The following is a 71,364-nucleotide window of genomic DNA, read 5'->3' on the forward strand; positions in this document are numbered from 1 at the left end:
GAGTGCCCTGACCCCCAGTCCAGTGCTCTGGCCATTAAACCACACAGGTCAACAGTGTGCATGCTCTTAATCACAGACACTGACGTGCAGAATGGGACAGGGGAGATGAGGTCCCAAACCCAGTGTTTCTCCAGGTGTATAACACCAATGGAGGGGTGTGTGTGTGTGTGTGTGTGTGTGTGTGTGTGTGTGTTAAGAGGGCAGCAAAGTGTCCCCAGGCAGGTCACTGGGGAGATGTAGAGCACAGTAACTGAGAGTGTTTGGCTCTGATATCAGGCCACTGAGAACCAAATCGTGTTTCCCTTATTGAGCTTGCTGTATGACTTTGGGCAATTTACTTAAACCTTCTTGCTTCCATTTCTTCATCTGTAAAACTGGTAGTAGTATATACCTCATCAGACTGCAGTAAGAATTAAGAGACAATGGACACAAAAGGCTTAGCAAGGTGTTTGGCACATAGAAAGAGCTCAATAAATGTGAGCCATCATGAATTGGGCAATTGGGATTGACATGTATAAAGTGATGTGTATAAAATTGATGACTGATTAAAAATAAATAAATAAATAAAAAATTAAAATTAAAAAAAAGCAAAAAAAAAAAATGTGAGCCATCATGATTATTAATGCTCTGGCATGAAGGTCAATGTTCTTGTAAATTTTAAAAAGACCTTAAGGGCACATCACAACCTGTCCTGGGCTGCAGGCATCTGCAGGGACAGAGGACTTCGAAAGAAGCCCAGCTATGGAGCTCTGTGAGCCCCCCACTGTGAGGACTGTAACTAAGAAAGACAATTTTGCAAAAGAGGACACATGGCTTGGAGTGGAGCTGTAGGCAGCGGGGGACTCAGGGACTGTCCCGTGTTCTCAGTGGAAGTTACCTCAAGATGTAACAGTGAGGCCATCCTCACACTCCCTGAGCTAGCCAATTATTGCAAAATCAAGGGTCCAGAAAAATTTATTCCTCATTTTTCAATCTATTTAAAAAATAATCAAACGTTTAAAGCAAAAAGAACAACAAGTTATTATGAGGTTTATAACAAACATCGAACTAAATTCATTACAACAGTAGCACAAAGACTGGGAAGAGGGACATGTAAATATACTATTAGAAGTTCTTTCTGCTACACATAATAGTAATAGTACTATTTGAACATAGTGGTAAGTTAAAAACGTATATTTTAAACCTCAGTACAACCGTTAACGACAACGACGACAACAAAATAAGTATAACCAATAAGCCAACAGTGCAGGAAATACAGAATTATGGAAAATACTCAATTTGTCCGAAAGAAGGCAGGAAAAGAGAAAAAAAAGGTACAAAAGCAGAGGGGACAAATAGAGCACAAATAGCAAAATACTAAATTTAACCTTAACCATATCAATAATTACATTAAAGGTAATTTAAAAGACAGAGATGGTCAGACTGGATAAGAAAAGCAAGATCTTACTATATACCGTGTACAAGAAAACAACTCTAGGGACTTCCCTGGCAGTCCAGTGATTAAGACTCCATGCTTCCACTGCAGGGGGTGTAGGTTCGATCCCTGGTTAGGGAACTAAGATCCCGCATGCTGAGTGGTGTGGCCGGGGGGGAAAAAATAAAAAGAAAAGAAAGAAAACAACTCTAAATATAAATACACAGATAGGTTCAAAAGGTAGAGTAGCGGGCTTCCCTGGTGGCGCAGTGGTTGAGAGTCTGCCTGCCAATGCAGGGCACGCGGGTTCGAGCCCTGGTCTGGGAAGATCCCACATGCCGCGGAGCAACTAGGCCCGTGAGCCACAATCACTGAGCCTGCGCGTCTGGAGCCTGTGCTCCACAACAAGAGAGACCGCAATAGTGAGAGGCCTGCGCACTGCGATGAAGAGTGGCCCCCACTTGCCGCAACTAGAGAAAGCCCTCGCACAGAAACGAAGACCCAACACAGCCATAAATAAATAAATAAAATTAAAAAAAAAAAAAAAAAAAAAAAAAAAGGTAGAGTAGCAGTATTACTATGAGGCAATATAGACAACAGAACAAGGACCAGAGCAAGAGACAAAGAGGGACATTTCATAACAATAAAGGGGTCAGTTCATCAAGAGGACACACCAATCTAAACATTGCTGCAACGTACAGAACTTCAGAATACATGAAGCAAAAACTGGTGGTACTGAAAGCAAATTCCAATTTTAGTTGAAGACGTTAACACTCCTTTCTCAGTAACTGATAGAAGAGTAGACGGAAAATCAGTACGGATATAGAAGACTTGAACAACAATTATCAATCAACTTTGACCTAATTGACATTTCATAACACTCCACCCCAAAACAGAGAAATACACATTTGTTTTTCCAATTGCACATGAAACGTTCACCAAGACAGACTATATTTCTGGGCCATAAAATTAGTGTCAATAAATTTAAGGAACTGAAATCACACAAAGTATGTTCCCTGACCACAGAATTAAACTAGGCATCAATAACTGAATGATATCTAGAAAATCTCCCAGATTCTGGAAATAAATATATCAAAAAAAAAATTACAAGGGAAATTACAACACATTTTGAACTGAATGCAAATGAAAACACAACATATCAAAATGTATAGGATGCTTAGAGGGAAATTCATACCTTTAAAGGTTTATTTTAGAAAAAGAAGAAAGTATAAAACCAGTGATCGATCTTCACCTTAAGAAACTAGAAAAAGTAGAGTAAATTGAACACAAAGTAGAGTGGAAATCAATGAAGTGGAAAATGGACAAATAGTACAGAAAAATCAATGAAACTGAAAGCCTAGCTGTTTGAAAATATAAATAAAATTGTTAAATTTCTAACGAGGCTGATCAGGAAAAAAGCAAGAAAAGACAAAAATTACTAATATCAGGAATGAGAGAAAGAACACTATTATAGATCCTAAAATCTTAAAATGATAATAAGGAAATAGTATTAACAACTTTGTGCAATGCAATTCAGCAGCTTTGATGAAATAAACAAATTATTTGAAAGACGTAAACCACCAAAGTTCACTCAAGAAGAAATAAGTGGAATAGCTCTGTATCTACAAAAGAAATGGAATTTATAGCTAAAAAGCTTCACAAAAAGAAAACCTCAGGCCCCAGTGACTTCACTGGTAAGTTCTACCAAATATTTAAGAAAGAAATAATACCAATTCTGTACAATCTCTTGCAGAAATTGGAAGAGGAAGGAACTCTTCCCCAATCTTTTATATGTGGGCAGAATTTTCATTATATCAAAACCAGACAAATACATAATAAGAAAAGACTAGAGATATCTCCCATAAAGATACAAAAAAATTTAACTAAATACTAGGAAATCAAACCCAGCAATATATAAGAAAGATAATACATCATGGTAAAGTGGGGTTTATCCCAGGAATGCAAGGTTTGATTAACCCTCAAAAATCAATCCATGTAATGAAATTAAGAAAAAAACTCGATATGCAATGGTTTAAAAAATTACTTAGGAATACATTTAACAACAGGAGTGCAAGACTTGTACCCTGAAAACTACAAAACATTGTTGAAATAAATTAAATAAAACATAAATAAAATGGAAAGACATCCATGTTCATGGATCAAAAGACTTAACATTGTTAAGACCCTTGCCAAATAAATCTATAGATTCAACACAAGCCCTACCAAAATCCCAGATGACTTCTTGGCAGAAATTGACAGGCCAATACTAAAATTCATGTGAAAATTCAAGGAACCCAGAACAGCCAAAACAATACTGAAAAAGAAGAATAAAGAGTTGAAGGACTCACACTTCCTGATTTTAAAACTTACTACAAAGCTACTGTAATCAAGATAGTGTGTTACTGCTATAAAGATAGATATATAGATCAGTGGAATATATAAAAAAAAAAACTCTTAAAACTCAATGATAAAACAAATAGCTTATTTGAAGAAAATTTTCAAAAGATACGTTATCAAAGAAGATATATGAATGGACAATAAGCGCATGAAATAATCCCCGTCATTAGTAATTACAAAAATACAAATTTAAAAAATCCAGTGAGGTACCATTACATACTACTAGAATGGCTAAACAAAACTGACAATACCAGTATGAGCTAGGATATAGAGCAACTGGAACTCTCATTTATTAATGGTCAGAATGCAAAATGGTATAACCAATTTGAAAAATATTTGGCAGTTTCTTATAAAATTAGAAATATACTTACCATTTGACAATAAAGACGTCCGTGAATGTTTATAGCAGCTTTATCCATAATAGCCAAAAGCTGGAGGCAACCCAAATGTCCATCAGTGGGTGAATTGATAAACGAACATTGGCATATCCATACATGCAGTACTATTACAGCAATAAAAAGGAATTATTAGTACTCATGGGGACTTCCCTGGCGGTCCAGTGGTTAAGACTCTGCGCTTCCAATGCAAGGGGCACAGGTTCGATCCCTGGTCAGGGAACTAAAATCCCACATGCTGTGCAGCACGGCCAAAAAAAAAAAAAGAAAAAATTAGTACTCATGAACACATGGATGAATCTCAAATGCATTATGCTTAGTAAAATACGCTAGACTCAAAAACCTACATACTCTATGATCCCATTTACATGAAATTCTAGAAAAGGCACGATTATAATGAAGGAAAACAGACAAGTGATTGCCAAAGTCTGGGGTGGGGAAAGAAGAGTAAATGCAAAGGAACACAAGGAAATTTGGGGGGTGAATAAAATAGTCCATATCTTGATTGTGGAAGTGTTACATGACTGTATACATACATTTGTCAAAACTAATTTAACTTAAAATGGGTGAATTTTATGCTGTGTAAATTATACCTCTATAAAGTTGATTTTTTTTCCAACATCTTTATTGGAGTATAATTGCTCTACAATGGGGCGTTAGCTTCTGCTGTATAACAAAATGGATCTGCCATATGTATACACATATCCCCATATCCCCTCCCTCTTGCGCCTCCCTCCCACCCTCTCTATCCCACCCCTCTAGGTGGTCACAAAGCACCGAGCTGATCTCCCTGTGCTATGCAGCTGCTTCCTATCAGCCATCCATTCTACATTTGGTAGTATATATATGTCCATGCCACTCTCTCACCTCGTCCCAGCCCACCCCTTCCCCTTCCCGTGTCCTCAAGTCCACTCTCCACGTCTGCGTCTTTATTCCTGTCCTGCCCTTAGGTTCTTCAGAACCATTTTTTTTTATAAAGTTGATTTTTGAAAATTATGAGCATCATTATTTAATTCCCGTGTGATAGTGCTCTGAAGGGAAGGTATAGGTACCGAGAGACCGTTTAATATGGAATCCTGAAATCTGAGAAGGCTTCCCTGAGGAAGTGAAGTCACGAATGAGGTGTAAGGAGGCCCATAAATGACCAGGTGAGGAAGGGAAGGGATGAGGCCGAGGGAGGCATGTGTGCAAAGGCCCTGAGGCGTGAATCCTTCCTGCAGCAGACTTTCCAATAGAAATTCCACTTCTGCTTGCCCAACCCTCACACCAGTGGGTAGTTCACTGTTGTAATTATTGTAATTAATAGTCATAACCACTATTCATTGAGGACTTACTATGTCTTTGACCTCATACAAGGCAATTATTCCTCATCAGATTTACTCTTCAAAATTGTACCCACAAGGTAGATTCAATTAGTATACTCTTTTTATGGATAAGAACTTTGAGGCTTAGAGAGAAGAAGTGATTTGTCCACGTCCACACAGCTAGCAAGTGGCAGAGCCAGAATTCAAACTCAGGTTTTTGAAACTCCAGCCCTTGAGTTCCTAGAAAGTGCTTTACACAACTTCAGTTAGACAATTCATTGGCTCCCCTCTCCAGGCCAAACATCACTACCTTTCCAAACTCTTCTCATATAACAGAGTCTCCAATCCCTTCATTGACCATTAACTGTAAGCACTGTCCATGTCCCACTTGAAATTCAGCTCCCAAATCTAAACTCAATAATGTTGGAAGAGAAGGCTTTGTACAGTTAATGAACTATTACAATGAGATCCCTTGAAACCCCGTTCCAAAGAACAAGTAGATTTCATAGCCTTATTTAAGGGATACAGACATGGAGACATAACTGAGAATCTTTTGAATTTCCTTTCTGGAAAACAGTGTTGTGTAGGGGAGAGAGTACAGCCTTGGGAGTCCAATGCAAGTTGGGTATCCTGGCTTTGACATTCACAGGCTCTAAGTGTGTAACCTTGGGCTGGGTTTGTAACCTCTCAGTTTTCTCATCTGTAAAATAGGGCTAACAATATTATTCTTGCAGGGTTTTTGCGGATCTTAAATGAGAGAACATAATGGAAAACAGCCGGCATACAACCTGCCCATAGTAAGTGCTTTTTTAAAGGCCCTAAGCAGGCTTCCCTGGTGGCGCAATGGTTAAGAATCCTCCTGCCAATGCAGGGGACACGGGTTTGATCCCTGGTCCAGGAAGATCCCACATGCCGCAGAGCAGCTAAGCCCGTGCGCCACTACTACTGAGCCTGTGCTCTAGAGCCCGCGAGCCACAACTACTGAAGCCTGCACGCCTAGAGCCCGTGCTCTGCAATAAGAGAAGCCACTGCAATGAGAAGCCCACGCACCGCACGACAACGAGTGCAATGAAAAGCACTCGCCGCAACTAGAGAGAGTCCGCGCACAGCAAGGAAGACCCAACGCAGCCAAAGATAAATAAATAAAAAAATAAATAAAGGTCCTAAGCAGTTAGATTCCCAAGGGTCTGGCAGCTATGCTTCCTGATTCTAAGTCTACTATTCTTTTCCTCGTGGGCTGGAGATAAACTGTTTTCGCCTTCCTACCTTAGAGATATATTTGAGGCTTCATCCTCTGGGAGGTTTATTCCTCTCAAGCAGCACATTTTCTCCTGGCTGCTGGAGAAGCCCAGGATGAAAAGCGTAGGGATGCTTCAAGGGTCTATTTTAAACCACCACCTAGTGGCTTCTAGGTTTCTATAAACTTTATAAGTGAATGGGGGTGGATGTGTGTGGCAGGAAGGGATCTGACCTGCTACTATAAATAAATACTGCCATGATTTTAAATTTAGGTACCCTAATTGATAATATGAGGGTGCTCACAGGAGGTGGGACAAGAAGGGTAGGGTTGAGTTTTCCTGTGCCCAGGCTATCTGGTCATCTCCAGGGCCTTCTTATTGAATACTCGGTCTTTGGGCATTAATTAAATTCTTTAGTGGCAAGTTAGTCCAGCGTGTGGCAGGATCTCCACCCCTTCTAGCTGAAACTGCTCCATCTACAGTCCTTGCTCAGGGATTCTGAGCTAGGCAGCTCTCTGAACTTAGAGGAAACTGATTGGTGCCAGGGTGGACACCTGACCCAAGGGTGTCCATAGGCTGACCAGTGACCAATGAGGTGATGTGGTGACATGGACTCGGACCAATATGGTAGCAGTAATTAAATCTAGGAAACCTGTTTCCTTTAGGACCGGGGAGGGATTCAAAAGTGGGACCTGGGGTTAACAGGCTTATGAGCTTCTGCGCAGAGGACAGCATGGGCTTTGAGAGAGATGGAGAGAGCAGCTTCTGGTTCTGACAGCTTTTCATTCCTAACTTGTCATTCATTCACTCCTTCACTCAACCAATACTTATTGAACACCTACTATAAATCAGGCCCTGTGCTAGATCCCTCTTGAAATTCAATATAATCTTTGCTCTCCTGGTGCTTCTAGTCTGATGACAAACATTAATAAAATAATCACAGGTAAATGAATAATTCTTAAACTTTGGTGAAATATGAAGAAAAGATATAGATAGGGAGCTATGAGAGATTGAACAGGGACGTCTGACCTAGTCTGAGAGCCTGAGAAGGCTTCCCCAGAGAGGTGAAGTTTGAGCTGAGAAGTGAAGGACTAATAGGAGTTATTTAGTTGAAGGGTGAATTTAGGGGAGAAATGTGTTCCAGGCAGAGAAGCCAGAATGTGCAAAGAGGCAGGAGGGAGCATGGCTTGTTGAAAGGAGCTTGTCATAAATCCACTGTAGCTGGAGTGGAGTGTAGCTGGGCATTAAATGCCATTCATGTCTACACACAAAAGGTTGTTTTTTTTTTTTAAAATGTGGCCTGAGGAGACTCTCTTCCTTGAAAACAAAAGCCCAGTGGACAAAAGCACCTACTGTATACCCCAGGTGCTCAGAGGGGTACAAGATCAATGAAATAGTTTCCTCCCAGGCTCCACCATTTACTAGCTGTGTGACCTTGGGCAAGTTACCTAATATCTCTGAGGCTCAGTTTATGCATCTGGAAATGGAGACAATAAAATCATTTGTACTGAGTTGTGATGAGGATTAAAGAGATGATGCCTGTGTGCGTGCCTAGTTTGACTTGTGGCGCATAGTAGGTGCTTAATGCACACTTTTGATATTAGCCAAATGACTGAGAAAGGACCAGGGCTCAATAAGAACTCACTTCTTTTTGCACACTGGTGGGGGGGTTGGAGGTGGGGCAAGACTAATACAGTGTTCAAGACAAGGTAGTAAACAATGCAAGATAACCTGAGGGATGAGCCATGGCAAGGGTCAGATGGTTAGCACAGGGAAACACAGCCATGTCCACGGGCTGGCATATCTGGGAGCTTGGGCATGAAGCATCCTGGGGCCAGAGGGGAGAGGATGGAGCTGGAGCCAAGAAGAGGGGAGCTGGGGAAGGGTATTGTGTGGGGCTGGGGACATGGGTCCACCTTGAGAGGCCAGCTCCACTCTGGGACAGAAAGTCCAGTGAACAGTCATCAGTACTTATGAAGCTCTCATTCCCCACTGAATCCCAGGTTCTAGCAGGTGCTCAGTGTTAAACGGATGGACGGATGATGGTTATCTAGGCACAGAGTCACATCCATCACATGCAGCGTGTGAGGGTTGGGAGCATCTGTGCTGTGGCTTTGAGCAATCTGTCCATCTGGTCCAGGGCTCCCCCCATAGAAAGTCACCAGCAGCAGAATATAGGGTCTCAGTGCCAGAGATTCTAAGACATAAAGCCAGGCCTTAGTCATGGGGTTTGGGTTCTGGACAGGGTTTATTCCAGAAAGAATACAAAACTTGGCAGATTTACTGAGAAGGTGAAGATTTATACAGTCCCATGGATAAATCCTTCAGAGTGAGATGGAGAGTAGCAACACTGAGGATGTACTGGCTTCTCTCTACGTTCATATCACCTCATTCCATAAATGCATTGTGGTATGTTTAATATTTATTACCCAAGTGTTGTTCTTTTTTAAAAGTCACTGTGGAAATGGAAGTAAAGAAAAATAAAGTTGGGAAATTTTAATGGAAACCAGGTAGAGTTGATACCCAAAATATATGCCATAAGGTCCTAGAAAATTGCCAGAGGTAGGCTAAAAATTTGGTTCTGAGCTGTCTCCTTGCCTGAGCAAAGAGGGAAACAGGGGTGGTCACCAACTTTACGGTGTTCAGAAGAGAAACCACCAGCAGCTCAGTGAGATGCAGCCTTTCAGGGTATTGAGATCTGGGGTGCTTTTTCCCTGGGTCCTCACACAAAGGAGAACCATGGGTACACAGGGCTCCTGCGAGCACACTGGTGTGAGCTGCTTTTACATTTCCTGCCCCTAGGTCAGGCCTAGCTCAGGAGCTAGGGTAGACCTGAGGAGCTCACCCACAGACTCTGCTGGGGAACAGAATAGAGAATTAACATTTCTATTCTCCCAGACACATCTCTGCCTGAAGCATTGCTGGAGACCAAGGGAGGTGTTCCTTCAAAACCTGGGGATGAAGGAACTGGATAACACCAGCTTTAATTCTCCACCTGGCACTGGAAGCCAATGTAAAGTTGGTCTTGGCAAAAATGGAGGTGTAATTAATGAGAAGACTATTAAGGGAGTGAGAGTTACAGAGCCATCCCCAGCTGTGGGGCTTCACTTGGCTTACCCTCCAGTGACTCACTGGCTTATGAGCAATCCTCATATGCCTGATTTAGAGGACTTACTCACCCTTCAGAGAAAGACTTTAATGCAATAAAGCAAATGTCAGCAAGTGGGATGCGGCTTAGCACATCACCCCAGCCTGCATCCAGCTTCCCCCTCCCTGGCTATCCCGGCTTGCGGCCCCTCCAGCCACTCAGCACCTGGACAGGCCCACACAATGGGACACATTCCAAGGCAGAGCGGAGGCTCAGAGATATGAAACGAGGGAGGGACCTCAGGTAGACCAAGCCCTGAAGTTTGGTCCAGCAAGATTAGAGATTAGCTCTAAAGCACTAGTTAGGGGCAGGGTGAGGGCTAGAACCCAGGATTTCTTCTTCCTATACAGTGCCCTTCACTCCACTTTCTTCCCCTGGAAACCTTGCTTGGATTATGCAGATGAGGGGTGCAGGCTGAAGGAAAGGCAGCTTCCCCAGTCTGGGTGACATTCTTATCTGAGGACTCTCCAAGGAACCAGTGGGGAAGGAAAGGTGTGTGGGGAGCAAAGTCTCAAGCAAAGTCTTTGAGGTGAGATGTTTAGAAAGAGCTGGGCTACCCTGGGCTCGGCCGCCATCTTGCTATTTGTTGACATGGTGTTTGCTGCGGGGGGTGCTGGAGGCCTCTCTGGACCCCCCCATAATCACGGGGTATGGATTGGAATCCCTGTGTCAGGCACATATGGTATCATTCCCAGCCAATTTCCCGTTCCCCTTGATTAGGAAACAGGCCCCAAGAGTTAGGCTGGAGCAGAGACATAAGCCATGGGAATACGCAAATATTGCCCCTTCCTTCCTCCACCACACAGAGGAAATTACTCAGAAGGCAAGTTGATTCAGCCTTGGATTTAAATCAACTCATTGAGGGATTTACTTAGGAACTCCTGAGGGAATTATCTGGAAGAATTAATTCCAAGGGTAAAAGAGGGAGAACAGGCATTTAAGGTTAACCTTTACCTAGTTCACTTATCTGTCCCTTGGTCATTTTTCCAAACTTTTCTGAGAGTCTGCCACATGCCAGGCACTGGAGGGAGGGGCCTGACCACAAGCTTGCCACTCAGGTTTGCTGGAATCAAGGGTCTTGAGCTCTAAGGGGCTTTTGGGATCATCTAGCTTAGTTCACTCATTTCATGGATGAGGAAGTGGAGGTTCAAGTTGAACTCTGCCCGGGGCTCACAAAGAGCCCAGGGTGGGTGGATGCTCTGACCACCTCTCCATGTGGCCTGAGCCTAAGGAGTTCTCTTGCAAGTGAGCCAAGGGAAGCCTCCCAACTGGAAAGCATTATTCTGTATTGTTATGATCACCAGCTCGCGAGCAGACGTACAGCCTCATGCCTCCAACTGCACACCCACCACCATCACCTTAGCGTTCGTTCGGAAATAAAACCCAGTGAGGCAGGCTGGGCCCCGCCTCAGTGTATCCCTGCCTTACCCCAACTCACCAACATGAAGAAGCATTTTTGTTCTTCTTATTTTTATTTTGCACTATAAAAAACAACAACATCAACAACCAGTAACATACTGCTTTTCTTCACATTCATATGGATTTTAGGAAATTATTGCCTTTTCCCCTGGAGAAGTAACCTACAGACAAAAAGGAAGTAGTACCACATTGAGAAATCTGCAAATCCCAGAAGTCAACAGCTTGAAGACAACCCCGAGGGGCAGGGAAGAAAACAAGTGTCACCAGAGACGAGACAAGCACATATAAGGACAGCAAGCTGGGGTGACAACCGTTTCAATGCCACTGACCCAGACAGTGGGTACCCTTTCTCTCCTGGCACCCAGTGCCACCACCTCAAAGGGGTGATTGTTGGTCTGTGGTCTAAAGAACTCTTTTCAAATGACGCCAGAGTTGCTTTGAGGAGAGGTGCAATGAGAAAGGTTCAAGTATGAGTAAGAATCATGCCAAAGTCCAAAGTCAGGGAAAAACCCACAGTGAAGAGGAAACCAGAAGTGTTACTGTCTCACTACTTCACCCAAATGATTCCACCTGACCCAAGACAGAGTCTCAAAATCATCTGAGGGTTCAAATCGGCATATACATCATGCCCCTAAAACCCTGTAGGGTTACTTTCCTGACTGGGTGGTGATCAGCTTATGCCCTGAAGCAACAGAGACCGATACGGAGACTGCCAAAGTTAAAAAAATAAGGTGGAAATTGTGCTTCCTTCAAAATGAATTGGCTTCGTTACTGCCTTTTCTCCTGGTCCAGCAACTGCTTTCTCTCACGTTGCTGCAGGTATTTATTGCCTTACGCTTGAAATGAAAAGGCAAACTTTGAGGTGCAAAGACTGGGCAGTCCTGAGGGCAGGGGGTCTGGAAATACAGTAGTCAGCACGCACTGTGCTCTCGTAATGGCTTGGCCTTCCTTCAGTCCCAAGAACCTATCCCCGAGGTCAGTCTGAAGTTTGTTTGCAAACCTGGTGACCCTTCACTGTCCCACCAGGACAGAGGGACAGAGTGAGGTCTTCAGTATTGCACAGGTATGAAATGTCCACGAGTTAAAATACAAAATCACAGTTGTTCTTGGAGCTGGGCTGGTTCTCCCACCCTGGTCTTAGCAGGATGTGGCTGTGGCCATAGGGCTCTGGCTGAGCTCTGAGACCGTTGAGTGGGTGGGCAATGGTGCCAGCACCGAGGTAGGGAACGTGCAGTAGGAACCCTGCACTTCAGGGCTCAGTGTCTGCAAATGGGCTATGAACGAAGGGCCGGCTGCCTCCCCTTGGGAGGAGGGAGCCTGGGGGCTAGGCGCGGAAGGCAGGATCTCGGACTCATACTGCAGGAGCTGGCCCATGAAGCTGAAGTTGGGCGAGACCACACTCCTCCTCTGCTTGATGTAATCAAAGGCTTCCTTTAGGTGGAACTGCTTGGTCTTCATGAGGTAAGCCATGCAGATGGTGGGCGAGCGGGAGATCCCAGCCTCACAGTGAACCAGGACCTTGCCTCCCTTTTCCCTGACACAGTCTGGAAGAAAGAAAAGACAGTGGAAATGAGTTGGGATTGGAACTCAAAGGCAACTGGATTTAATTAAAGAATTAAAAAAAAAAAGTGACCTAGTTATCAAATCATCATCCCTGCTCAACGTCTGTGGTCCCACCCCAAGCTTTTGCCAGTCTTTAACCTCCACTGCTGAGGATAGACTTTGGGGTCCCACCATGATGTCTATCTCTGTGTAGGACCTTCACAATCCTTAGTTCTCCAGGATACTTTCACAGGTTCTGCCACTGGAGGTGCTAGACCTGGAGTAACTCCTTCCTGGGGATGCCATCTTAACTCGGGTTCCATGGATGCGTTCAAGAAGACTTTGGGAAAATCTTTGAAGCTGCATGCAAGTTTTTATTGCACATTCACATTTCCCTGAGAGGGTCCCAGGCTCAAAGACTGGCTTGGAGAAGCAATTCCTGTCTCTCGGGGTCTGATTCTAATGGTGATGACCTAGCCCTCATCCTGGTTGAGGCCTTCCAGCCTCCCCGGGATCCCTGTTTGGCTGTACCAGGGCGGGATGCTTGGCTCAGCACCGAGGGTTCCCAACCAACCAAACATACAATAAATAGTGCACAGCCACTAATTATAGCCTTGGCTAAGTAACGCTTACTAGACGGAGGATATAAATGGCTTTGGCAAACTCCATCTTGCACAACAATGGGAGTCACTGCTATAAAGCTACCACCTTCAGTTAGCATTCGTTAGCTCAATATGACAAAGGTGGGGTGCCCTCCTTTTCTGTTCTACTCCTCCCCCCAAAAGAGCTCCAACTGTTAAAAATGAGCAGGGGTAAAAGGTTAAACATATATACACATCAAATAAAAACCACAAAAAAGAGTCTTTCCAATTCCCTCTCTTGCTAGTGAGGAAACAATTACATCACAGGAAGTTAGATGTCCATGGCACTATGTAAGGCCACAGTATGCAAAAACATTTAAGATTTTGAAGGGCAAATAAAAAGTCAGCCCCCTTACCCACCTCCCTCCTCAAGTCCAAGAAATTTGCAAGTGCATCTCTAAGATCTGAAAGATCCAGTTTCTGAGGAGTCAGGGAGGAACCTGGAGTTTCCCCAACAGAATGAAAATCCCAAAGGACACCCCAGGGTTCCTCATTAGAAGTGCCCCAATACAGTCTCTGATTCAAAAGAAAAAAAAAAGAGTTCCTGTAAATTAGTTCAACAGGGACTCCAAGTTCCTAGGATTATAGGGTCGTGACTCCAACCTTCTTTTGCTCCTCCACCAGCAAAAAGCTGGTAGTCTAGCTTTTAATTGGCCCAGAGCCAAATCCCAGAAAGACAAGGGCCTACAGTGTGTTGCTTCTGGATCCCACTTCACCCCTGGGGGCTTGCCTTCTATGTGGACCTCGGAAGGGGTCAATGCATGGTTCGGCCTCAATCCCTCCTTCCTCCAGCAGGGCAAGGAGTCTGGGGAAAAGCATCTCGTGTGCCTTCAGAATGCTGTGGGTTTGTGTGCTTGTGTACACAGACACAATGCACACACAGGATGGGGAGGGAGGCTTCTGAGAAGTGATGGGGGCGGGTTTCATGACCTCACTGAGAAGCTATCTAGGTAATTAAATAACAGGCTGACAAGGGCAGGGCATTCCCAGGGACAGAGAGAACAAGTCAAGGGTTTCCCACCCTGAACCCATCATCTTGACTGTCTCTGAGAGACTCCAAAGGAACCATCGCAGCCCAGAGCCTCCGGGAACAGGGAGGCAGCCTCGGCCTCTTGCCTCTGGTGAGTTTCTCAGCAGGCTTCTGTGGAGTAGAGATTGTGTGTGCTGAGCGGAGGGCCCACCACGTGGTGGAAGGGGGGCCTTTAACGGCTCCCTGCACTAAGTAATCATTGCTGCACCCAGCACCGGCCTTTCTCCCTCCAACATCCCTCAGAGCACGAGGCAGGAAGATCACTGCTCAGCTTCAACAGCTACGCATGTTAAAGGGAAAGAAGGACTCTGGAAAGGGAGGCAAGCCCACAAGGATGGGGAGTGGTGGGTGCTTGCAAATCTGAGACACAAAAAAGTCAGTCCAGCCCCCAGGGGAGATGGTTGAGGGAAACAGAGATGTCAAATGAAAGAACAATCCAGCCTGCTCGAGGAGTTGGAATCCCAAGGCCCAAAGCCCTTTCTAGGCAGAGGGACCAGAGGTTTCCAGGCCTACACAGTGGAGTAAATGATAACTGCCTCACGGAACGTACAAAGGATGCAAAAAGATGCCAACTTCTCTGTGCATAAAACACAGAGCTTGAGACGAGCGCTCTCTTTAGTTCAAAATCAGCTGAAAATGCAAAACAATTGCCCCCAAAGCAGTTTGCCAAAAACCACGGGAAGCTGCCGGGGCCCTGGGGGCTCAGTGCGTAAGGAGTGCTCTCTCAGTCCTTCTGTTTGCTTTTAAAAATATCCCAACCTACGTAGAAGCACAGTTTGGGTGGTTCTTTCCCTCCCCTGCTTCCCTGGCACGGAGCATCACACACGGATGCACCCTGCTTCCCACCCAGCCAGAAACACTAACAAGAGCGACAGAGTATTGCCATAAAATTGTAGTAATTCATTTATCTTGCAAATTAAAGCTCCTATTAATAGCAACTCAAATCCTCCCCTCTGTCGTTTTGGTCGGTGCATCCAACCAGCCAAGTTGGCTCTACAACAAGATGCTTTTCTTCTCAGTGAAGGGAACCCCCATCAGTACATCAAAATCCAAGAACACGTTCCCCTCGGGGGCCCCCAAAACAACTGAGGGGTAATGGCTGCACCTACCAATGAAATCTATTGCTTCTTGAAAGTGGGAGCTGATGTTAGCCGCATGGCTGTCTTCCACGGGGATCCATTTGTAGTGTAGGTGGGTCGTGCAGGCCTCAGAGGTCCGTCGTGAGACATTCAGCAGAGCCGTGATGTGCAGGTTGGCGAGGAACTCGCACTTGGATGCATGGTAGGCACTTCCAAGGTAGAGGAACGGAAGGATTTCGACTGGGCCGCCCTGGAAGCAGGGGCAAAGGAGGACAACCAGGAAACGTTGGATTAGCTTGCTCTTTGGGGAGAAGAAACAAAAAACAACCCTGACCTATTTGTTTTCAGGTGGGAGGTTCCCTTTCTGGTTTCCAGGTAGAGTTCAGAGTCAGCATAGTTCACCCAAGAGTGTGTGGGTGGAGCCTCCGTCCTGGTAAACTCTCTACCCTACATTACTGCCTTGTGACTCAGTGACAGCAAATCTCACACAGCTAAGATTTTCATTTTCTTATATATATTGAGGTGGTAGGAAATGCCGGCAGCCTTCCTATGCTGACAAGGATGAGAAGAGGGTGGTGTGATGGAAGGCTTGAGAGGCCCGTGTTGTAGTTCTAGCTGCCCTGAGAGTGCCAGGGTGAGCCCTTTAACCTTGGGGGCAGCCTCGGCTTCCTTCTAGATAAAATGGAAAACGGTTCAACAAGGTAAGCCCCCTCCTTTACAATCCTGACGTTGTATATAATGTGTTTCATCAAACCTAGGACACTGTTGATCCTAAGATGCATTTGGAGCTCAGAGATGTTAAAATATACTTCCCCCCGCCCCCCAAAAAAGTATACTTCTCAGAAGTGAAAATGACCACTATCTATCCAAAATCCTCAGATAATGAAAAGCTGTTAGGCCATGAGCAGGGCCTGATCTTTTTTTTTTTTTTTTTTTGGCTGTGCTGCGCTGCGTGGCATGAAGGCTGCAGGATCTTACTTCCCCAACCAGGGATCGAACCCATGCCCCCTGCAATGGAAGCATGGAGTCTTAACCACTGGACTGCCAGGGAAGTCCCAGGCCTGATCTTCTTCTTGTGGGGCTGAGTTTTGGTGAGAGACGCAGACATCTTCACCCTTTTGGAGACCACCTATACCTGAGGTTTCTAGTTAAGAAGGATGCCCAAAGAACCAGAGACCATCTACCCTGAGGCAAAGCTAAAAAGAACAGCTAGCTAGTCGGACTCTGGCAGTCTCAGCATTTCCAGGGTGGCAAGAAAAGCCACTGTTCCATACTTGGAACAATGGGAGCCCCTGGAGATTTAGAGGGAAAACACTGAGCTGGGGTGACAGTAGCTGTGTCTTTGCCAGCCTTTCCCATATCATCCATCCGCTTCCTGTGTTTCCATTTCCTGTCCTGGAATAAGAGTAGAATGGAAACTCTCTGCCAGACCCACAATAGGGAAAGGGGCACGGGATGAGGGCCAGGAGAAGGCAATTCTCAAATTACCCCGCATGGGTGTTTGCCTTTTCTTTCCTGAGAAGTCATGTGCTTAAGGCAAAGGCCAGTTTGGCCACTTGAAAGAAAGTTACAGAGATTTTACAAAAGGTAGTAATAGTAACCAGTATTTTTATTAGCTGGCCCCTGAGCTTAACACTTTAGGTGTACCTACATAGATCTCTCCCTCTCTTTAGAGCCTGGAAAATGCTGACACACAAGGCCTGGGATCCTACTCAATTTCTCCTGGAGCTTAGCCCAACACCCCTGAAACCATGTTTCTTTCCTTTTTTGAATCTTCTTTTTAGACTCAAGAGAAAGAAACCAAAGGCCTTCAGAAACCCCAAAGGTTAACATGACCTCACCTGGCTTCTCTCAAGGCAGAAGCGCTACTAAGAGTAGCACTAGGGGGTTCCCCAGATGAACCGTGGAAACACACCAGGGCCTCCCTGGTCCTTGCTTGGCCAAAGGTCTGCTGTGCTTTCACAACATCCTGCAAAGTCTCGTTTCTCTTTCACTTTCTGAGAAAGGTGGGGGAAAACACCACCCAAACAAACAAATAAAAATAGAAATCCAGCTAAGCCGGATGCCCATGGCTTGAAAGCCCAGGGTTCATCATACACTGTAATTTTAATAAAAGAAAACAAACAAAATAATAACCCTGGCACCTCGCCAAGCTAATAGGTTTCCATTCAAGGAAAAGCCACCTGGCTGTATTTGGAAGTTTATCCCCAGGGGCAGAGCTCTGCTCTTGGCAGGCAGCTGGCATCTTAGGCAGTATCTAGAAATCTTCCTTCTTATGATTTGGGTATGTTCTTATTTTGTGCAAAGAACCTGAAAAGCTCCTCCTACCAAGTCAGATGCCTAGACTGGCCCTCTTCCAAAAGAAGGCATGTGGAAAACAGAACAGGGTCCTGAAAAGAACCAGAACAAGGAGTTAAGAGAAGGGAGTTCTGGGCCTAGTGCAGCCATGAACCCAGCTGCAGGATTCTTGGCAAAATCAATCATCCCACCAGCTGTGACAGTTTTTTCCTCTGTAAAATGGGAAGGTAGGTTTTGATCTCTGTTTTCTGCAGATTTGGGTCCTTGCTGGCTTTTTCCACATCCTCCTGCAAGGTATAGGTAACCCCTGCCTGAGCCGTCCACTTTTTCTTCCTTTAATGAGTTGCCAGAAAGTACAGTTCTTTGAAGGGGAAAACCCCACATGTTTGTAGACACATGAAATCCTCTAGTGTGTCTTGATCTCTGGTTTCAGAATTTATGGAATTATAAGCATCAGAAACCCCTAGGGGAGGCTGCTTAGCCATCCAAATAGTAATTTCTCTACAACCCTTCCCCAATCTTCCTCCTTCAGTTAAAAATACCAAGACACGCCTTTACAGGTACTGGGTTGGTTTGCAGAAACTGCAGAGCATGAACAGTTATGAAGAAGATCAACACAGGAAGCCTGAAAGTCAGCTCTGAAACGTCTTCAGGGAAACCTAAATCGATATTTCAAAGCTTCTCTGCACCTCCCAGGCCAGCTAATAATAATGTATCTTTCGCTTCCACTTTTTGCCAGAAGCCACCAAGCATCCTGAAGCGCATTTGCTCTTGTCAGCTTATTTGCTGGAAGGAAGCTCATTTACTCTTAGATGGAAACTCAAGTTGGCAAGCAACGGAGGCTCTCTAAAGCTAGAGGCCTCTGCCAACTCCCTGATCCGCAAACGAACCAACCAAGGTTGCTGAGCAGGGAGTGGAAGAGCCAGGGTGCTGTGCAAGGAACAGAGCCAGGAGCCGGGATGGTACTTCCACACAGTGTACCTGGTCGTAAGCCGGCCTGTAGCTGATGTTGAGTACTGATTTCCCACACTGACTGATGAGGGCTGTCTCGGTTTCAACCTTCTCTGGTGAAATGGGTTTTACGTCCACGCAACACTCAGGATATTCCGAGTGGAAAGTCTCATATCCCCCTAAAAGACAAAAAAAAAAAGCAAGAAAGATATAAGCATCGATTTTTCTCAGGCTGTCAGAAAATGCCCAGAATTGATCAATACCCTCAGTGTGGAATAGTAAAAAAATATTCAGCTACCATACATTTTGGTCATACTAAAAAATTGAGCCAAAACAAGTAATAGTTTTAGAATAGAAACGGGCTCCACAGACACACACACACATACACACACACTCTCTCTCTCTCTCCTAAAAAGCTATAGTTCAGAGAGGCAATGATTAACTTTCTATGCCTATCAGAAGAAGCTTAAACTGTGAAAGGTAAAATATCTGACATCTGGCAAATATTAACCAAATCCCTCCAGAAAACAAAAGCTATTTTCTCTCATTTATCTAAAATGCAGGTGTGATTATGCAGAATTTCATTAATTTGTGAACGAGACTCCTAAACTGGTCTGTTGCATCCCTAGTCCCTTAGCTCTAAACTGGATTATAGATGAAACCTCCTCTATTCATAAGGGAATGGGGGCTAACACGAGGTTTAAACTCAGGGCAATAAAACAGCCCTGCCCTTTCTCTTTGCCAAGGTGCTAAGAACACTGCTGACAATCCTCTCCACAGGTCCAGTGTAATCAATCTAGTTAATTACCTTCCAAACCAGAGCAATGAGGCCTTCTGAACTTAATTCTTACCCCTTTAAGTAAAAACTCTTTCTTTCTCCTTGATGACCACCTACTTTCCCTTTATCTCCTTATTACCCTCCCCTCCTGAACTTTCTCCCCAGCTACACACACACACACACACACCCTCATACCTGGCAGGTATGATTCTATAAAAATCCTAACTATGTTTAAACTTCTCCAAATGGATCAGATCACTTAAGGTAAAAACTACTCTCTGACCAAGTCATAGAAACTTGAGCAGGTAAGTTCTCAGGCCCATACATGAGGTAGGGAAGAACCAAGTGAAGCACTGGCCTCGAAGCCTCAGAATGCCAAATGCTGCTGGGTGCACAGGCCAGACTTGTGTGGGGAAACACTTTGCTTCCAATCCAAAGGGACCTAAAGACACTTCCAAGAGCCTCCAGAAAACCTGCTTCTTTTTCTGGCCCAGAGAATTCACTTGGGGTCAAATCATCAATTTTTTTTTTTTGGCCATGCTGTGCAGCTTGTGAGATCCTAGTTCCCAGCTTATGGGATCTTAGTTCCCTGACCAGGGATTGAACCTGGGCCCTGGCAGTGAAAGTGCTGAGTCCTAACCACTGGACCGCCAGGGAATTCCCTAAATCATCAATTAAATAAGCATTCTGAGACCATGTATTTTTCCAAAAAGACCCCCTTTTTTTCTTCTGTCTTTTGGTGTTGTAATAGCCCCACAGTGGAGGACATGGTGGCTTTTTAAACCCCTGCAGTAGGCAAATGGTTAATGGATTACACGGCAGTCTCCAGCTCTCTCCCAGAAGCTGCAGCCAATTCCTAGAATGAGTCATCTAGCCATTACTGCTTCCTCTCAGCTTGCTGGAACTGCCCCCAACCCCATTTAGCACACCCAAATCTCCCCTGTGGTCACTTCAACAAATAGCCAATTGGGCCTCCCCAAATGAGCTTCTGGACCTCCACAATGACCACGTTCCCGGTCATGATGACAGGCCATGCCTGAGGGAGGCGGAGGTGGAAAGTTTGAAGGTGTCTGTGGCTTAGTTTCCCCTCCCTCCCCACCACTGCCCCCACCCCTTCCCTCCCAGAAGGCAGAAAGAAACCACACTTACACTGACCCTCAGCTTCCTCCGAAGAGGTGTCCCTAGTTAGCAAATCACTTCCTGTGCCTGGGCCTCAACATTTTGGGTCCCAGGAGACAAACTGAGTGATAGGGGATGGGAATCTGAAGTAAGAGCGGCCCAGGCCCTCTCAAACTTCAGAATGAAGCTTGGGAAAGAGAAGCCTTCAGGCCACCCCATCTCTTGGCTTTAAATAGAGCACTTAACAGTTGGCTGTTGGGCTTCCCTGGTGGCACAGTGGTTAAGAATCCTCCTGCCAATGCAGGGCACACGGGTTTGAGCCCTGGTCTGGGAAGATCCCACATGCCCTGGAGCAACTAAGCCCGTGCGCCACAACTACTGAGCCTGTGCTCTAGAGTCATCGCGCCACAACTACTGAAGCCCACGCGCCTAAAGCCCGTGCTCTGCAACAAGAGAAGCCACCACAATGAGAAGCCCGTGCACTGCAACGAAGAGTAGCCCTCGATCGCCGCAACTAGAAAGCCCGCGGGCAGCCATGAAGACCCAACACAGCCAAAAATAAAATAAATTAAAATAATAATAATAATAAAAAGAGTTGGCTGTTAGGAGGACAGACAGGAGGTGCGGGTGTGGGCTGGGTCCTGCCTGCCTGTTGACAAAATAAGGCAGGCAGACAAAGAGTCTCAGTGTAGTTGAGGGACAGATAAACGGGGTCCTGCCTCTTCCAGCTGGGGTCAGGAGTCCTATAGATTAGATGGTCTGTCTTTCACCCACTCCCATCAGAGGCGTGGAGAGACAGAACATTCCTCTCTGGTGCCTCACTTGAGCTGCAAGAGCCGTGGCAACTCTTTTGGCAGCTTCAATCCTCTTCAGAGTGATTCTGTTTTTGAAAACCACCGCATTACCAAGGGAGCTGAGCAGAGAAAGCACAGGGACACTATATATAAATACGCACTGACAATGCCGTTCGGTCATCTCATTGTAGTGGGTTTTTTTTGGGAGGGGTGGGCATTGAGGGAAGTGTAAAAGGCATTGCAGGACTTCCCTGGCGGTCCTGTGGTTAAGACTCCGTGCTTCCAATGCAGGGGGCTTGGGTTCGATCCCTGGTTGGGGAACTTAGATTCCACATGCTGCATGGCCAAAAAAAAAAAAGGTTTGCCCCACGATCTGAGATGCCACTAGATTAAAAACCTGAACTCTTATCTGGACGTGAGTTAGGTAAAGAAATAATTTTCTTTGGCAACAACTTAGTACTGTTATAAGGGTAAGTATTAAGCAATTTCTACTGAAATTTAAAACGGACATAACTTTCGACCTGGCAATTCTCATAATTTTACTGAAAGATAGTGCACATGCAAAAGCATTTGGACAAAGTTATACTCTCCCACACTGCTTCAAATACTAAGGCTGGAAGCAACCTACTTACTGGCTATCACCAGGGGATGGGTTTAAAAAGTGAATAGGACATGTATGCTCTGATATGGACAAATCTCTCAAGATCTAGTTAGATGAAAGAGGCAGGAACAGGAAATATACAAAATCATTCTATTTTTACTCATGGAAAATTAATTTATCTAAAGATGAACACGAAATAGTTGACTGTTGTCTCTAGGGAGTAGAACTGGGTTCTAGGGCGTGCAGAAGATCCACTTTTCATTGTACAGCCTTTGTGCTGTATGTTACTTACGTTAAAAAAATTTTTTTAAACATTAATTTTCCTGAGATGTGAGTCTACAGAGCTGCCTACTTCCTGTGGCAATAACTTCCAAACTGCTAGCATGGTCCCCTGGAGAGGGGTGGGGAGCACAGACAGGACCCGGAAAGGTTCCCTGGAATGTATCTTTCATGCTACTGGAGAGGCAGAAGCTTTTTCTGTACTCACTGCTAAGAAGAGGAGACAAAAAGCATATCAAAAAGAAATCAGGGACTGTGTATGAAACCTCTGCAGAGCTTGGAGGGCACTCTCCATCTCCTGGGGGCTGAGGCTGGGTAAAAGAGGAAGATCATCATCTTCTGCCTCTGTTGTTTCCCTAACAGGAATCAACAGGGGACAGTCTGCAAGAGGTGCTAATAGAGGTGGGAGCTGCCCGTGTGCCTCTGGAATCTCCTGGCCTGGAATGTGTAAAACTCCACAAGTTGCACGGTTTTAAAACAGCGCTCTCACTCTCTCAGCTCACTGCACCTGAGCTCTGAATCACATCAGTGTTACACCTCAAGGTGTCCCCGTCAGAGTCGGCCCGCGCAGCCTAGGCTGAGTCCTCACATCTGCCCTACAGGCTACACCTTCCATACATCTGCGGTTACAAAGGACTCAAATACAAGGTGGCAGCAGTCATAGGAAGTGACCCAGAAATCAATACTCTGGAGTCTGAGAGTAAATCACCCACCCACCACCAACGTCATCTCCCCCAGCAGGTGGAATGGGCAGACTGGTGAAGCAGCTTCTGGAGATCTCAAACCAAATGTGACGCAATCCCCTTCACAACCACCCTGTGGCACCTCTCATGTGTCCTGGCTCGCTGGCCAGCCTGCCTCCCACCCCTGGCAGACAGCATTAGGTCCGCCGGGTTTGGCCCAAGACCAGTACAGGAGATGATCCCGGGGTGGGGGAGAGGAGGTGAAAAGGGTGTCAGCTCCAAACGGAGCTAGAGAAAGGCCTGGGAGGGGAGAAGGGGAAGCCAAGGAACAATAAAAAGCAATAAAATGAAATGGAAAGGAAGGGGAGGGGAGGAGAGGGACTCGCCAGGGTCAAAAAGGCAAGAGGGTCGAAGAAGACACAGCCTAACATACGTTAATCGTGCAGGAGAGAGGAAAGGGGACACCGCGGCGCCACGCTTCGGGGGTGAGGGTGTTGCGACCTGCTGATCCCTCCAGATCTGTCCATCAGGACGGTTCCAGAGCGCAGGCCCCAGCGAGAGCGGTGAAGTCGGCGCCAGGAAAGCCGGCCCGCGCCCAGCACTAGCCGACCGACCCCCAGCTGAGAAGCAGCGCCCCCGGCTGCGTAAGCAACCCCACCCCACCCACTGAGGCCGAAAGGCCGATCGTCAAGCGCTTTCGAGGAACGCGAGTGGGGAAGCCGTGAGCGCTGACACTGGCAGTGCCCTCCCTAGCGCACGTCGAGCCCCAAGGTGCAGACTCCCGCCAGCGGAGAACTGCTCGGGTTCTAGCGTCGAGGAAGGCGCCCGGCGCCAGCAGGGGACCCCAGAGCCCGGGGCCGTCCCGGCGCGGACGGTAACAGGGGACCGGCGTCCCCGACGCGCTCACCTTTGAGGAAGTAGACCCGCGGGCCGGCGGGCAGGCAGGCGAGCAGCGAGGTGAGCACGACGCGCGCGGAGCTCTCCTCGCGCAGTTTCTGCCAGTGGCGGCTGCCCTGGTCCAGCACGACTACCGCTGCCACGCCGCCGCCGCCCTCCTGCAGCAGCCGCGCGCGCGCCGCCTCGTCCGGCAGCACGTAGCGCGCCGACACCGCGCCTCCGCGGGCCCGCCGCAACACCACCGAGTTGAGGTTGACGTTGAGCGAGCCGCGCACGCTCGAGGAGGCGAAGGCCAGGTAGGGCCGGCAGTCGAGCACCACACAGCGCGCCGCAGCCTCCTTGCGGAGCATCTTGCGCAGCTGGCGCCCGTCGAGCGACGTGACCTTCATGCCGCCGCCGCCGCCCAGAGGCCCCGCGCCGTGCGCCCCGCAGGTGCCCACAGCCAGGGTGCCCGCCGGCGAGGCCCGGGAGGGCGACCCGCGGGGCTGCGGCCGGCCGACCGAGCCCGGCGCCGGAGCGACCGCTCAACTCTTCTTTCCCGCCCTGCACGCTCGGCACCCGGCCCGGCCACTCGCCGCCCCAGAAGCCGGGGATTCCGCCGGCAGCTCAGCGTTTTATGTGAATGGGTGTACAGCCTGTGACGTGGCTGCCCATATAAGGCCGAATAAGGGTATTTCCCCGCCCCTTCGGGCTGTGGCCACGCCCCCGGGGAGCCGGACGCGCTGGGCGGGCGCGGAGCGTTAGTCAGCCTGAGAAAGAGGAAGTGGAAAGCAGCTCGCTGTGCTCTCTGCGGCGCTGCGCGGAGACAGTCACTCGCGCATCACCGGGGACTGGCGGTGGGGTGTCAGGAACGCCATGAGGCCGAGGTGACCCACGCTGTGCGGGAAGAGGAGGAAGCGGGGGAGGCTGAGCTGGCGTCGCGCCATGGGTTTAGAGTTTCATAGACGTAGGTTCCGAACCCGCTGGGGGCCGGGCCAAGCACCGCGGTAGGCAGAGCTAGGGGCGCCCTCGGCCAGTGCCCCCAGATGGATCTGACGTAGATTTCGATCCTTACCCGTCTTTACGCGGGAAATGAGATGATAGCTGGAATTTGCTTCGAAGGCTGGGTTATCGACTCAAGATTGGGCTTGTGTTGGTAATGGTTGAAGTTTGGTGATGGTTACCTGGGGGTTCATTATCCTGTTTTCTCTACTTTTCTTTATATTTTGAAATTTTCCATAAAAAAGTACCTCAAAGTAAAAGTGGAGAGAGAAGAGCCAGCAACTAATTTCCCCAAATGGATTCTGCCCTCAAAGGATTGATGGTCCTTTTCTTTGTCACACTCCCAGTAAAAATTAGAATTGTTTTTTGAGGAACCGTTTTCCTGGCCCCAGAAAAATCTGTCCTGAAATCAGCTGTAGCATCAACATGCACCGTTGATGGAGCTCAGCCCAGCCAACTGTCCAGGTGGCTTCTGGATTTGGGGGATTATCTGTGGCTCAAGTATAATCCCAGGCTGTCTGCCCCCGTCAGTCCCCAGCAGCTTCAGGCTTCCCATCCCCTATCTTGGGGAACTGGACACGATTCACCCATTCAGCAAGTATTTACTGAGGGTCAGCTTTGTGCCCTGGTAGCTGCAGGGACATGCTCGAGGGAAGCATGCTTCTACCGCCAAACTCAGGACTAACCATTTTATTGTGAGCCTGAGGAGGGAGGGGACTGCCTGATGGAAAACAGCCTGCCTCCACTAGGGAGGGGCTTGTTTACTACCGACAGAGGGGAGTAAGGTTTTTAGAAGGAAGCAGAAATCCAATTCTGAAATCAAATGCAGTCAAACCAGACAACCGCTAGCTGGCCATTGCCTCTGGGTGTCAGAGGCCTTCAGTCAGAGGCACTGTCCTCACCCTGCCAGTGGAATCCCAACGAAGATGTGATGCCGGGGGGGGGGGGGGGGGGGGGTTTCTTTCTCTTTGGGATTCTCCGTGCCAGCCTTCCCTGCAATCTGCTCCTCCTCTAGTGTCACCGGAACCACCCAGCCCCAGACATTTCACCCTACAACCACACATGTACGGAACACCCACATGGCCAGGCTCTGTATGGTTGCTGGACCCCAAAGTGAGCAGGACTCACTCTGCTCCAGCTGCCCCCAGCTCGGAGAGGAGGCTTGGTCCAGCCCACAGGCCTCTTTTTTTTTTTTTTTTTTAATTAATTAATTTATTTGCTGCACCGCGGCGTGTGGGATCTTAGTTCCCCGACCAGGGGACCAGGGATCGAACCCCTGCAGTGGAAGCGTGGAGTCTTAACCACTTGACCACCAGGGAAGTCGCCACAAGCCTAGGGTTCTGTAGTCAGTGCGGAAGAGCATCCACGGTGTGCGAGGTGGGGTAGGGATGTGGCCCTGGAGAAGGCCACCCAGAGCAGAGGAGAGCTGAGGTGAGCGTAACGAGAGTGAATCAAGGTGAGCCAGGCCATGGAGTGGGAGAGTGGAGGACATTCCAGGCAGAGAAAACTGCTTGCGGTAAAGGGAAAAAAACCAAGAACCCAGCAAGGTATGTGCTGGAGGTACGTGGGAGACTAAGGCATTTCTGGTATTTATTAGAAAATTAAGCAGGCTCAGGTGACAGAGAGATTTGTGTGCCATTTAAGGCATTTGGACCTTATTGTTTGGCTGGAGCAGCCCCAGATGAGGGTGTTACTCAGTGACTTGGTCAGGTGAGCATTTGGGGACCTCACTGAGGTGGCACTGTGCAGGATGGATGTTTTATTTGCAAGTGGGGGTGGGGTCCAGACCGTCGTCAGGGAGACAGATAGGCAGCTTTTGTGGGTAATCCAGGCCTGAGCTGATAAGGGCCTGCCGGAACTTGGCAGTGATAGCAGCAATTGAAGAGGCCACACAGATGGGAGAGACATTTAGGAAGTAAATTGCCGGAAGGGATGGGATGGCGGAGAGAGGAGTAGAGGGTGACTGAGTAAATGGTGACACCTTTAGATAGGGACCCTACAGGAACAGGTCTGAGTGTGTAGCAGAAGGAGGCGGGGGTGAAGTTTAGACTTATTAATAAGTAGGAGTTGATCCTGGGCCACCCAAGGGGGTAGTGGAAAGGTGGCCTGGCAAACAGTGCAGGAAAGTCATCCATCAGTGGATTGCTCTGGCACTTCCCACCCCAACAGATTACCAAATCCCTAGCTTCCAAAGACTCTGCCTTCCAGATCTCTTTCCTAACCTGCCCTTTCTAGTCCCATGGCCAGGGCCAGCTTCCTGGGTGTGTGACCTGTGTAGCTGCACAAGGCCATCCTTAGAAGGGCATGATGCTTGGTTTGATGCTCTGCTGTCACTCTCTTGAAATTCTTGGTAATTTTTGGACAAGGGACCCTGAATTTTCCTGTTGCACTGGGCCCCGCAAATTATGTAGCTGTTGCTAGCCATAGCTGTAGTTAAAGGGCCCCATTATCCCCTGCACTGGGCCCTACAGTAGCATCCTGCCTCCCAATCGCCAAGCCCTCTCCTTTCTCTCTTGTCTTCTGCAATGTGATCTTTTTAAGCTTAGATCAGAGCACAGAGCCCACCTGCTCCGCTCAAAAACCCTCAGTGACACCTACGCACTGTCTGATAAAATCCAAATTCATGAGTGGAACATCAAGGTCCTTTTTCTAGCCAGTTGGCCGTAACCCACCTCCAGCCTCGTTTGTCTCCTTCCTTTCCCCTTCCCCCTTCCCCCATCCCCAGGCTCCAGTCACACAAAACTGCCTATTTCCTAAACTTGCCCAGTATTTTGCTGCCTCCACACTTTTCTACAGGACTTGAGCGCCTCCCCCATTCCTTTGTTAGGAATCCTTCCCTGCCTTCACACACCAGCTCCAGAGCTACCGTTGCACCTCCAAGAAGCCCCCCCTTAATCCCCCAGCCTGTTAATCAGTCGCCCTCCTGGGTGTTCTCACATTGTGCAGTTTCCCCCTCCCCCAACAGAGTGTTATCTGTCCTGCCATTAGTTTGAAGGCTCCCAGGCCATACTCAGGACTTATCCCACCATCTGTGACCCAGTCATAACACCCAGCACATGGTAGGAGCTCAGGCAATGTTGGTGGAATGGAATCCAGTGCTTGCTGAGGCTTGAAAGCAGCAGGCTTTTTAGGAGGCACCCAGGGGAAAAGTTGGCCACAGCATAAATCAGGGCCTTAGACCCTGGGTCAGGAGGCAGGATAGGAAGCTGTGGACGCACAGGCCCTAGGATCAGGAGCTGGAATTCATAGGCCACAGGCCTAGGAGGAGGAGGAGGAGTGTGTCTGAGATGGAACTGTTTAAATAATCACGCCTTTCTCCACCCCCCACCCCCTGCCCACTGCTTTGGAATGGGAGTGAGGGGGGTTCAGGGAAGAAAGCAGAATTTAAATTAACATGAGCATATGAGGCAAGGCCTTGTTCTATTTGTCATTCGCTCTCCCCTGCCAGTTCTACTCAGAGTCGGGCAAGAAGATTTTTATGTTTCTTGACCCTCCTTGACCGGTCATCCTAATCCTCAGGTCCCGGTTCATCATTGCGATCTGGTGCTCTTACCCTTTGAAGGGTCATAGTGCCCCTTCTTAAAAAGTGTGGGCCCGTTCCTTGGAAAAGTGCACACACAGCTTTCAGCTTCCAATGTCAGGGAGTTTCATGGACCTGGGAACTCCTATGATCGTCCCTGCTTCCTTCATCTGCCCATAAAGTGGGGCCAGGTGGCCTGTGGGGATGGATCAGAGGGTGCCCCAGAATGCCAGGGCAGGGGCCCAGAGCCACCCCGAAGCCAAGCCAAGGGTCCTCTAGCAGCTCCAGCCCTCAGACGGGTGCATCTTGCCAGCTCTCTTCATTTGCTTGTCTCTCGTTATGAAAGTAGCGCGCATGCTCGTTGTTGAAAATGTGGAAAAAGCAGAGACGTAAAACTGATGGGGTTTTTTTTAAGAGCACTACTTTCTTTGGTGTTAACATCCCCAATCAAGACTGCTGTTGGGTCTGGACCCAAGACTTGCTTCCCACCATCTTGGTCAAAGGAAAGAGCCCTGAACTAGGAGTCAAAGACCTGGATTCCTGTCCAGCCTCTGCTATGACCGGCTTCTGTTGTCTCCCTAATATTTGTAGAATGCTTTTTGTGTGTGTAGGTGTTTTTCCCCCCACGACCCTCCCATCTCCCTTGCCCCCAGGATCTTAGAGTGGAGTGAATACAATGTTCACTCAAGGGTACAGGCAGCACTTGCTGTGTGACTGTTGAGAATCACTCACCCTTTTGTTTTCCTGTCATGGTTTCCTCTTCTATAAAATAGGGACGTTAGCGCCTATCTGCTAATGGTGAGTGACAACGACATAATAAACATAAAGCTATAGCCTGACTCAAGCATAAGGTATTTGTGTGGTTGTTGCTGCTATTAATAATATCCATCAGCAAAGCATTTACTCATTTACTCAGTCAAATCCTGATGCACTGGTACATTCAGTTTCCTCTTCTGTAAAATAGGAGTGAAAATAGGACTTAGCTCATAGGTTACTATCAGGATTCAGTGGGTTAATCCACGAAAGGTACTTAGAACAGTGCCTGGTGCATATTAAGAACTCAATAAACGTTAACTAGTTGAACAGACTGTAGTATTTTTTCCAGCCAAGAAAAGACTTTTCTAATGGCACAGGAAAAAAAGATGGGGGTAGGCATGACAGGGAAGAAGGAGTTACTTGCTGTCTAATTCAGCTGTCAGTGAAAGAAAGAATTACTAGAAGCCTGTGAACTTGTTCTGAAGGCTTACTGAGTACAAAAGGATATTTAAAGAGTAAAAATCCCCAGACCCACTTGCAGTAAACTAGGAAGGACAAGAAGCCATTCACACAATAATAAGTGCTAAGTTAGGTGGTTTTGATGTTGAGACCTGAAGAAACTTTACAGAAGACAGATCAATAAAGCCTGGAGCGTTAGAGCAGGCGAGTCTGGGAGAGGGGTTTAGCTTTGATAAATAACCCCTCCAATTGTAAGAGCAAGGACTTTGGAGTGTGACGTTTAAGTCCCTGGTTTGCCGCTTACTGATTGTGTGACCTTGGACAAGTTACTTCACCTCTCGAAGCCACAGTTGTCTCATCTGAAAAAAAAAACGGGGCAGGGGCGGGGAGAGATAATAATAGTACCTACCTCATAGGGCTGATGAGAAGATTAAATGAAGTACCTACAAAAAGACCTTCTCTGCCTGCCTGGAGCATGGTGAGGGCTCCGTGTGAGCCAGTATTTTTCTTTATGAAAAGTCACAGGCAGCATGGAAGCACAGAATCTTGGCAGTAAGGAATTGTAATTCTATTTTGAAATTTTCCAGGGAGGGAGCTTACTGCCTCATGAGGCATTTTTGAATGAGGCCAAAAAAGGAAACAAGCATATCCTGGGATTTTTATGAGATGCCAGGTATGTCCTGAGCCCTTCACTTAATCCTCACAACCTCCCTATGATGTAAGCACTATTGCCCCCATTTTACAGTTGACCAAGGACAAAGAGCTGAAGCTGGCTTCCCTGTATTTTCCACTCTTTGCTTCCAGGTCTGGTGAAATACTATCTAAACCTAGACCCTCTTTGAAATATTTGAAGATGGTCATCTTGTCCCTTTCCCACCTTATCTTTTCTAAGACAACAGTCCTTGTTCCTTACCATAACTGTTTTCTGAATTCCTAGAAGATTTTTGTTTATTTGCCAGAACTCTTTACTTGTGATCCCTGAATGAAACGGAGGTGCAGCAGAGAATGTCCATTTACTCAAAGTTCAAAGGTCTGACCAAAAAAGAGTGGCTGTTAAGGACCCTGGACATGGTTAGAGAAAGGAAGAGATGGAAGAGAGCAAACACTTGAAAGCAAAGATGCAGTTCTTCCCCTCCACTGGGGAGCCACAGACTATTTCTGAAGGATGGGAGGGGGATTTTTACCCCCCACTCCTAGCCTACCCCCTGCAGCATTTCAAGTCTGGCCTGGATGGGCATGGGGCATCCTTGAAAGCTACAGGAAGTGGGCTGGGTGTGGGAGGATGTTAGAAGGAGCAAGTTTGTGGTCCCTCCAGCTTCACCATAGAGATTCTGGCTAGAAAGATAAATGGCTGGTAAAACTTGGTCTTTTTTTTTAAATGGGGAGTGTGTGCCCTTAAGTGAGCATCCTATTTGCTCCATACTAAGACTCTGGGGGCAATGAGGATGGGAAGGCCATGGGGAGATTTTTTTTATGTGAAAAATCTACAGCCTCTGAGTAGAGATCTCTCTGGCTGCTGGTTTTCTCTCCCCACTTCCCCCCCCCCCACACACACTGTGTGGTGCCTGGAGCTGTTACCCACACTCCAGTCTTTTACCACCTTCATGGACTTTGCAATATCTGAGTACCACCTCCTCTATCATTCCTGAAATTGATTTTTCAGAGACTCATTTAACAAACAAACAAACAAAAAAACCAACCCATATTTTGTCTTAAACAGTAGTCTCTGAGGTTTAATAATCTAATTGTGTTTTTTTTGTAGTAGGAATTAAAATAGATGGCAATTCGAATAGGAGACTTTCATCTGTATTCCACCTACAGTCACTTCTCCTGCCACTGGGATGCCACTCTGTGCTTGGAGAAACAGTGATTGGGTTCCGGAGTAAAGGAGACAAGCGTCGGTCCCCGACTCTGGAAGTGGCCAGCAATGCAGTCTTGTACAAATGGCTTAGACTCTTCCAAGGTACAGTTTCTTCTTAGTAAAGTTGGGATAACTAACAAGTTATAAAGTAAAAACAAGATGATATACTTGAAAGTACCTTGTAAAATGCTTGGGATATTCCTTTTATCAGTAACTTCCTTGCTCCTGGGGAAGGTGGGGTCTGGAATCCTACCTCCTCTGGCCTAGAACTAGTGGGAAAACATTCCTAAACCTCAAGACTTCAGAGCCAGGGCACTGCCCAAGGTTCCACCAGCCAGGGCTCCGCCCCTGACCTGCTGTGGGACATTGTGGGAGTCACTCCCCTGCTCCATGCTTCATTTCCTGTCTTTAAAGTGCGATGAGTTTTGGAGGTGCTTCTCAAACTTGATTGTCCCTAAGATCACCTGGAAGCCTGCTGAAATGCAGATTCTCCTCCTGGGGCTGGAGAGTCTGCGTTTCCAACCAACTTCCAGGTGATACTGTTGCTGCTGGCCACAGACCACACTTGGACTAGCAAGGAGTTATTTTACTTAACTCCTAGAGGTGTTGAAAGGCTTAAATTAGACAATACATCCTAAACATTTAGCCCCGTGCTTCCTTCAGGAGCTTATCCAATAGATGGTACCACTATTATCAGTATTATAGTGATTGGTGTATATGGGGGTAGGGGTGGGTTGAGAGGTAACCCCAGATAGAGCAGAGGTTGATGAGAATTCTTGTAACTGTGGGGTTTGGAAAAAGCAAGTCCTAGCTTTATAACCCATGCCATAGCTGTGTGAGTTTGGCCAGATCTCTTGATCTTTCTGAGCCTCAGTTTCCCCCTCTACAAAGGGGAGGGTGGTTGAATTAGATGGTGTCTAAGGATTCTCTCAGCTTTAAATCCAAACTTGAGGCCAGTGATCTCTGCACCACCCCACCACTAAAGGACACATAACAGTCCTGACCTTGGCCATAACCTTGAGCCACATCTGTTGCAGGGATGGGCCTGCTCAGAGCCCGCCTTGACTGCAGGGAGGATGAATAACTGGAGAGCCCAACTTGGTGCCCTTGGTGTTCCTTGAGCTCTGAGTGACATCACCCCCGGAAGCCTCTGTTCCTTGGGCCTCATGCAAGGTTCTGCCTGCTAGGCGGGGAGGATTTGCAGCCCGGATGGGAGCAGGCTTGCCACGAGTTCAGAAAATGGATGTAAAAGGAGGCATTTCAACATTCCATTCCACTGCTGCACTGCACCGGAGGCAAAGGTGATTCACGAGTAAACTCCTTGTAAGCATGATTCCAACCCTTCCACATACCCCTCCAGACTCTGGTGTGGAGACCCAGTTGGCCAGAACCTGCAAGAAACTCGCCCGTCAGTGGAAGAAATGGGCATCCAGCAACCTAGTCCCCAAGCGAGAAGAACAGGCCTGCTGAGATGCTTGAGTCCCATGGCTGCAAGCACCCTGCCAGTGCAGTCCCTTTATTAATCCACAAGTTTGTATTGAGCCCTCACCAGGAGCAAACATTTATTGAGCACCTGCTGCATACCTCTGGCTAAGCAAGTTCACCTGAATAACTGATTTAACCTCACTACATCCCAGTGAAGAGAGCCTGGTACAGAAGGGGGCATCCAGGTTCAGAGAGGTTAAATGACTTCTTCAGGGTCACACGGCAAGACATCCAACAAGGTTCACAGCCTGAGCAGGGCCCACCAGGTTGAGCTGACACCCTCCCTTCTCTCTCCTCTATTATGAACTTGTATCAAAACCCCTGTCCTTCATGGTTACACTCGATTATTTATGTTTCCCTTTCCCCGCCCCGAGCGAGGAGCCAGCTCCGAAGGTCCCTGCAGCCATAGTGCCCAGCCTGGACCACAGCTGACCCTAGGAAGACATCTTGCCCAATGGGAACTCAGATCCTAGCACTGTACTGCTCACTCCAGGGCTGAGAGGGGAAGGAAGAAGAGCCCAGGGCTTCATTCCTGACCTCAGGAGCTTACTGTCTGGGTGTTATGGACCCAAATCTGAATCTTGAAAGGGAAAGAGGGTCCGTGAGTCAGGCTGGACTTGGTTATAGATTCAAGGAGCTGGGAAACCCAGAGGAAGGGGAGATGGTCGAGGGCCCAGCAGTCAGGGTGGGCCAGGGAGAGGTATAAGAACTGAAAGCAGGGAGGATTTACATGGGCAGAGGGGAGAAGCTCGGCCACTGAAGGAGGCAAGGGAGGTGGTGGCAGCCAGGTGTCCTCTCTGGGGAGCAGAAGGCCATCCTGGTGGGGGGCAGGGAGGCTCTGGGGATGGTCAGGAGGTGGGGGAGGTTAGGTCTAGGAAATAAGGCCCGCTTTGTGCAATCAGGCCTTGTGCAGATGAAGCCTGAAAATGGTGAACACCCTTTGGCCTAGTAATTCCACTTCTGGGAAATGATCTTAAGAAAAATCTTCAAAACATGGGGGACGTAAAGCTCTACTCACAGTAGTGTTCATCACAGAGCTATTTATACGAAGGTAAAAATGGAAGCAGCCAAAACATTTCTCCTAAGAGAATGGTGAAGAAATCGGTACATTCAGCAGCCATCACGTGTGACGTTTTCAAAGATTCTGAATAATGTTCAAAATCAATTATGTTAAAATATTGAGGGAAATGGCAGGTTACACATAACAATGACAGCTGCATTTATTGAGTGCTGTTTGCTAGACACTCAGTGCTTTACATATTTGGCCTCATTTAATCAATACAACCATCCCAGGAAGGTGGAATGACTTCCACAGAACAGATTGGCACACAGAGTGAGGCTCTCCCAGGTAGGGGTGGAAGAGCTGGGATTTGAGCTCTGGTCACACTCCAGTGTGTGCTGACCACCACCTGATGTAACACGACCACTTCTAGCCAGGAGACCTGAGAGAAATATATGAAATATTAACAAGGGTTCTTTTTTTCAGGGTGGGGGGTCTGTGCAGGGGTTTGATCCCCCCTACTTTTCTGTGTTTTCCAAATTTTTCCTTATGAAGCTGTGATACTCTTTTTGTATCTTTTCCATATTTTCAGTTATGTATTCTGCTTATCATTCTGCAACTTCGTTTCTTCCATTTACTAGTAAGTCTCAGTGCTCTTATCTTCCAGATGCCCTTTATTCTTTTGGTGGGGCCTCAGAACATTCCATGGTACGGATTTGGCATAATTTATTTATCTGGATCTCCTATTGAAGGACATCCTAGTCTAAACCTCTTTGGGCAGAGGGTTTTGTTTGCTTTTAACAGAAAAGAATAAACTGGGGGGAGAAGTACTTCTAGGTGGCTATACGTGTGGCTTTGGCAGATTGGGGTGGAGGGATTTAATTAGGGGCTCCAGATTCAAGGATGGTCCCTGTTGGTAAAAATGGCCAGCTGGAGTGAGTGGGTCTATTTGAAGGATGAGTTTCTGGTGTCTTAGGTTTCCAGTAATAATATCCCCTCACCCCACACTCCCCCTCGGGGCAGCTCTATCAGCTGACCCCCCCTTGGCAGGTGTAGGACTTTTTTCTTTGGAGGAAGTTATAGATTAGGATCCCTCCTGCCCTGGCTTCTTATTGACACACGGCTTAATTTTGTTTTGCTGTGGGCAAATCCTCTTCAGGAAGTCAGTTACTCCAATGCCTCTGGGCTACCAGGATGCAGAACTGACTCTACTCCATTCAGTTCTACCAACTTCCCTGGAGGTCTTTTATAACAAATAGAGTCTGAAAAACCGGAACCTCAGTCAGTTCCTTACACCTGCTGTGTGGCCTGCAGCCAACTTTGTTAGGGCCCTGGGCTGTGTGCTTCATTTATATGGAAGAAGGGGCCAGAGTTAGAAGATTTCAATCAGCTCCAACCTTCTGCTGCGATTCTTTGAGGCCTTAGTGAGAAAGACACAGTGCTGCCTCTTACTAGCTGTGCGATCCTGGGTAGGTTATTAACTTCTCTGAGTATCAGTTTCTCATTTGTAAGGTGGGGGCAGTGAAATACCTGGTAGGGTTTTGCAGATTAAATGAACTACTGCCAGGAGTTTGGTGGCTAGCACAGTAGCTATATGCCTGGAAGCTGAGCGATGAGTTATGGGTGTAATACTTAAGGATCCTTAGAATGGAAGCCCCTCGGCTCCCTTGAGCCCAGTCTCCAAGAGGTTACCTGGGGCTGCCTAGGAGAGCTTGGCTTTGAGATCCTCTGATACAGGCAGGTAAGCCTATTCATTTCTCAGCCAACAGGATGGTACCCTGAACTACCTAAGCTAAAAAGCAAGAACAACAACAAACAAGCCCCCCTTTCTAAAGGCAGCTCCTAAGCCTGTAAGAGTCCAAACTCGCCCAGCTGCGATCTGGCCAGCATGTTATGTACCTCCTCTCGCCTCATCCATAGATTTGTCTTCATCACATCACTTCATCCTTAGCCTCGGCAGCCAGAACATCAACCTACAGCTTCTAAGAGGGGAGGCATCACTTATTGAAGTTTAAAGATCTGGTCCAAAATGTATTATTAGAGAGTGAAAAAACTAAGTGAAACAAAAGGTCTGGAACTACTATTGTAGGAAAAGAAAAAACCCACTTAACTAGATGGGTGTGTGTTTTTATAGACATATAGACCTTTTTATTCTTACCTATATTCTGCTGGTATAAGAAATTCCCTAGTATAAAAGCATTATCAGCTTACAGCAGCCTCTTTGGGGGAGTGAGGGGAGCTCCCCGTTTACTTTCTTTTTTAAAAAATTTATTTTAAAAAGATTTTTGGCTGTGCCACATGGGATCTTAGCTCCCCGCCAACCAGGGATTGAACCCGTGCCCCCTGCAGTGGAAGCACAGAGTCTTAACCACTGGACCACCAGGGAAGTCCCCCTGTTTACTTTCTTTATTGTTTGACTTTCTGATAATGAGCACACCTTTTGAGAGAGGCAGTCATTGTAGCAGTTAGGAATGAGGGGTATGTTGGAGTCAGACCATCTTGTTTGGCTTCAAACTCAGATATGTGTCTCTGGATCAGACACTGAAGCTCTTGCAGCTCATCTGTAAAGTGGGACGACAGTAATAACACAACTGACCTCATGGGGTTGTTTAAAGGGTTAAACATGGAGATGCATACGCTTAGCACAATGCCTGGCACTCAGTAAACACTCAGTGAAGTTCAGCTGCTATTATTACTTGTATAACTAAAAATAACATGTATGTAAATATTTCTTTGTCTATATATGTAAACAAAGGACAGGGGTATCTTGAGGCTGCACATGCCTTCCTGTGATACACTCAGCCCCATAAAAAGGAATGTGAGAGAGGAAGACAGAAAAGGGAATGACTGCCTGTTAATTAGCCAGCTCTGAAAGCCCCTGCCCCATGAGATGTTCTCTATTCTCACAAGAGGGGCAATTAAAGAAAACACTGGCGTGGGAGAGGGGAAAACTTGTAAAGGCCCAGAATAGAGGCCACCCGACCCCCAACACTGCCCCAAGGATTAGCTGGTGACAAGGCTGGAGAAGGGACACAGGTTTGTACTGTCTCTTGAACTGGGAGCTTCTGGGGCAGGAAGGAATTAGAGCTGTCCAACTCATTCGCTCATTCAATGAATATTTATTGAGGGCCTGTGGTATGCCAGCCAGCAGTTCTAAGCCCAAGGATACAGCGTGGACAAAGAAGACCAAAACAGAAGAAAACAGCAAATAAACAAACAAAAGCTTATAATCAGAGAGCTTACATTCTAATGGAGGTAGATAGACACTAAACACAATGAGTAAGACTAGTGGCCTGTGGAATAGTCATAAATGCCACGAAGAAAAATTAAACAAGGAACGGTTTAGAGGTTACAGGGTTAGGTTGCAAAGGAGCTCAGGAGGTAGAATTATGGGGGGCCCCAAGCAGAAGGCAGAGTGAGCTGGTGTTCCCCGCAGCTCAAGTCTCTGTAGATTTCTGAACCGCATCCTTATTCAGAAGGTCTCCTTGAGTCCCAGCCCTCAGAGATCCACAAACCAGGTGTGTCTCTGACTGCACATGGAAGGCCCCAGCTCCGGGAAACTGAAGGCAGGGTTAAGGCACTCAGCCTCCATGAGAAAGTCATCCAAACACTGCTTTGAAAGGCAAAAACCAGGGGAGTCTGTCCTGAGCGTGGCCCCGCTGAAGCAATGGTTCTTGGCCTTGAGTGGCCTGACATCACTGGGTGGGGAGGCGGGGTTGTTAAACTTCCGATTTCTGGATCCTGCCACAGACCCTTTGCCTCACGGTCTCTTGGGGTGGCCTGCTGGGCACCCCACCGGGAGAAACACAGGTTGGTGGATTATATATGACCCAGACATTCATCTCCAGGTACACTAACCTGCCCTCTCACCCCTGGAATCTCAAAAACAACAAGAGGGAAGAGAAATGGGAACATATTGTATATGTATAACTGATTCACTTTGTTATAAAGCAGAAGCTAACACACTATTGTAAGGCAATTATACTTCAATAAAGATGTTTAAAAAAAAAAAAAAAAAAAAAACAACACTAAGAGATTCCCGCCCAGTGAACAACCTACTTATTTTAATAATAATGGCTGCCTTTTACTGAGCACTTAAACTGTGCGCCGGGCTCTCTGCTGAGCACTTCAGATTTATTATCTTCCTTTAAGCCTCACAACAACCTGGTGAAGGAGGTAAAATTCTCATAAGGAAGCTGAGGCACAGCGGTCAGTGGCAGGAGTGGGACGCAGACCTAGGCTTGCCTGACCCCAAACTAAGTTCCGAAGCTGTTCCCTGCACTGCATCCCTCCAGGGCTCTGCTGGGCACTTCTGGTGCTCCTCTCCACAGCTGGATTGCAAACCGCTTGGTGCAAAAGTTGGCTCTTAGGCTGTTTATATTCTTCAGACAGAATTTTCTTGAATTAACCACACTTGCCTTCTCAGAAAGAGCTAAGAGAGCTTTCTCTTTCTCCCCAGCCCTCGGACCCCCAGCCCCTGAAATCGCATCTCCTCCTCCTCCTCCTTCTTCCTAAGTGGACGGAGCCAGTCCTCGCTGAGCTCCTGGGACTCTACTCACTCTGCTTGGACATTTACCAGAGGGCCTTGTATTTGAGTTCTCAGCCTTCCCTGCCCTTCTTTCCCCTCCCCTCCCCTCCCCTTCCCTTCCTTTCCCTTCCCTTCCATGAGTTCCTTCTGGGCTGTGAGCTCCTGGCTGGCTTCTCCCCATCTGCCTCCCAGGAAATAATACATAATAGGCTCAGTGGATTCAAGGGGAGCTGGTTGATAGCATTCAGACTCTAGATTTCTGTGGCCATAAACCAAGGACTATCATTTTTTTTCTTCTCTAAATCACATTCATTTTTATTTATTTATTTTAAAATTAAAGTACAGTTGACTTACAATATGATATTAGTTGCAGGTAGACAACATAGTGATTCAATGTTTTTGTAGATTATACTCCATTTAAAGTTATTATAAAATATGGTCTATATTCCCTGTGCTATACAATATATCCTTGTTGCTTATTCATTTTATACATAGTAGTTTGTGTCTCTTAACCCCCTACCCTTATCTTGCCTCCCTCCCATTCCTCTCCCCATGGCAACCACTAGTTTGTTCTCTATATCTGTGAGTCTGTTTCTGTTTTGTTATCTTCATTTGTTTGTTTTATATTTTAGATTCTACATATAAGTAATAACATACCATATTTGTCTTTGTCTGATTTCACTAAGCATAATACCCTCCAGGTCCATCCATGTTGTAGCAAATGGCAAAATTTCACTTTTTTTAATGGCTGAGTTTTAAATATATATGCCACATCTTCTTTATCCATTCATCTGTTGACGAACACTTGGGTTGCTTCCATATTTGGCCATTGTAAATAATACTGCTGTGGACACTGGCGTGCATGTATCTTTCCAAATTAGTATTTTCATTTTCATCGGGTATATACCCAGGAGTGGGATTGCTGAATCATATGGTAGTTCTATTTTTATTTTTTTGAGGAACCTCCATACTGTTTTCCATAGTGTCTGCACCAATTTACATGCCCACCAACAGTGTATGAGGTTTCCCTTTTCTCCACATTCTCGCCAACATTTATTGTTTGTTGTTTTTTTAACATTCATTTTTATTTAATTTATTGAGTACCTACTACATGCCAGGCATTGGCTCAGGTACTAGGAATTCAGTGGTAAACAAGGTAAATGAGCTCCCTGCCGTCATGGATCTTCTTTCTAGTGGGGAAGACAGGTAATACATAAATAAACTCAGCAAAGCCAGCCTGTGTGGTAGGAGCTGGGGAGAAGGGAGAGCAATTATAGCTGGAGGCCAGAAAGGCCTTGCTGAGGCGGCATCATTTGAAGTAATGGTGGAATGATCAAAAAGAGTCAGACATGTATGAATCATGGAAAGAATGTTCCAGGTCCTGAGGCTAGGACCGGTGTGGCCTGTTTGAGGATTCATGAATGCTACTGGGACTGGAACTTAGTGGGTGAGAGAGAGAGAGGTAGGAGAGAACTTGGTCAGAAGTCCAAAATGGGTCTTACTGGGCTAAAAGCAAGGTGTCAGCAGGAACATGTTCCTTCTAGAGGCCCTAGGGGAGAAGCCATTTCCTTACCTTTTTCAGCTGCTAGAGGCTGTCTCATTTCTTGACTTAAGGTTCCCTTCCTCCATCTTCAAAGCCAGCAAAGGTGGGTTGAGTCCTTCTCACACTGAATAGCTCTGACTCTCCTGCCTCCCTCTTCCGCTTATAAGACCCCTTGTGTTGACACTGGGCCCACCAAAATAATTCAAGTTTATCTCCCCATCTCGAAACTCTCGACTTAATCATATCTGCAAAGTCCCTCTGCCATGTAAGGTCACACATTCACAGGTTCCATCATTAGGGGGGCATTACTCAGCCACCACCACCAACACAAGCAGGCCAGAACTCTTGATTTTGTCTCCCAAACCTGCTCTTCCTCTACCTTTCCCATCTAAGAATATGGCACCCCCATTTACCTACCCAAAACCTGAGGTCCTCCTTGATTCGTCTTTCCCTTGTGCCCCACCCCTGCGGCATTTTACACATCCAAAATTCATGTGTGTTCAGCAAGACATTTCCTCTTTTACTACCCTCATCCAAGCCTCCACTGTCCCTCACCTGGACCTTGGGAGTAGCCTCCTAACTGGTCTCTGTTTCTACCCTATCCTCCCAACAGTTCATTTTTCAAGCAGCCAGTGATCTTTCATCATCACCCTGCTTAAAAGCCTCCAGTGGCTTCCCATCTCAGAATTAAATCCATTCTCCTCACCATGGTCTGCAAGGCCCCACATAATCTGAGGCTCCCAGACCATCTCTTACCTTTCCCTCTTGCCCACTAAGGTAGATGAGCTGGGACTACTGAGAGTGTTTTCTACCCAAAACAGCAACAATGCCGTCCATTAACTGACCTCTCCTCCTTTGTCTGAGTTAAGCATTTAATCCTCACAGCAACCCAAGAGAAACAATTGGGATTGGATTCCAGAACAAAGATTTCACTCAAAATAACGTTACTACTACTAAGTGTCCCTCTGACTCTCCACCCTCATTCCTCCTACCCCCACACTTTCCCTGCAGACCCTGGTCAAGGTGCTTTGAACTGTGGGAACTGTGCCTGATACACCACGTCCTTAGCATTGGCCACTGGGAGTGAGGCTCTACAGAGAAAATCCAAGTCTTCAACAGACTTATCTTAGGTGATTTCAACAATAAGGAAGGTGATGCCAATGAAGCCTCTTACAGGAAGCCCTCCCTGATTGCTTCAGTCCCCAGAGCTCTTACCTTTCTCTCCACACTTAACAGTTTATTTCATTTACTTCCCAGCAGACCTTGCAGGGGCCGTTATCACTTCACCTGTACATTTCACCCACAAAATATAAGCTCCTTGGGGGAAAGGGATTTTTGTTTGGTTTTACACAGCTGCATCCTGAGTGCCCACAAAGGGCCTGGCACATGGTAGGCACAGAAGTATTGGGTGGGTGAATATATCCTTTTCTGCAACCCACAGAGACTGGAGTCAATCTGGGCCAGCCCCTGTCTGGGCTTCCAGGGGTGCAGAAATGACCCAAGTAACTGTTCACCCTCTGAGCTTGTGGGGGAGACAGACCGACCTGCGTGCTCACAACAGACTTTGCCAAAGGATGGAGGCGGCCATCGTCAGGGGGACTGGACCTGCTCGTTGGAAGGGTGCAGATGGAACTTAGAGAGACAATCGTCGCCGAGTCTCTGCTGGGGCAGGCGGCGGTGGGCCTGTGGGAATGGAGAGGTACAATTGGACAAAAGTTAGGAGCACAGGCTCTGGAGCCCGAATGCCTGGGTCTGGTCCTCCTCCACCACTCACTAGTTATGCGATCTTGCCCCAGTTATTTACTCTAAAGAAAAGTGCCGACTCCAAAACCTGCTGCAGAGAGATTCCGATCTAGCAGGTCCAGGCTGGCTAGGAGCCTGTGTAGTTCCCCCCACCCCAACAAGCAGCTCATGATTTGTTATAGATGGGCCATAGACCATGCCTTGAAAAACACTGACTTGCAGGGAGAGAAGCTCATGCTGATCAGCAAACTGGAGTGTCAGGCTTGTAGCTCAGTGACATTTTTCAGCATGAAATCATAAATTGTCATTCAGGGTTAAACATTTAGGCATGATACTACCCAGTAGGTGCCATGGAGAAGGCTTCAGGTTAGCGGCCAAGGAGGATATCCAACAGGCCTTGTCTCCCCAGGTCAACCCAGGACACTTCCCAAAGGCAGGTAGCGAGGGACTCTGCAAATGTTTATTTATTTATTTTTAACTTTTTAAAAAAAATTTATTTATTTATTTATTTATTATTTTTGGCTGTGTTGGGTCTTCGTTTCTGTGCGAGGGCTTTCTCTAGTTGCGGCGAGTGGGGGCCACTCTTCATCGCGGTGCGCGGGCCTCTCACTGTCGTGGCCTCTCTTGTTGCGGAGCACAGGCTCCAGACGCGCAGGCTCAGTAGTTGTGGCTCACGGGTCTAGTTGCTCCGTGGCATGTGGGATCTTCCCAGACCAGGGTTTGAACCCGTGTCCCCTGCATTGGCAGGCAGATTCTCAACCACTGCACCACCAGGGAAGCCCTGCAAATGTTTATTGATAGACTGATGGATGTTCTAGCTAAGCTCCAACTGGCCAGCCCCAGCCCCACACAGAGGTTCTGGGTGAACCACATGAACCCCAGGGAAGACGAGGTTGCTATGGGGGAGTTGGTGCCCGGCTCTGGTGTCTCCATGGCTGGACTTGAACCAGGGCCTCACAGCCAGGAGCTCTGAGAAGCCAGATGTAAATAAGGCCATGGGAGACGTAAGGGAACCTCTCTGAGCCTTAGTTGAAATGCATGGCCTGAGTGTTACCAGGGTATTCTTCATTTATTCATTCCACAAATATGTAAGCACCAGTCGATGTGCCATGCTAGGCTAGGGATACAGTGGTGAAATAGGTGTCTGTACTCAGTGACCTTATATTCCAGAGGGGAATCAGATTATAAGCAAATAAAATATGTAAGTTAATATAAGAGGGTAATAATGAAAGGAAGATCATAAATGAGAGTAATTGGATGGAGGGCAGGGAGTTTACTTTTTTTAGTTAGGGTGATCAGAGAAGGTTTCTTTGAGGAGATGACATTTATCCTAAACCTGGATGAGAAGGAGCCAGCTATGTAGGATCCAAGGGAAGCATCTTCCAAGTGTCGGGGCATGGCATAAGCAAAGGCCCAGGGGTGGGGAAGTGCTTCAAATGGACTGTACAGCGCCTTCTAAAGTGTCCCCAGGACGGGGTCATTTAGCCTCTGTGTGGCTGTCTGCACTGTTGGGGGCTCACAACTCTCATCTCAGGGATTAAATTAGGAAGTCATGTTATAACCATGGCAAACACTGATGCAAAGCCTCATGCCAACGATAACCTTTTCTCACCTGAGCCTCACAGTCGGCCCTTCAGGTAGGTACGACACTGTGTTCTGGGCATTTTCCTGTATTGGAAAGCTGAGACTCAGAGAGTGAAGCATGTGGCCCAGGTCACATATTCGTCAAGTGTCGAAACAGGGATTCGAATCCAGGGCGAACGCTAGAGCCCGGGACTCATAACAGATCCGCGGCATGCATGGCATTGTTGGGTTGACGTGCTTTCGCACCCGCCTCCCACCCCCGCTTCTCTCTCAAGCTGGGACTCTTGGGCCTGGAGGCCCCGCCTCTCCTGAGGCCAGTAACGTGGCCGCCCCGGCCTGCTGGGCCCTGGTCCCCACACCGAGGGCCGCCCCTCTGGCGCAATTGGCGTGGGATTCCTGAGGGCTGCGGTCTGGGGGTGGTGAACCAGATCGGCCGGGCTGGAAACCATCCTTGTAGGCAACTCCTTCTAGAGGGAAGAGCGCCTGGCCCTGAGCAGTGCTCTGTTCCCAGCTGCCTCCAACCTGCCCCCTCCACGGCCCCAGACGTCCGTCCGCTTGACTCAGCCCGACCCCTGTGTGTGGGCGTCCTCTGGGCTTCCGCAACATCCTGTGTTCTGCCTTTTGCTTACCTTTTTTCCATTCCCAGGGAATCCCTCCCATCAAGGTTTGTTTTTACACCCTGGAGCCGACCAGCCCACAGAACAATTAAAATGGCTCCCCCAGGATCACCCAGAGCCATTCCTGCCTTACACAGTCAGCCTCCAGCCTCCAGGGTCTGGCAGGAGCCTCCCTCCCTCCCTAAGGCCTCAAGTTCTGCCCTTTCTTCAGCCTGCACGTTAGGACCTTCTCTTCCAAAGCGCCTCACTGTGTTCCCCACTCCCCGACTCTTATTCCCTTTGCTGCCTGAGCCTTGGGAGTGGACATCTGTCATGTTTGTCTGTCCTGTCATCCTTTCCGTTGCTCCCTCTGACGATAGGACTTCCTTTTCTCTGAGTAGCCCGCCCCTCCTCTGCTCCTTGAGATTTGATGAGGCCTCCAATCACATAATACCCTTTCTTCTGGCCACTGTGATTGGCCCAGGGATGGACCTGTGACCCAAACCAGGCCAACTGGAATCCTTGCCTGGGATTTTGTGAATGGAACATAGGGAGAAAAACCCATCTCTCCTTCCTTTGGGTTTGCCAAACTGACTTGGTGCATGATGCAAGCCAGGCTGGCAGTATCTGCATCCCTTATTCTCCTTCCCTCACCAGAAGGAAGGTCCTCAAGCTACCCATCCAAAGTGGGAGAAAATGAGGCCAACACACAGAGAGAAGCAGAGAGAGTGAGGAAGTGAGTCGCTTGTTATTCGAGTTTTTAGGGTTCCTGGTCCTGGCCTCACCTCAGTTAACAAGCCAGACTTGCTTACTTACTTATTATTTACTTACGACTTACTTTTGCTTGAAATAGTTTGAATTTGGTTTCAGTCACTTGCAATAAGAGTCCAAACAAGTATGGTCATTCATAAGGTTCTTTCTTGTACTATGACATACGAAATGCCTTTTTTGGGGTCTGTGTTTCTATTTTCTCGTTTAAATGGCAGTTTCCTTCAGACCAGGAGTTATTGCCGTGAAAATGTTTACTATGTATTTCTGATCAAAGAACATATGCAATGAATAAAATATAATAATAAAACAAACACTTGATACCTCCTATGTGGCCCAAGAACTAGATCATTGACCCTACAGGTGGGGTCCTCCCCTGTCCCATAACCTGTCTGCCCCCAGGGGTAACAACTATCTGAAATTTTATGGTCAGTATTCCTGGCTCTAAAAAATTTTTAAGATACATTTGTTTGATTTCCTTAGAAAATGTTATGTAGCTTTGCTTGTTTTTAAGCTTTAGAAAAAAATGATACAGTATATGTAGTCTTCTGAAACTTGCTTTTAAAATTCTTTTTAAAAAAAATTTATTTTATTGAAGTATAGTTGATTTACAAAGTTGTGTTAATTTGAAACTCGCTTTTTAAAAACTCATCATTAAAAAAAAACTCATCATTTTACAACAACAAAGGCACGATGCATGAAAGAAATAATTGATAAGCTGATCTTCATTAAAAATTAAAATTGCTCTACAAAAGAGAGAGAAGACAAGCCACAGACTGAGAGAAAATATTTGCAAAGAAATACCCAATAAAGGACTGTTTTTAAAAATACACAAAGAACAGTTAAAACTCAACAATAAGAAAGTAACCTGAAAAATTAAAAATGAGCAAAAGATCTGAACAGATACCTCATTATGTGTCATTAGGGAACTGCAAATTAAAACAATGAGCTACAACTACACACCTATTAGAATAGCCAAAATCCAAAACACAGACGACACAAAGTCTTGGGGAGGGTGTGGAGCCCCAGGAACTCTCATTCAAAGAGAGGAAATGCAAAAATGGTACTGCCACATTGAGAGACAATTCAGCAGTTTCTTAGAAAACTAGGCATACTGAGTAACTCACTAGTCCTACTAACTGGTATTTACTCAAATGAATTGAAAATTTATGTCCACACAAAAATCTGCACATGAAGGTTTACAGATACTCTATAACTGCCAAAACTTACAAGCGACCAAGATATTTTCCAGTAGGTAAATGGATAAATAAACGGTGGTACACTGGGGAATCTAATATACAGTGTAGAGGCTACAGTTACAATACTGTGTTATACACTTGAAAGTTGCTAAGAGAGTAGATCTTAAATTTTCTTACCCGCCAATACACAATTGTAGTTATGTGAGGTGATGTATGTGTTAACTAACTTTATCTTGATAATCATTTTGCAAAATATATGTGTATTAAATCACCATGTTGTACGCCTTAAACTTACAAAATGTTATATGTCAATTATATTTCAATAAAGCTGGAAAAATTGTTAGTGATAAAATAATAAAAAAAGCCCCACAACAACAACAACAAAAAAAATAGAAACTCATCATTTGTCTCTAAGATGCATTCATCTTATTGCATATAACTATAGTTCATTCATTTTCACTGCTGCATAATAGTACATTGTGGAACAGACCATAATTCACAAAGTGTTCCTTCTCCTGGTAATAGACATCTGGGTTTTTCATAATTTTACTATTTTGAACAATGCTTCTTTGAACATCCTTATACATGTCTTTCACACAGCTGCAAGAGTTTGAGGGGTATATAGCTAGGAGAGGAATTAATTGCTAGGTTATTGGTGTGCAAGTTCAACTTTGCAAATTGTGCCAAATTGTTTTCCAAAGTGATTACACCTACCTACACTCCCCATGACCTTGTGTAAGAGTCCCCACTGCCAACATTCCACCACAATTTGTGCCCTACTCTGTATCCCACGTGGTGCCTAGCATGGTCTTTGATTTGTCATAGGCTCAAAAAATGGTTTTTTTACGGACTGCTTGAGACAGTGGAATGGATGAGATGGATGGATAGGCAGTATGGAAGACCATGGAAATTTCCAGAAAATTGGAGTAGGAGTAGAGACCATCTTCACTCAGAAGGATGAACAACTGGAAACTCCAGTATCTCAGACAGTCATTGCCAGCCACAGACCACACTCTGGGCTTCTCTGGGCTGACACCCTAGGACCCCCTTGAAGGCCTTCATGGTTGCCTGATTCTGACCTTCATAGCTCAGCAAGCGCTCTCCTTATGGACGCAAGCTTCTAGGATAAGCCTGCTTTGGGAGTCTTGCCTTGCCCACCTTGGAACATTCCATGTTTTCAAATTGCTGCCCAGGCTTGTGCCATGAGTCTGGGAGGGGGTCTTTGGAAACCCACTCCTTTGGGCATCCTGTCTCTGAATAATACCCCCTATACCTGGATGGGACCTAATGTCAGTTTCAAAACAGTCAGGTTTCCCTGCCCTCCTTACTCTAAATATTTTTTTTAAGTTTTTGTTTGTTTGTTTAATAGGCCAGCCTTAGTAACATGTTAGGACTTTGTGGTTTCAGTCACGCCTGAAATTCATAATCTTTACACACACATACACATACGCCCTCTCAAAGCACACATTCCTTACTTCAAGTCCAAGGCCTACGAGAAGAGTCTTCTGTTGGAGGTCAGCAGCTCTGATTGCATTTCTTTATTTAGAACATTGTTTTCTCTGAAGCTGATTCCATTACCTTGAGTTCACGGAAGTGGAGCCCATTAGAAAAGTCAAGAGGCTCCCAAACAGGCTTAGAGTGTGATGCTAAACTTAGGTTCATTTGGCAACTGTGGTTTATTGACGGACTTTTCTCTCTCAATTTTAATGGAGACTGCATCTTCCTGCTTTGCGACTGCCAAGCTGTTCATGGTAGGAAGAAAGGAAACTTGGGGCTTTAGTCCCAGATGTCAACATCCACTCTCATCTCTGCTCCTAAATTTGCTGCTCCTCCAGCAAGTGACTGACCTATTTCCCTTAGCCCTAATATGGCTCATTGACGCCCACATCCGGGGCTCAGGCTGGCCCAGGCATGAGCGCAGAAGAGGCAGCACTGTGTCCCTGGTCCTGGTGGAGCGGGTTTATAGACATGACCATTGACTGGTCTCTTGGCTTCTGACCTGTATGTCCCCTTTCCCCATCTTGATTGCCGGAGCCTGAGTGTCTGCTTAGGCAACCACACCCTTGCCTGGCCTCAGCTTCCCCACTCCTGGCCTTGCCTATTCTGTTCCCAGCCGTGCTTTCTGTCGTCTCTGTGGTTCACAGCAGTGCTGGGACACTGGCTTTGTCCTGGGGTGAGTGAACTAAGCTCTCCGAACTGCAGAATGAGGGTGATAACACCCACCACACCAATGAAGGTGGGCTTACACTTAACACATGCAAGTTGTCAGGTGTGGTGAGATCAGCAAAAATGAAACATTTGGACAATGACTTGTATTGACATTGTGAAAGGGATGCTGTCAGGGTCAGCTGGGGGTGAGAGTGGGGAGTGAGTTAGTCCAACTGCTCTAAACAGCAATTTGTCAATACTTATTCAAACAGAAAAATATGTAATTGTCCTTTGAGCTAGAAATTCCGTTTCTAGGAATTTATCCAAGGGAAATGCCAAAGACCTCCATATGAAGATGTTTGTTGCTACACTGCTTATATTAGCCAAACCTGGAAATCATCTAAATACCTACTTTCCTATATGATACAGCTCTGTAATGGTGTAACATGCAGCCACTAAAAAGAATGAAATAGTGATTCATGGACTAATATGAAATGATCTTTAAGAAATATGGCTTGGTGAAAAAAAGATACAAAACACTATACTATGCTATTTCCATATTTCATGTGTAATATATATGTGTGTATATGCTGAGAATATTTCTGGAAAAATTAAAAAGAATAGATAACAGAATATGTTCTAGGGATGAGGATGGGGTGGAGGGAGAGTTATCTCTTGCTATATGCTCTTGTACTCTGAAATTTTTATCACGTGTATATACAAGTTAAACAAAATTTTGAAATACAAAAATTAATATAGTAAGCTGTTTTTTATTCTAATTGCTTCCAGGTTTTTATTTCTGGAACACTGATATGTCACAAATAGTGCCTCTGACAATGGCCTTTTAAGAAGAGAAAGGCATCATACACATTAGGGAACTGAAAGGAGGATGTGGGATCCCCAGAGTTTGTCCCTTCAGGGTCCCACCCAGGGCTGCTGGCCTCCTGTGGCCTTAAGCCCAGGAAAGGCAGGCCCTCAACTCCTTGTCACTGCCCCCCGCCCCCGTCTCCTAACCCTGGCCACACATCTAGCCACCAGCACCCCTTCTTCTTGGGCCCCCAACTCTATGTTGAGTATCCCTGATGCATGCCAGGCCAGTGCTCAGTGCTTCACATGTGTTAGTATCAGGTGTTTATCTGCCTTCCTCTTCCCTCCATCCCCACAGCTGGCCCGGTGGTCCAGGCCACCAAAGCTTCCTCACAGCTCCTTGCCCCCCTTCCATCCATTCTTCACACAGCCACCTGAGTGATCTTTGTACACGACACATCATAACAGTCATTGCCCTGCTTAGAAAACCTCCTATGGCTTCCCGTTGCCATTAGAATAATTCAGGCTCATTTCCAATGGCAATGAGGCCCCTTGCCTCCCTCTCCTCCTGGCCTCCTCCACTGCCCATCACTCTTGCTGCTCCAGCCACACTGGCCTCCTTCCTGTTCCTGGAAGAGCCCAAACATACTCCTGCCCCAGGGCCTTTCCATTTGCCATCTTTCTAGCTGGAGACCTCTTCCTCCAGCTCTTCACATACCTGTGTCTCATCTTTCAGTCTCTGCTCAATGTCACTTTTCAGAGGTCTTCCTGACTACAGTAGGTAAAGAGGGCTCCCCCCTCCCCTAAATCCACCCACCACTCCATCTGGTACCCAGATTTATTTTCTTCATAGCATTTATCAGTCTCAGCAGTGACTTTTTGGACTTGTGTGGGGTCTGATTCCTCTCCATAGAATGTCTATGCCATTCCCGGTTCCTACCTCTCCAGCGCTCTGACCAGAGCTGGGAGCACGGCGTGGATGCCATGGGTGTTTACGACGTGGACGGATACAGACCCTACCGTGGGGGATACGGTACCTACCATGTTGTAGGTGCTCAGTGTTGGTGGAATCTCTGCTGCTTACTTGCTGTGTGGCCTTGGGAAATATCACAACTTCTGCAGCTGTGAAATGGGGCAGGTTGGGAGAACCCCGGGCAAAATAGCTTGCTGCTCTCTAAGTGGACCTTTTTGTTTTTTTTCTACAAGTCTATTATTCTGAAGAAGTTGTGTGGAAATGCAAACTCTGATTTTCCAGCTGGGGCCGTTTTCTGCCCACCTTCCTGCTCTGGGAAGCAGCATATGTGCCTGGGAGACTCTCCTCTAGAGATGATTAGCCTGGAAAATATCCCAGTGCCCAGGGAGAGGGAGGCGCGCCTCTGGAGGCATTGAACTGCCTCTTGAAAAAGTGTGGGAAGAAAGACTGGGGTGAAAGAACACAGACTTATGGGAGGCAAATCCTCAGACAGTGTCTGACACTCACTGCGTCGACACAGAAAAGTGCTAAATGAATAATGAATGTGACTATGATTAATTTTTACTATTAGCAGACTGTGTACACTTTGGAAGGAACCAGACTAACTATCTCAGATTGTGTATTTTCACAATTCTCTGCCTCATTAAACCTTCACAGCTGCCCTTTGGGGCAGATACTCATGTTATCCCCCACTTCGAGTTGAAGCAACCGAGGCACAGAGAGGGTAGGTATCTTGCTCAAGTTTACACGTGGCTGCAGAGCTAGAATTTAAACACATTCATACTCTTCCTGCTACAAGTTTGAGGTTTCTTGGAGCTTTCCAGGATTCTTTTTTTTTTTTTTAACTTATTTATTTATTTATTTATTTATTTATTCTTGGCTGTGTTGGGTCTTCGTTTCTGTGCGAGGGCTTTCTCTAGTTGCGGTGAGCGGGGGCCACTCTTCATCGCGGTGTGCGGGCCTCTCACTATCGCGGCCTCTCTTGTTGCGGAGCACAGGCTCCAGACATGCAGGCTCAGTAGTTGTGGCTCACGGGCCCAGCTGCTCCGCGGCATGTGGGATCTTCCCAGACCAGGGCTCGAACCTGTGTCCCCTGCATTGGCAGGCAGACTCTCAACCACTGCGCCACCAGGGAAGCCCCAGGATTCTTTACTTTTGCTAGGCCCGATCCGTTTCCTTGTGGTTACCAGCAGTAAAACAACCACTACGAAATGAAAGGAGGCTGTATCTTGTTTGGGAGGGAACAGGGCTGGGAAGAGAAGACAGGGCACCATTGCTTGGTTCTGTAAGAGAATCCCCAGACAGACTCCAGGGGGCCGCCAGGTAAGGGAACGAGGGCCAAATCCCGAGGGCTCCGTTCAGCTTTGGGGCGAGGTGGCTAAATCTCCTCGCAGCTTACGAGAGCCTTGGAGGAGGCTGGACCCTCTGGAAGGAGGCTCAGCAGGAGTGAGTGGAGACAGATGCCCCAAGCAGGCTCTTGCGGACTGGGAACTCAGGTCTTCCGGGGCTGGATCCTCCACCCCTATCCTCAATCCCGGACTGGGGCTGGGCCGCAAATCCCAATCTTCCAGCTGTGGGGCAGGCCCAGCCTCCAGGTTTTTCCTCCGGAGCCAAGTTCCAGGGGCCAAGCCCCTTTGAGGGAAAAGAACACACACGTAAAGAGCTCCTGACTCAGAAGCAGACCTGGAGCCACCTTCCCAAGGTGCGCAGGGTGAGGACCAGCCCCTTGTCCTGCCGCTGGTAGGGGTGACATTCTCCACGCTCACTTACTCCTTCCTCAGAATGACACCTACAGTCTCACCATTACCGCTCTTCCTTTGGGATGAGCACTGGGATCAAGCTCCTTGCTCAAGTCTGCAGGGAGGTGACAGGAAATCTCTAATCCCTTCGCGGGAATGTATCCACCCAAGGGCGCATGGGGTGAATATGCTGTTCCAAGAGCTGCAAGGGGCTGGGGGTGGCACATGAGGTGAGGGTCGAATACACTAGAGAAACAGGTCCCAGTTGGGCCCAGGGTCAGGACCTGAAGAACAGCTGGTGGAACTGGGAGGAAAAAAAGGAACTGAATTAGGTGCATTTTAACGAGACTATTACATTTTAGGCAACACCTCTGCTGGAGAGTCATCTGCTTTAAGAACCGGATGAAGGCAGTGTGGTCAGGGTTTGGTGCTCAGGGAAAGGCCACCTGGGGTTTGCACGTGTCTTTCCCCCCTCCCCACCAACCCCGGGCCCCCTTCCCAGCACCTCCCTCCCCACCAAGGTTCCGGCACGGCCACCCACAGAGCAGCCTCAGGGCTGGGCGCTGAGTCACAGGCTGTGGTGCCTGCTGGGGGGCGAGGGTGGCAGATGGCTTTACGTGGGCGTGAGCGAGGAGGGGAGGGCAAGTGGGCGGGGGCAGTGACCCTGGGCCCAGCAGGGAGGGGTTCAAGGAAGTGACCTGGGAGGGGGCTACGTCCTGCGCTGAGCCGCCATTCTTCCTTTCTTGTGTCTTCCCTCCCAGTTTCCAGGGATGCCATTCCAGTAGGGGCAGCTGGCCGTGGCCAGCCTGAGGTAGAAAGCGACCCTGAGGGGGCCTGAGGCCCAGGGCTCCTGCACGGCCCGCCTGGCCCGGCTGGTCCGGCAGTGAGAGGCAGAGCCCGGCTGTGTTTACCCAGGCCGGGCACTTCCGGAGCAGATGGGCGCCTGTCAGCGCTGCCAGCCAGGGGCTGGGCTGACGTCTCTCACTGCCAAGTGGCAGGTGACGCGGGGCCTGGAGGGGAACATGTGTTTGGTTTTGCTGTTTACTAGGGAAAATCTCTCCAGGCTGAGAGCTGCCTGCACACCTGAGAGAGCACAGCCCCAGCTAGGGTAGGACATGGTGCAGACTCTTTGACCCGGAGCAGTCTGGCCCTTTCAGTTACTGACAGCCGGGGACTCTGGTGGGGGGGCGCTTCAGGGTCTCCCCAGAACCTGTTGTTGAGCTCCGCTTTTTGTCATCTTATCTTGGTGTGTTCGGGTCCTAGGACTGCCATAATAAAGTACCGCAAACTGGGTGCCTTAAACAACAGAAATGCATTCTCTCACAGTTCTGGAGGCTAGAATTCCCAAATCAAGGTGTTGGCAGGGTTGGTTCCTGAGGCTGTCTCCTGCCTCTTTCCTAGCTTCTGGTGCTTGCCAGCAGTCCTGTGGGTCCCTAGCTTGCAGATGCATCACTCCAACCCCTGCCTCCATTGTCACGTGGCGTTTGTCCCCTTTGGGACCTCTGTGTCTGTTCTCTTTGTATGAGGACACCAGTCATGTTGAATTAAGGGCCCACACACTCCAGTATGACCTCATCTTAACTTAATTACTACAAAACTACAGTCATGAAGAGTAAATAGCTACAAAAACCCTATCTAATAAGGTTACATTCTGAGGTTCCGGGAAGGACATGGATTTTGGGGGGACACTTGGGTTGCTCACTTGCTTCACTCCTCATCTTGTCTTTAACTTTTCCTCTCTCTCCCTCCTTTCCTCCCTCTTCCCTGTCCCCAGCCCTAAGCTTGGGGAGCGGGCGAGGCCACCATATTCCCAAGCAGGACTCTGGAACCTGCGGCTGTACATTAGAAAGTGCTCTAGAAAGAACTGAATTATTTTGACTACTATGCTCTTTCCCATTAAGAAGTAATCAGGGCTTCCCTGGTGGCGCAGTGGTTGAGAATCTGCCTGCCAATGCGGGGGACACGGGTTCGAGCCCTGGTCTGGGAGGATCCCACATGCCGCGGAGCAACTGGGCCCGTGAACCACAACTGCTGAGCCTGCGCGTCTGGAGCCTGTGCCCCGCAACAGGAGAGGCCGCGACAGTGAGAGGCCCGCGCACCGCGATGAAGAGTGGCCCCCGCTTGCCGCAGCTAGGGGAAGCCCTCGCGCAGAGACGAAGATCCAACACAGCCAAAAAGAAAAACAAAGAAAGAAAGAAAGACTGATATTGTCTGTTTAAAAAAAAAAAAAAAAAAAAAAGAAGTAATCAATTTACAACTGTGGTTTTAATCTTTTAGGGTTTTGGAAGCCTTTGGGACTGAGGGAAGACTTTGGACTCCCACTCAGGATAAAGGTACAAACGCACACAACTCTTTCAGTGGTGACACCGCCTTCCAGTGCCCGTCCCCGCTCTTGTTCCAGGGAGGGCCTTCTGGGGGCCAAGGAATGCCTGCCCTGGAGCCAAAGGAGGCCCCAGATCCTCGGCACCCTAGTGCTTGGGAGTTCAGGGGTTGCCACACAGGTCAAGAGCTGGGGAGGGTTTCCTCAATTCAGACCCCTGTCAGAGTGTGTGTGTCAGGGTAGGGTGGGCATGACTGGACTGGGGCGTGTGGAGGGCCCAAGAAAAGGAAGATGCTCTTATGTGATGTGAACATGTTTCTTTCTCTTGCCCCAAGAGCCACCACACCAGAGACGCTGCTGAGAAGAGTCCCAGAGCCTGTGATGGACTACTGAGCTGAGCTGTTAAATGGGGGCGCGGTGGGGGAGGTGAGGGGTGGGAAGTGAAGTGTAATATACCCATCGTTATCCCGTTTATGTAAAAACTCCCCAGCTGTGTACTTCTGTGTGTACACACACGTGTACAGAGAGTTCTCGAAGGACAAACCCCAAACAGATCACAGTGGCTGCTTCTGGGGAGGGGTCTAGCACTGTGGGGCGTCAGGGGAGGACCTTTCTTGGTTGTGCCCTGTGTTTTGGTATGGTCTGACTTTTTCTGGTGAGAATGTATTCAAATATTAATTGTGTATTAAATAAATTAAAAGCTTTTCAGAGAAAGGCTCCAGTATCGTGGGGTTTCACGTTCCTCTGAACAGCTTATGAAAACGATGGGCCAGCTCTCCCCCTGGCCTGCCCACCATAAGCATCCCCAGCCCAGAGGGAGGGCCAGACCCCTGACCCTGGAGCTGGCCCAGCTCCTTCCCGTGGAGAAGCCCACCTGCTGCTGCCAGCCAGGCCACTGGGATGTCCTCTCCCTTGTCTCCACTCCACACCCAGTCCCCCCACAAACTCTAGCCTAAGTCTTCCCTGGGTCAGTGGTTCTCAAACTAGTGGCATCAGAATCACCTCCTGCTATACTTTGAGCCACTGCTCTAGGTAAAGGGCATTAATTGTGGCTTTCAGGCTTCACCTGGATCCAGAGAGGGGCCCCAATCTGGAACAAAGGCTTGTCCCCCCTCCAGTACCCCTGGGAATCACTTGGGAGCAGGGAGAAGGGGAAAATCTTCTCCTCTTATGGGTCAGGAGGATGAGGTGGGACCATCACTGAAGACTGTGATGGTCTCAGCTGGAAGAGACCCCGAGGATCATCCCGCCCCACCCAGGGACTGAGGATCCAGAGGCAAGGCGAGGGCGGCTTTTCCCAAGTCCCCCGCTGTCCTCTGAGCCCTGTCCCTCAGATGTGCCTCTCCTCTTCACTGAGACAAGGTGGGCTACAAGGGAGAGGGTGGGAGGGGTGAAAGGTAGGGGAGGGACCTTACTCTCTTCCAGGCTCTGCGGGTCTCACCTCACGCTCACCTCAAGGGACTTGATTGAACAAACCGGGTGTCCCTGTCACTGGACCCAGCAGCTGGCAAAGAGTCTGGAAGGGAAGAAAGGCGAGAGGGAGCTCAGCCCCACCCCGCTGCGAGGAGGCAACGTTGTGAAGGAGGGAAAGGTTTGCTGAGGTCCTTTTCCACTCCTTCCCTTTCTTCATCATCCCTTCCGGCAAGTCCGTGTTCTCCCTGTGTCCACAGGGCCACAGCGGAGGGGTTTGTTTTTATTCCCTACAGTGATTGTGTCCCAGCCTGCGGGTATTTTCATCTTAAAGGAGGACTCACAACAACCCCAAGGGTGGAATGCAGGGCCGCAGGGCCAGTGAAGTTGTGCAAAGTAGGGATTCAGGAGCAGAGGGTTCTTCTAGGGTCTCTGCCCCAGCCCACATCAGATTAACCCTCCCGCATCACTCCTCGGGCCTCAGCAGATATCATCAAGATGCAGGTTCCCTGGGGGCTTGCCTTGGGGAAGTGCCCTTGGTGCCACCATCACCTATATATGGGTGGCCCTTCTGGGGATGAGCCCAGCTGCTGTTTGGAACATCTCTGCCTGCCAGACTGCCCCAGGAAGGATGAAAGGGGGTCAAAGGTGTCAAATTCCTCCAGCAGTCTGAGATAAGAGCCCCTACCAAATTGAGGGGGCGGCAGCCTTGGCTACCTGCCAGCTGGTGACAAGTCTGGGCCTGAGAAAGGGAGCCTGGTCTGCCCTTGGGAAACTCAGTGAGAGGTGCAGCCCGATACCCCCCTGTCCCCCAGTTCCTTTCACTTGCTGGTGGTGGGCAGTGACTTTTGGAGGGACAGGGACACAGGGAACAGCTGCAGATCCTCAGTCAACCATGTGATGCCCAACAGCCACCAGTGACTTCTTAGGAGACAAATTGCACGGCCTCTTCTTGGGCCTCTCCTCCTCCTCTGTAGAAGTCAGCAGGGCAGATAGTCCTTCTTCCATTCCTCTACCAGCACTCCCCCAGCACCTGCTCTGTGCCAACCCCGTGCCAGCTGGTCTCTGGGATACAAAGAGAACAGGTCCTGCCTCCGGCTGAGGGGCTCTGGGTGGCAACAGGCAATTTCAGAACAACAGGCTGTGAGAGCCGTGTTCGGGGAACACCAGGAAGGAAGCCACCACTTCTGGAAACACCTCTCCTTTCACATCCACGCTGGGTCCTCTACCTCTCTTCTCCCATTTAATTAATACCAGCTCAGCTTGGCTGAGCTCTGGCGCTCAGAGATGGGCTTGCCCTGCATCCTCCAGCCTCATCACAGCACAACACAGGAAGACTGTGAACCCATTTAACAGAGAAAGAGACTGAGGGAGAGAGTAGCTCAGGAGCTTTCCCCAGGCCATAAACACCTTCTACTTAACTCTTTCTCTCATTGAACTGAGGTTCCCACCCCCTAAGGTCTGGACTCCATTCTCTTCTCTGGTCCCTTTCTGACCCCCAATCCCCTCCCTCCCCCCGTCCCATGGTCTCACATCCTCCCGCACCCTCAGCCGTGACCTTCCGTATCTGGATCAGAGGCTCTAGCACCCTTCAGACTGTTGTCCACACTTTCTTCCGTACCTGCCAGGCACCTCTATCCAGGCATCCTGCCAGCGCCTCAGCCCTGCTCTGCCCAAGCCCACCGTCTCTTCCAGATGTCTCCTTGACCCCTGCTCCTGGGTCCCCAGGCATCTCTTCTCCCTCCATCGAGATCACACAGTGCTCTGCAGCATGGCAGAAGCAGATGGGGCAGTGACATCCCACTCAGAACCTTTTGGTTGCAAGTGACAGAAAATTTCCATTTGAACTGCTTTGGTCAACAACAGACATTTTTGAGTAGAGCTGGAATCAGACCCAGCTGAATCCAGTGGTTCAGATGGCACCGTCGGGTCTTGTCTTTCAGCTCAGCACTCACCATGGGGCTTGGTTTCACTCTTAGGTCCCACAGGGTGGCAAAATGGCCATCGGCTCAGGCCTACACCCCCTAAGGATGAACAGGAGAGAGAGTGCTTCTTGCCCTGGTAAGTCCTACACAAGCCCTGGGATTTGCCCTGTCTGCGCCAACCAGAGTCATGTGCACAGTCACTGGGGCTAGGAAAATTCAGTGTTCTCACTGCCCAGGCTGTGTCCTGGGTTCCACCAGAACCAAATGGACAGAGTAGTGTTACTAATGAGGGCTTTAAGATACCCAGGGGCTCCATGAGATGTCCCCTCCAGATTTGCAGCATGCAGGGGAAGGAGAGAAGTGGCTCGATTTGTTCTGAGGATTTTGGTGACCATTACTAGGTAAGATTCATACCCAGATAATTTGAGCCTTAGAATTCATGGTAAAGACAGAGCTGGGTTGAGCCTTGATTCCACTACTGATTGACTAGGAGATGCATGATGATAGACAATCCCCCAAATTTCTGCCGTTAACACAATACAAGTTTATTTCTTCCCATGCTGCATGTCCCATGTGGGACAGTGGGGGACCCTGCTCCACACAGTGACTTAGGGATCTAGGTAGTTGGAGGTGCCATCTGTACATCTCCACCCTTTCATGTCAGGGAAAAGGACAGACTGGAGAATCATGCTTGGCCTGTTCACTGCCTGAGTTTGGAAGTGACAGACGTCCATTCCACTCATATTTCATTGGCTAGAACTAGTCACAGCTTCACAGGAAGAGGGTGGGAAACAAAGGGAAGCGAATGGAGTATTTGGGGAGACTTACTATTGTTGTCACATCCGCTTGTTAGCTATGTGTCCTTGGGCGAGTTGCTTACCCTCTCTGTGTCTCAGTTTCTCCATGTGTTAACTGAGAATTACAATTGTTCCTTTCTCGTAGGGCAGCAACAGGATTCAATCAATTTCAACATGTAAGTGTCTCAGAAAAGTGCCTGGCACATAGAAGTAGCTTGATAAGAGTTACATAATATCGATACCTCCTCTTCTTAGGGTCTCTTTGTCCAAACGGTCCCCCCTCCCCCCAGTAAGAATGAAGTGATCAGACCTCATTTAATAATATTCTGATCTAAGACAAGAACTTAGAACTGAGTAATTTTTTTTAACATCTTTATTGGAGTATAATTGCTTTACAATGGTGTGTTAGTTTCTGCTTTATAACGAAGTGAATCAGCTATACATATACATATATCCCCATATCCCCTCCCTCTTGCGTCTCCCTCCCACCCTCCCTATCCCACCCCAGAACTGAATAATCTTTGGTGAGTAGTTGAATATCTTTGAACCTCAACTTCATCGTCCATTAAAACAGATTACTACTTACCTTTTGGGGCTCATATAAGAATCCAGTAAGAAAATAGTTGGTTAAGGAAGTTATGCCTACATTAAACAAATCTTGCCTACCACAATGGTCAAAATGACCTACACATATTAAATATTTGCATCAGGACTGAAACCAAAAACATTCATTCCACTTAAGCTGGAAACTCTGGGGATCAAGACCACCCTTATCCCCAGTCCTATGTCCTGACTACTCCACATCTGCCCATAGTGCCTTTGGGGTCTTGTCAAAGGCATTCATCTGGGGGAGGTTTTGCGTTGCCACCATGTGTGGGCACAGATAGTCTTTCCCAGCCAAAGTGGGCAGGAGAGGCACAGGCCTATGCATGATTGTGTTGGTCCACAGCAAACAAGTTCCTCTCATTTGGCCCTTCATTTATTCTTCATTCAATAAATAATTATTAATGACCTACTATGTGCAAATTGCTGGAATTCAGAGGTGAATAAGGGAGATCTGTTTAAATGGAGTGGTGGGAGCCACAGACAACAAGGAAAGAAGTAAAGACCTTTGGGAACTGAGAAATACCAGAAAGAAAAATAAAACAGGGCAATAAACCAGGGTAATGGAGAGAGAGAGAGAGAGACAGAAAAGAAGAGACTAGAACATCGGAGAGAGCAGTCAGGAAAAGACATGAAGGGGAGGTTACTGTTGAGCTGCACCTTGAAGACAAGAGGAATCGGCCTTGCAAGCACCTTGGGAAAAGCATTTCTGCCACAAATGCCCCAGGACAGGAATGAGGAGGCCAGGGTGCCAGGAATTTGATGAGGAGGGGCGATGGGAAGATCACAGGGTGGGAGAGGCAAGTAGGGGCTGGCTAGTCCTGAGGACCTTCCCTTCCCTCCTTGCAGGGACTGATGAGTTTGTGCATGTCCACCTCCTCCAAGAAGCCCACACCCTCCCCTCCTGTGGTCGCCTCATATTTGGTCTAGTCTCACCGGCTCCCTCTCTTCTCTCCACACCCTCTGGCAATGGGCTATTATGGGAGATCAGTGAGAATTGCAACATGCTCTCTCTTTGCCCTAGAGGAACGGGGGAGGTAGATTCTATTTGGACCCCATGAGAGAGGGCCGGCAATCCAGACTGTGGACAAGAGCACCAGGTGAGGGCTGAGGGGAAGCCATAGGAGGTGCGGATGACTGAGGCTGGGGGTGTCAGGGAGGTGGGCTGAGCTTAGCCTTGACAGGGCAAGAACTAGACAGAACAGAGGGGGTGGGGAGTGACATTCCACGTAGGAGGGACGCAGAGCATAGGCGTCCTCATGGGAAGGCAGGGAGCAGAGGATAGCCATGCTCATCAGTTCACGAGTCCCAGGGGCTGGAAGAGAAGGTTGGGAAAGCAAGGAGGATCCGGTCCACGCATCCTAGCCACAGATGCCCAAAGACAGGAATGAGGACTCCAGAGCTAGACTAGTAGTTGGGTTCAAATTTGTTTTCTGTCACTTACTAACAATGTGACCTTAGACAGGTTACTTTACCTCTTCATGCCTCTGTTTCCCCATCTGTAAAGCAGTGATCATAACAGTATCAACCTCATTTTATGAGGCTTAAATGAGTTCATGTGTGCAAGCACTTGGACTAAATAGTACCTGATCCTGAGTGAGTATTATATAGATGTTGGTCAAGTTAAATGAATGCTGGTGAGCAAGTGAGACCCCACGCTAAAGGCAACTGGAAACTCTTAGCTGTTTCTGGGCAGGACTGTGCATGGACGGAAAGGATTCTCTACTTTGATTCAACTGCATCCCTGTGCAGGCTGGATTGGAGACAGAGGGCCTGGGAGCAGGAAGGCAAGTTAGGAGTCTCCTGCAGTGGTCCAGGCACGAGATGACTGCAGGTGCCTGGTGAGGGGGCTGCCAGTAAAATTGGAGGGGATGGCAATGTGGGCCTGGTGGAGGAAGTGCTCTCGACACCTCGTGACTGGAGACTGGATTTGGGGAGTGGGCTGGAGACGGAGGCTGTAGGCCTGGGTGATGGGGGGAATGTGGAGCTATGGTCAGAGCGGGAAGTTGAAAAAGTCTGGTTTGGAGGAAGACGGTGCAATCAGGTGGAGCTGTGTTGTCTTTAAGGCGATGGCAGGCCCACTGTGTTCTGGGTGCCATCTCATCTGAGGAAAGGAATCCTGTGGGCGTTTGACGCTGGCTCCTAGAGATGAGTGAGAATGAGGGTTTCAGTCTGGGCCTCCGCACACCTGCATGTGTTGGGAGGAGGCTGGGTAGGCCGAGAAAGGGCAGTAAATACTGAATGAGGCTGAGCCCACACATCCTCTGTGCTCTGTATTGACAGGGCAATCAGGAAGGGAAGACCTGCCTGTGCTCACCACTCCCAGATACTGGACGGTGATGAGGGTCGGTCCCCCCGGTTACCCATTCCTTTTGTGGGGGAGGGGAGCTCAGAGTCTTACGACCCAGCCCAACGTTGATGACACTCATCCCAGGCCCCGCCTGGATTAGGGTTGTAGCTGGGGTCCAGGGATACTGGTTGAGATTGATAGCATTTTATTATTGGTTCCCATTAATGGGTATTGACTGGGTACATGCTTCAGGATCCAGTGAGCACAGCAGACAATTATCTATTAACCAATGGATTTTGGGGGGCATCTATTGTGTTCCAGGCTCCATTTAAGACATGGAGCTCAAAGTAAAATGAAATGCTTGGTTCCAGAAACCACATTAGCCTAGATTTTAGTTTTTCCATTTTTAATTATTGATGACAGCAGCTTCAATACAGATATCAGAGAACTGTACCCTGCCTTCAGTCATGAAAATCTTGGTTCAGCCTGGCTTTTAAGTATAATTTATTCCCTCCGATCTTCCCTACCAAGAGTTCTTAATTGTATGCATAAATGTATTTGTGAAATTTTCTTGAGGTTCAGTTTTCATCAGCTTCTCAAAATCTTTTTTTTTTTTTTAAAGAAATATGTTTCTTCCTTTCTTTATCTCAGAAAAAAATCAAGAAGAAAATGAAAAACGATCCATACCCTCACCACTCAGATGACCCCTTGTTTCTGCTTATTAAATGCACATGGAAAGTAGTTCCAACGCTACAGGAAGACACAGAATGAGAAGTAAAATTCTCTCATTATTCCTTCCCCCATTCCAGTTTCTCTTCCTGAAGGTGTGTGCTATTCATGGTTTCTTCTATATCCCTTCAGGAAATGTTGAACTCATTTATCAGCATTATGAATGCATATGTGTATCCTCTTCTTAGAAGGTTCTCCCAGAAGTTAAGAACATTGCTCTCTCTGTCCTTTGATAGAGTTATGGTTTGGGTTTGTTGTTGTTGTTCTGTCATATCTGCATTTAAAAAATAACAGTCAGAGGAACTGGGTTCCTTATGCTCCTCTGCCTTGGACTAGCTGGGTGACATAAGCAAGTTACTTTACCTCTCTGAGCTTCAGTTTCCTCATTGCTGAAATGGAGGTTCTTGTGGGGATTTGATGACAGTGTGAATGCAGAAAGGCCTGGTTAGCCGGTAGGCATCCCACAGATGTCAGAGCAGTCCCTTAGCCCCTTTTGGAAGGAGACAGGGCTGCCAGTTCTAAATAAATGTTACAGAAGGTCCTGTCAGCAATTGCCCCTCAGAATGACCTGTCACTTCATTTCCTGGCTGCAGGAAGAGGAGCGTGGGAGTCTCCTGACAGGGGATGACAGGGTCACATGAATTCCTCACCCTTGGTGTCGGCTTCCACCCCAGGTGCCCAATCGATCCTGACTCTGGGAGGCTGGTCCCATCTGTCCTTGGCTGGGAAGGAATCCCTGCTAACAGCTAGGACAGGCCCCTGATATATGGCCCCTGTCACCCTCCTCCTCTTCCTTCTCTGATCTCAGGTTTGAAGACCTCTGTGACCCCAGCATCAGGGGGCAAATGGCTCACAGGAAAGGTCTCTGGCATCCTCCGGGGTCCAGAAGGCGACTTGGCTATTGTCAGCAAAGCTGCGTCCAGCCCAGGAAGTCAGAAGGAAGGGCAAGATTCCAACCCAAGGAGGTGGGAGTTGATGGCGATGATGGCAGGGGGCAGACGAAGGCCGTTTGTTACGTACTAAGAAGCTTCTGCCACAGTGCTTGCTCCTTGGCAGGTGTTGCTAACTTGGCCCTCCTAACTGTACTCCCACTTTGCAGATGAGGACACTGAGGCTCGGGGCGTTGAGCAAACTTGCTATTCAGTGAGTAAGAGGCACATCCGGGACTGGATTCTGACTGTGGAGTCCCGAGATTATGTTCTGCCCCTGTGCCAGGCATGGGTAGATGTGAGGGAGGGGACCAAACAGGGCCCCCAGAACTCAAGGCCACAAAGTGGCTGCCCACTCACAGGCATGGCACACTTCTCTCGGGGTCCACTTTTATCAGTCCTGCTCTGTCTGTACCCTCAGTATCTAGAACAGCATCTGGCACGTAGTAGGTGCTCAGGAAATCTCTGTGGAATGAAGAAAAGAATGGACAACAAAAATGACTGATTAGCTAACTAGACAGGCCCACCCCATACTCTGAGGCTGACACTCTCTAAACTTGTCTCAGGGCCTGTGAGCTCCAGCCAGATTTGGGAAAGGGGCACAGACCTCACTCTATTCAATAGCCCCCTTGCCAGACCTCCCAGGAGAGAGGAAAGAGCAGCCCCCAGCCAGGGGTGGGGACGTGTCAGACCCTTCCTTCTCTGTGACACCCAGAGCCTCAGCTGCTGGAGGACGGTGGTCTCTTGCTGACACCTCTCAGGCTGCCTGGGGTCTGTGGCAGGGGGAGTCCAGGTAGGGAGGCACTGACGGGAGGGTTGGGGACTGGGAGCTCAGCAACAGGGCACCTTGTGACACCCGGCACTGTGGCTCCAGCTGGGCTCTAGGGGCTGGGGGAGGGTGGGAGGGAGGGAGGAGTTGGCTGAAGGTCACAGTGGGGTCAGCCTTGGTTCCCTTGTTCCAAGGGACTCAGACGTCCGCAGCCAGGCCTATGAGGAGCACGTATTAATAACAGTAAGGGCAATAACAATGGAGCGTTCACTCCATATCAGACACAGGTGCCTTCCATGTCATTTTCTCACTGAACTCTCACAACAAATTTAGGAGCTAAGTACTGTTTTATCACCACTGTACAGGTGAGAAAATGGAGGTTCTGAAAAGTTAGGTTGCATGTGGGATTTGAACCACTGAGCCTGGCTCCAGAGCCTTTGTGTTTGACCACTGGGGCCCACTGTCATTATCAAGGCCAGGCCCCTGCGCGGTCTTTCCCGCAGGGCTGCTGAGAAAGGCCCTGCAAGCTCCTGAGCCTGCCTGCCTCCACAGGTGAGCCACTGCGACCCATCAACGACTGGGGGAAAAGCAGAGGAAGCCAGCTCTGGGGTCGGGGGTCGGGAAGGGCCCTGCGGAGGAAGAGAGCTTGCAGAGGATTGGGCAGATGGATGATTGGAGGAAGGTCATCCCGGGCAGGGAGCAGACTGTGCAGTGGCACCGAGGCACAGGTGTATTTGCTGGAGTGCAGTTCAGTTAGGCAGTGAGTGGGTGTAACGGGGAGGAACTTTGAAAGATAAAACTAGAAGGCTCGGGACTTCCCTGGTGGCGCAATGGTTGGGAATCCGCCTGCCAATGCAGGGGACAGGTGTTTGAGCCCTGGTCCGGGAAGATCCCACATGCCGCGGAGCAACTAAGCCTGTGCGCCACAACTACGGAGCCCACGAGCCACAACTACTGAAGCCCGCGCACCCTAGAGCCTGTGCTCCGAAACGAGAGAAGCCACTGCAATGAGAAGCCCGTGCACCGCAACAAAGAGTAGCCCCCGCTCGCCGCAAATAGAGAAAGCCCGCATGAAGCAACAAAGACCCAACACAGCCAAAAATAAATAAATAAGTTACTTAATTAAAAAAAAAGAAAAAAGCAAACTTACTTTAAAAAAAAAAATGCATACTTGAAACTAATTGGTCAGGAAGCTGCCCGTGGAGATGCTGAATGAATGAAAGCATCAAATGCAGGTGAATCACTAAGGTGCTTTTCTCTTCCTTGGAGAAGGCTTTCCAGGCGGATCAGTCCCAGCCTGGCTCCCCCAGGCCACTCCAGTCCCTTTTCTTTGTTCATGGCCATTAATTGGCTCACTTGTATCTGTTTCCCCGAGCAAAGGCAGTAGGCTCCCAGGGCTGGGGCCCAGGGGACCTTGTTCTTTTTGCCCCTGGAGAGCCTCAAATACAGATCTGCACATAGTGGGGGCCCAGTGCAGAGTGCCGTCTGACTCACACAATCAGCTTCTTCTAAATCAGGCCTTCATCCCAAGCCAGGTGGTAGTGGAAGAGAAACCTTCAGAGCCAAAGTGCCTGGTTCAAAGCCCAGCTCCACCACTTGTTTGCTGTATGGCCTTGGACAACTCGAGTCACCTCTCTGAGCCTCCCTATCTGTAAAATGGGGTAAATGTAAAATTTACGTTGTGAAAGTAAATGAGATAAGATTTGTAAAGAGCCTACCACAGTGTCTGGCATACAAGTGCCCCCAGACATATCCATATTCCCCTCTCCTCATCTACAAATAGAGTGAGCAATTTAGTTCCAATACCACCCTTAAAACCTCTTCTCTACAGGTCAAACCTGGGCCTGAAATTCTAGCATCGGTCATTGTTTTTGGCTCTCAGTGCTTGACTGAAGGTCTGCTATGAAGAGGCTAGTGATGGAGAGAACTCTACTTCTAGAACTAGAAGACCTGGGCTCCAGCTCCACCTCCCTGCCTGCTGTTAGGGACAACTTGAGCAAGTGGTCTGGCCCTCTGTGCAGTGGGGTTAGTAGTTCCTGCCCTGGCCTGGCAGAGTTGCTGTGAGGCGCCAATCAGGATGGACATGGAAGAACTTTGGCATTGGTATAGCGTCAAACATGCATCTTGGCTGGTGACCCCATTTTTAGTCCCTTCTGTAGGAATTGGTTTACTAGAGCTGTGCTTTCCAAAATGAAATGAAATGAAATGAAATGAAATGAAAAACCCAGTTTCTCAATCACACTAGACACATTTCAGGTACTCGATAGCCATATGAGGCAGGTGGCTACCATATTGGACAGTACAGATAGAGAATATTTCCATCATTGCCAAAAGTTCCACTGGAGAGCCTTTGCACTAGAATTTCTCCAATAGGACAACCAGCCCGGGAATGAGAGGGAAAGATGGAGACAGAGGTGGTCTGAGCAGAAATGGGTGGGTGGTATGGATTTTTTTGTTTGTGTCTGGAGACTCTGTTTGGCTGACCAGATTCAGGGATGGCTACCACCCTCAATCCCCTCCCCGCTAACATCCATGCTGGGCAGCTTCTCCGAAAATAGCATTTTCTCACCATGAGGTCAGGAAGCCTAAAGGTTGCCTCCAGCAGGAAGTGGACAGAACAGGCTGAGACCAGGAGGCTGGGCTGAGCCCTGAGCACTGATTTATTTCCTGGCCTGGCTGCTGGTTGGGTGGGCCTGTGGGCTGGCAGAGCTTCTCTTCCTATCCCCGGAGCAGCCTGGTTGAGAGGGCATGGCCGGGAGCAGGGGCAGCAGTGCCAGGATGATGGCGCCTGGGCTCCGAGCTAAGGGACCACTTAGCCAGTCGTGGGGTGCATCCCGTGACCCTATGCCAATCCATGGAGGCTTCCTGGGCCCCAGTTCCTCTCTCCGCTCCGGGACACTGCACTGAGAACCCAGCACCCTCAGGTCACCAGCACCAGGCAAAGTAGCTGGACTAACGGGCTCTGTGGCAGGGGAGGCCTGCAGAGCAGAAGGGACAGAACCCAAGGGCTCACTCCATGAGATGCCCAGCTGGGGGGAGACACAGGGAAATTGACATTTTCTGACATACTCTGTAGAGCTCCTTCCTGCCCACCCCGACCCGACATACGAACCATACTCGCGTATCTACGCAGGCTCACAGACATGTACACACAGGTCCACCCAGAGATGACCACAGGCCTGCACAGCAGATGTGCCCTCCTGGGTGCAGGCACATTGCTGTATTTATACATGTGCAGCACCAGCTACCAGTGGGCTAGAATTCCCCCTTATCCCCCTGAGCCAAAGATACCTTCTATTAACCAGAAGTTTAAAGTGTGTGTTTCCAAACAAAAGCAGTCCCGGGGCCTCTCGGGCCCTCACTGACTATGAATTAAACACCCTGCAGGGCCACAAGCCCCACACCTTGCACACAGGCTGGGGGAGGGGGGGGGCGGTCACCCAGCTGGACACGTGACATCCCTGCTCTCGGCCAGAGGCTCCTTCTCTCTCTAGATAATGAGAGCGTGAGAACAGGGCACCTGATCCCCGGGGCTCTCCCAGGCACACCTGCCTCCCCCTCACTCCCTTCTAATCTTCACAACAGCTTCAGTTTTCCCACAGGGCTTCCGGGGGCCCTCCCCACCCTCTGGGGCAGGCTGGCAGCATGACAGGCGACAAATCAAAAGTCATTCTCTCCCGAACAGGTGTGTGCCAGGGCTTGGGGGCAGGGCGGGGAGGCCAAGGTTAGAGTGGGAGTTCCTAGACGTCTGTAGGGCCCTGGAGTGTCTTGAGCCTGTGGCCGGAATCCTGTTTTTAGCAGTTAGTCAGGGCTGCCAAAGCTGTGGCTGATTTCCTCCCCTCTCCCAAGGCCAAGTTCACTTACCACCTTAGCCTTTGTGAACTTTAGCCACCTACTCCGGGCCAGGCTTTTTCCTCAGACCAGCGTTGTACATAGGATTCTCAGAAAAAGACCAGATCCCACCCTCTCAGCCCCAGCAGGCAGACCACCCCCTCCCTCCATCCCCACGTTTTCTCTGCCCACCTGGCTGTTGACAGCTGGGCTCACCCAAGCCCTGATCCTACAGGCCCTGTTGCTCCCCAGCCTTTCAACTGATGTGCCTTGAGGCTGGTAGATTATCAACAGCCTCAAGTCCCATCCCCAGACCCAGTGAGGGTTTAAAATAAAGTCACCCACCCACCTCTGAAACCACAGGAAATGTCCTTGGGCCAACTCAGAGGATTAAATATTTCTCTGCTTTGTGCCCTGTCAAGATCAACAGAGCACAATTTATTAAATAATACCAGATCATTTAAAATAATAATTAAAAAATGCTAACTGTTGATAGTATTTATGTGATAATAGTTCATGTAAAAATAATAATAGCTATCATTGGAAGGTAAGCAACAATACAAACTCTACAAAGGCAGGTATTTTTATCTATTTTGTTCACTAATGTGTACCAATAGCCGAAACCAGTGTTTGGCACATTGCAGTCACGCAGAAACTACTTGTTGAATAAAGTGCTTACTCTGTGCCAGGCACTATCCTAGTGCTTTTCAAGTATTAATTCATTTAATCCTTACAACGTGGTGAGGTGGGTAATATTACTCCCATTTTGCAGACAGGGAAATTGAGGTGCAGAGAAGTAAATTAACCTACCCAGAGTCACACATTTAGTAGAGGGAGGCTTTGTGCACAAGCCTGGGCTCCAGGGCCCAGGCTTTTGACCACCATGTTCTATTGCTTCTCTTGACAGCAACATTGCGTTATTACACTTATGCTATTTCATTGAACATTCTTGTTTCATTTCTTTAACAATAATTTATTGATACTCATCTCCCCCGCCAGACTACCACATGTCTTCAACACAGATGATGATTCAAAAGTTGGTGGAATGAATAAATGGAGTTTCCATCCACCTCACTATATTTATGTCATTCACAAATGTTTTGGAAATGATTGGGGGTGGGGAGAAGAGGTGGGGGAAGGAACCAAGGAGTCAGTGGCTAAAAACACAGACTCCAAAGTCCAAATGGCTGGAGTCTCTATCCCTATCTCTACACCTTTCTAGCTGTGTGACCTTGGGCAAGTTGCTCAGCCTCTTGTGGCCTCAGTTTCATCATCTGTTAAATGGGGATAATAATAGCCTTTGCCTTCTAGAACTGTTGTGAGAATTAAATGAGATCATGCTTGCTCAGTGCTTGGCACATAGTAAGGGCTCCATAAATGGTGGTTAATATGATGTTGGTCTAACTTCTGCTTGCCCCATATCTGATGTGGAGTCAAAGCCTCATATTAGTTCTTCCGCAGGACACACCGGCGGCTTCTTGGCAGGTGCCTGCAGCAGGTGTGACCCTCTCCTTCCCATGTGTCAGGGTGATTCCTCCGCCTGTTCCGGTCTGAGCTTACAACCTACTTATTAGGTTAATTAGACGCGACACCTTTCCAAAGATACTCTGGCTCCAAAGCCAGCCCTAACATCTGGTGGAGGCTGCAGATTGCCAAGGATTTGGGGAATGACAAATTCTCAGCAGCCTTCGGCTGGAGCAAGTGGAGCAGGGTGGGGGGAGGGGCTGGAGAACCATCCCTTTCTTCTCATTTGATTGTTGGCTGGCTCCTGGGGCTTCTTTGGGTAGGACTGCCAGATAAAATACAGGATGTCCAGTTAAATTTGGATTTCAGATATGTGCCAAATTTATTTCTTAGTATAACTAAGTCCCAAATATTACCTAGGGCTTGTTTATATTAAAAAAGTATTTCATGTTTATCTGAAATTTAAATTAAATGGGTATCCCTTTTTTCCCCCTAAATCTGGCAATCCTAGCTCTGGGTCATGCAGGAGAGTGAGATGAGGAGGAGAGAAGGCCCGGGTGTTTGAAGAAGCAGGAGCAAAATTTGGTTGGGCCTGGCTCTCTCTGCAGCCCTGGCACCGGGAGCTCTGCTCTGGGCCTCCTGGGTCTGAGGCGAGGTGGCCTGGGGACCTACTGGAGCTCACCTCCCGGAGGGAGGCTCTGCAGGAAGAGCAGGGCACTTCTGCCAACTCTGAGTTGTTTGCACTTCACTGGCTCCCTGGGGCACAGGCCCCCTTCCTGGTTAACATCCTGGATGGGAGGACCAAGAACAACAGCCCTTCTCCCCTGAGAGATGTTGAGGCCCAGTCCCAGGAGCACGGCTGGTGGGGATAGGCCTCTAAGGCCCAAGTGGTACAGGACGTGGAAGGCCCAAAGGGCCCCCGAGACGGTCAGGGGCTTGTTCAATGGCACACGGGGAGTCGTAAACCTAGAAGGTGGTCCCTGGACATCTCATTCCCATTCCTCCATGACTACGTGGCTACTTTTCTGTACCTGTCAGAAGGGGAACAGCTATAGCCAGAGCAATTTTGATCCTCAAACTCAACAGGCCTCAAACCAGACCCCTCACCTCCCTTTCCAACCTGTTCCTCTACCTGGCACCACAGCTCAGCACATGGCACCCCACCCACCTGACTTTGCAAACTAGAAACTCAAGTGGCGTCCTGGACGCCCTCACTCTTCCCTTTTCCTGTAAATCACTAAGCCCTGTTAATGCCACTTCCTCTGTAGCTCTTGAATTCACCCACCTACTTCCACTGCTACCACTACCTGAGTCCAGGCATCCATCATCCCCCACCCAGATGGTTACATCATCTCCTGACTGGTCTCCCCGCCTCCACGCTCCCTCTCTCCAATCCATTCTGTACCCAGCAGCAGGTGAAACACCCGTCTGTCCGCGTCAACCTCTACTTTCCCCTCTTACAAATCCATCACTGGCGTCTCACTATTTTTAGGATCAAAATTGGCTTCCTTAACACGGTTTACAAACTTCTTTGTGATCTATCCCTGTCCGCCTTCCCCCTCCACGGGAATCCCTCCATCCACAGTGCAGTGGACCCGAACTTCCTTCACTCCTTCCATGAACCAAGGTCTTTCTTGCTTTGGGGATTTGCACGTGCCTGCCTCACTGGTCTCCCCCTGCCTCCCCCGCTGGCTAACCCCAACCTGTCGTACCTGTCCATCAGACCTCCGCAAAGGCTCCACCCCCTCCAGAAAGCCTCCCCTCATCCCTGCCAACCCTCAGCAGCTGAGGTGGGTTCTGGAGCACCCCTAGAACACCCTGTGTTATCATGATTAGGAATTATTACTAGTCTGTCTTCCCTACTAGCCTGTGGGCCCTGTGAGGGGAGGAGCCAAGTCTAGCCTATTCCTTGCTGTACCTACAGTAACTAGTGTGGTGCTGGGCACATAGAAGGGGCTCACTAATTATGATTTGCAGTCATTATTATAAATGTTTGGGTAATGTGAGGCTGCAAGCATTAGGAGGAGAAAGGAGAGGAAAGGAGGGGTCAGTCCAGCAAGTTTTCAATTATAGCCCCACAACAGAATTACCTGGGTTGCTTTACAGAAATATCAATGATCGGGCATCAGTCCAGAGGCTCTGATTCTTTTGGTCTGAGGTGGGCCCGAGCCTGGATATTTTTCAAACATCCTCAGATATTCTGCTGTGCAGCTGGGTTGAGAGGCCCTGGGTGAGCTCTAAGTCAGAGCATATGGTCTCAGCTCAGTAAATTCTTGCTGACTGGTATCTGCCTCTATTTCTAAGGGGGGAGGGGAATAGACAGGTACTCTTGCCTCCAGCTTCCCTTCCTTGCGGAATGGCTTCCTGGCCTGAGGACCAAAGCTTCCCCCTCTGCCCACTCCCACACCATACACACCCTCCCCAAGGCACCAGTCTGGCAGCCCCCATTGGCTCTGCGCAGAGACAGCCAGGCTCAGTAAGGACAGGGTCTGAGGTCTAGCCCAGCAGTCTGGGTCCTCGGTCTCCTGCCGGAGGTGGCCCTAGGGGAGTTCAGTTGGCTCAACAAATATTTGCTGAGCGCCCAGCCTGGGCCAGGTACT

At 48.3% G+C, this 71,364-nt stretch overlaps 1 protein-coding gene across 1 annotated transcript; it reads right to left on the minus strand.

The window, feature by feature from the left end:
* Window positions 1-11,361: 11,361 nt before the first annotated feature.
* DUSP5 (dual specificity phosphatase 5) lies at window positions 11,362-24,582 on the minus strand. The gene is made up of 4 exons (XM_036829351.1): window positions 24,018-24,582; window positions 18,887-19,035; window positions 15,638-15,857; window positions 11,362-12,859 (listed from the first exon to the last, which is right to left on the minus strand). Exons 1-4 carry the CDS (start codon window positions 24,394-24,396, stop codon window positions 12,453-12,455), a joined length of 1,155 nt encoding a protein of 384 aa, XP_036685246.1. The 5' UTR covers window positions 24,397-24,582; the 3' UTR covers window positions 11,362-12,452.
* Between the last annotated feature and the right edge of the window lie 46,782 nt (window positions 24,583-71,364).

This window comes from Balaenoptera musculus, chromosome 16 (genome assembly GCF_009873245.2).
Source record: "Balaenoptera musculus isolate JJ_BM4_2016_0621 chromosome 16, mBalMus1.pri.v3, whole genome shotgun sequence".
NCBI classification, from domain to species: domain Eukaryota; kingdom Metazoa; phylum Chordata; class Mammalia; order Artiodactyla; family Balaenopteridae; genus Balaenoptera; species Balaenoptera musculus.

What these genes read in the sequence shown, in the direction of transcription:
- DUSP5 (XM_036829351.1), bottom strand. Translation starts at nt 24,396, where the DNA reads ATGAAGGTCACGTCGCTCGACGGGCGCCAGCTGCGCAAGATGCTCCGC. An exon ending in GCGGGTCTACTTCCTCAAAG is followed by an intron (nt 19,036 to 24,017) that starts GTGAGCGCGTCG and finishes TTTGTCTTTTAG; the next exon opens with GGGGATATGAGACTTTCCAC. An exon ending in ACAGGCCGGCTTACGACCAG is followed by an intron (nt 15,858 to 18,886) that starts GTACACTGTGTG and finishes CCCTGCTTCCAG; the next exon opens with GGCGGCCCAGTCGAAATCCT.